The sequence below is a fragment of the Erinaceus europaeus genome, chromosome 13 (assembly GCF_950295315.1).
Source record: "Erinaceus europaeus chromosome 13, mEriEur2.1, whole genome shotgun sequence".
NCBI lineage: Eukaryota > Metazoa > Chordata > Mammalia > Eulipotyphla > Erinaceidae > Erinaceus > Erinaceus europaeus.
This window is the reverse complement of record NC_080174.1, coordinates 53,507,797-53,578,308: the sequence shown is the minus strand read 5'-3', so window position 1 is coordinate 53,578,308 and position 70,512 is coordinate 53,507,797. Positions and strand designations below refer to the sequence as shown.

The 70,512-nt window shown below is 47.9% G+C and overlaps 2 protein-coding genes across 7 annotated transcripts in view; both read left to right on the top strand.

Moving 5' to 3' along the window:
• LSM10 (LSM10, U7 small nuclear RNA associated) overlaps positions 1-2,905 on the top strand; it is a 5,093-nt gene extending 2,188 nt beyond the window's left edge. For all 3 annotated transcript variants that reach the window (XM_016185975.2, XM_060205893.1, XM_060205892.1), the window contains one exon: positions 881-2,905. In XM_016185975.2, the coding sequence (XP_016041461.1) occupies positions 904-1,275 (372 nt within the window). In that variant the 5' untranslated portion in view covers positions 881-903 and the 3' untranslated portion in view covers positions 1,276-2,905. The remainder of the gene's footprint in view (positions 1-880) is intronic.
• Positions 2,906-21,695: 18,790 nt separating this feature from the next.
• On the top strand, positions 21,696-70,261 carry STK40 (serine/threonine kinase 40). 4 transcript variants are annotated; one of them, XM_060205889.1, is made up of 12 exons: positions 21,696-21,890; positions 22,523-22,645; positions 48,318-48,439; positions 50,638-50,723; positions 51,137-51,280; positions 55,870-56,097; positions 57,097-57,149; positions 64,513-64,628; positions 65,352-65,496; positions 65,614-65,733; positions 66,168-66,252; positions 68,015-70,261. In XM_060205889.1, exons 3-12 carry the CDS (start codon positions 48,325-48,327, stop codon positions 68,231-68,233), a joined length of 1,311 nt encoding a protein of 436 aa, XP_060061872.1. In that variant the 5' UTR covers positions 21,696-21,890; positions 22,523-22,645; positions 48,318-48,324; the 3' UTR covers positions 68,234-70,261. The 4 variants fall into 4 exon arrangements, with proteins under 4 accessions (XP_060061872.1, XP_007538821.1, XP_060061873.1 ...); XM_007538759.3 differs by lacking the exon at positions 22,523-22,645; XM_060205890.1 differs by lacking the exons at positions 21,696-21,890; positions 22,523-22,645 and adding an exon at positions 36,666-36,684 and having other exon boundaries at positions 51,248-51,280.
• Positions 70,262-70,512: the final 251 nt, after the last annotated feature.

The following is a 70,512-nucleotide window of genomic DNA, read 5'->3' as shown; positions in this document are numbered from 1 at the left end:
TTTTCAAATTAGGATGCCTGAGCCCCACTCCTGACCAAATTAGTCAGAATTTCTGGGCGTGGCAGCCAAGTAAAAACTCAGAGGACCTGGGAGGTGATGCACCTGGCTGAGGATTTACATTTCTGTGTGCAAGGACTGGGGTTCAAGCCCCTGGTGCCCACCTGTAGGGTGGGGGGGGGGTAAACTTCATATTGAGGCAGTGCTGCAGATCTCTCTTCATCCAGTCTCCCCTTTCCCTCTAGATTTCTCTCTGTATCAAAAAAAAAACAAACAAAAAAAAAAAAACTATGATTCTGAAGTATAGTGAAGGTCTAGTGGTGTGGTGTTAGGCAGCATGTTACAAAGTGTAAGAACCCAGGTTCAGGTCCTTGGTTCCCACCTGCAGGGGTAGGAAGTGCTTCAGGAGCGGTGAAGCAGGGCTGCAGGTGTCACTCCCTCTCTACCTCCCCCTTCCGTCTCAATTTCTGTCTCTATCCAATACATATGTAAATATATATTAAAATTAGATAGGTAGATAAGGACATCTATGGCATGAGTACATAAGGCACCTGAAAGGTAATCCACAGATGCAAAAATTGGGAGGCAGGGGGCCAGGTGGTGGCACACCTGTTTGAGTGCACATGTTTCCATGTACAAGGACTGGGGTTCAAGTCCCGGGGCCCCACCTACAGGTGGGGAAACTTTATAAGCTATGAATCAGTGCTGCAAGTGTCTCTCTTTTTCCATATCTTCCCCTTCCCTCTCAATTTCTTTCTGTCCTATAAAAGAAAGAAGGAAAAAAAGGGGGGGAGGTGGTTGGGCTTGGGGAATTCTGTGCTGGGGTTCTGCGCTAGAACCTGGTGGGACTGAACTGGCAACTGTTCCCCCTGCCCTCCTACAGCTCCCGCTGGACTTTGTGGAAGCATGGCAGTGAGCCACTCAGTGAAAGAGCGGACCATCTCCGAGAACAGTCTGATCATCCTGCTGCAGGGCCTCCAGGGCCAGGTTACCACTGTGGATTTGCGGGATGAGAGCATGGCCCGCGGGCGCATAGACAATGTGGATGCCTTCATGAACATCCGCCTGGCCAGCGTCACCTACACAGACCGATGGGGACATCAGGTTGAGTTGGATGACCTTTTCGTGACAGGCCGCAATGTCCGCTATGTGCACATCCCTGACAATGTGAACATCACAGCCACCATCCAGCAGCAGCTACAGATCATCCATCGGGTGCGCAACTTCGGTGGCCAGGGCCAAGGGCGACGGGAGTTTCCCTCCAAAAAGTACAAGTGAGCCTGTCCCCTCAGTGGGCCCTTCCCCCATTCAGGTTCCTCCAGAACTTTACTGAGCCTGCTATGCCTCTCTGCCCAGAACCTGGAAAGTGGGCAGCATCACCCCACAACTGGTGTTTGACAAACACCACCTGTTCACAACTGCCTTTCACAGGATCTACCTCCCAGACTCACCCAGGAACTATTGATTGTATTCTGTTTCTATGTGACCTTAGCATAGGTGACAGTCTTCCCTTTGGATCGTCAAATCACTTCACACCTTCTCCTGATGAAGATAGTTAAATATGTTCATTCTGAGCCACGTTTTAATTATCTCTAGTTCTCTTGAAATTGTCTTCTTCATTTACTTACAGACTAAACTGAGATACACACAAATCCACACCTCATAGTTTCCTTGATAGATGCTGAGGTGCCTGTTGGTCTGTGTCATAGGGTACTGGGTCTCAAATTTTGTTTGCAAATTGGAATCATTTGTTCTACCCTCAGCTGTTATGATTCCATTGGTATTGAGTGTGGCCTGGGCACTTAGATTTGTTTCCTAGGTGAGACTAATTTGCAGCCAATCAGTAATGGAAGTAGGAGAATCTGGTTAGGTGCAAAGGGACTTTTCTGTGCAGGTTTCCTGTTGAATGGGTGGTAGTTTCATTGCTGTTTTCTAAGTTGGAGAGGTTGGAGTAATTCTGGACTCACCCCTTGAATATAGGACCTTGTTCAACAACAAGAAATCAGGCTCTGATTCTGAGAGTCACTGAGTCCTCAGGTAAGAAGAGTGTCTCGGGGTTAGAACTTGCTGCCCTACTAACCCTGTCATAGGCAAACAAGCATCTCATTAAAAGTTGCTCAGTTTGGGAGTTGGGCGGTGGCACAGCGGGTTAAGCGCACGTGCCGCAATGCGCAAGGACCGGCAGAAGGATCCTGGTTCGAGCCCCCGGCTCCCCACCTGCAGGGGAGTCACTTCACTGGTGGTGAAGCAGGTCTGCAGGTGTCTGTCTTTCTCTCCCCCTCTCTGTCTTCCCCTCCTCTCTCCATTTCTCTCTGTCCTAGCCAACAACAATGATGACATCAATAACCACAACAATGTTAAACAACAAGGGCAACAAAAGGGAAAATAAATTTTTTTAAAAATTTAATGAAAAAAAAATGGCTCAGTTCTTGGAACCAGACTTTGTCAAATAAATATTCACAGAGATCTGTCTTCCTGTGCTAGGCCTCAGCTGAGTGCAGAATAAGATTTGGTCTCTTGGGAGTAGAGTGGGAGTACAGTGGGTTAAGTGCACATGGCATGAAGCGCAAGGACCAGCGTAAAGATCAGTTCAAGCCCCCAGCTCCCTACCTGCAGAGGAGTCACTTCACAGGTGGTGAAGCAGGTCTGCAGGTGTCTGTTTTTTTCTCTCCCTCTCTGTCACCCCTTCTCTCTTGATTTCTCTCTGTTCTATCTGACAACAACAACAGCATTCACAACAATAATAGTGATGACAACAAGGGAAACAAAATGGGAAAAATGGCCTCCAGGAGCAGTGGATTTGTAGTGCAGGCACCAAGTCCCAGCAATAACCCTGGAGGCAAAAATAAAAGATTTGGTCTCTTTGGCAGAACATAGGTCATCAAAAAAAAAAAAAAAACAACACAAAGATGGAATTCAACCTGAAAGCTTCTGTGCCAGAGTTTTGAATAAGGCAGAGCCCTTGATGTTTAGGAACTTTGTTTCTTAGGGAGAGTTGAGAGAGGAGCGTGCGTGTAGGGACTAGCAGCTCAAGGCCATAGCATTCATATTCTAGCCTAGTCTTTGTCAAAATGTTGTCCTTAGGTCAACTTATCAGAATCAGTTGTGATATGACTAGAAAAGGTGCCTTCCTTCATGTAGCCTTGCTGGGAATATGAAAAAGAAGGAGAACTACTAGACTATTCAATCTTGGGAAGATCTGGATAATTCTGCACAAGCAGAAATGACTTGAAATCCATGTAAAGACACCTCTCTACCCAGCCATCTTGAGCTGACTGAATGTTGAATAGTATCCCTCCTTCTTCTTCTAGTGTTTGCCATTCTTCCGTAGCCAGTTAATGGCTTTGAAAGTGACTGGGATCCATGTGGATTCAGTCGGCTAGGAAGGATCGTCAGTTTCCCCAATGAATGGGTACTCACGGGATGCACCACGGGAAGGTCGATCCAATGCTATCCCTCCTCCAAAACAGGAGTAGAATGTTCTGGTTTCACCACAGATTTTCTCTTCATTTCATTTTGGGAATTGGCTTATAGATTCCAAGTCCTATTTGTATATAATCTTTATTCTTCTGTCTTTTTCTTTTCAAGTCACTGACTTTTTTTGTTTATTTCAATTAGAACTGAGCCCATACACACAGTCCTGTTTTACAGTCATCTCTTTAAGAACCACAAAATATCCCTTTTATTTGTTAAGAGTTCAGAAAGTGTGAAAGCCAGAAACAGCAGTCAGCCACTCACACATTTTTAGGTCACTGTTTTTTTTTTTTTTTTTTTTTTAATAAAAGCTGTTCTGATATCAAAGTCAAATGTCAGTGTCAATGGCAAGCAACACTCTTGTTGTTTGGTTTTAATTTAGGTTAGTTTCCCACTAATGTGATTCCTCTTCTTGAATTGTATGCAATGTCTAAAATTGAAGTTTATAGCTAATTTCAAGTTTTCAAATTCAACTCAATAATACTTATCGCATCTCTGGTTCACTCAGAATTATCTGCAGGGGATAAGCAGGTGTGGTAAGATGGTCTGTGCCTTCAAGGAGTTTGAAATTTAGTAGTGGGAATATTTCTTTAGAGTAATTTTGTTTCATATTTAAAGCCTTTATATTAGTCATTGATTTGTGTTCAGTATTATTTGGACCATTTTCCATTTCAGGAAGAGGAATACTTGTTTGTGTTTTAAATAAAACTAACATAGAAAAAAAAAATTGTGCCGTCCTTACGCCTATCCTGTCTAGAATCTGAACCCCCAGAAGGTTGTATCAGCAGTATTAACATCCACCCACCATGATTCTCCTGCCTGTTGCATTAATTTTATTGCATTTATTTAAGGTCTAGAAACCCCTGGGACTTTGTGTTTTATCTTCAGGAAAGGACAGGGAGTCCTAGGAGAAAGCCACTTTTCAGAGGTTCTAGTTAAGGGAACAGATAAGCACCAAGTGACTGTTGGTAAGAGAAAATCACTGGGAGGAACTGATAAAAGATCTCTCTCTCCAGGACCTTGCCCTCACTATAAAGTAGCGATGATAGGGACTGCCCCACTCTCCAAAGGGAGGCTAGGTCATCCTACTCTAACACTTGAAGACTGGTCCTGAAATGAGTGCAGCCTAGAATGTTCTCAGCTGTGACCATGGATTGTGAGCTTAGACTGACAGGGACTCAGAGGTTGTACAGACTCCTGTGCTAAACATGAATATACAAGGGCCCTGGGTCAGATTGATGTGGTAAACAATTCATTGTATTTATAGATTTTCAAGTTTGGGAGCTACTCTCTTCCCTAATCCAGCTTTTTGGTTCTATTCTCAACTCTGACTGCCTCTTTACACACAATATTTTTAGTCCACCTCCATGTTGATGACCAAGCTCAAGCAACAAATTACTAAAGTCATGGGCCCCTAGGAGCATACCCAAAATAATCTTCATAGCTTCTTCCCACCCTAAATCCCTATCCTCACCTGTTTTATTCCTATTTTCTGATTCCTGCTTATTTTACATTTTGCCCTGCTTGATATCTTTTTTTAAAGTCTTTATTTTTTTCATATTTATTTTCCCTTTTGTTGCCCTTGTTTTTTCATTGTTGTAATTATTGTTGTTATTGATGTCGTTGTTAGATAGGACAGAGAGAAATGGAGAGAGGAGGAGAAGACAGAGGGGAGAGAAGGACAGCTGCAGACCTGCTTCAGCATCTGTGAAGTGACTCCCCTGCAGGTGGGGAGCCAGGGGCTCGAATTGGATTCCTTACCCCAGTCCTTGCACTTTGCACCACGTGCGCTTAACCCGCTGTGCTACGCAACTCCCCCTGCTTGATATCTTAACTGCCTTTCAGATACCAAGTTACAGTCACTATGATTCCATCCTGAACTCACAGGGTGAAAGACCTCATCAATGTGTCTCACCTCAACATCACCTCTCCAATATTTTTTTTTCTTGTTGTTTTAACCATTTTATATAAGTTAACAGTTTTTTCAATCCCTGAATTGGAGTTCAGTGGTGTAAAAGCCTTTTTTTTTCCCCTGTAGGATATGGGAGCCTGAGGGCTTTTAAACTATCAATAGGCTTCTTAGCTTAATCACTGACTCCTGACCAAGAGATAAAGCAGGGTGTGGCAGAGATAATCCAGTGGTTATGCAAAGAGACTTTCTCAGCCCCTCAGCTTTGCCACCGAGGTATAGGTCTTCTCCTGAGTTTCCCGGTTAGATCTCTGTCCCCTTGTGTCCCTCCCTGCTGCTGCTCCAGATTCTGAGGGTAGTAGCAATGGAGACTCAGAGTTGCACTTGGTGAGTCTCTGGGGAGTCCTTTCCTCCCTTCAGCTGTCCCCTTGTTGGTGGAGCAGACTGGAGGTGGTGTCTCCACTGACAAACTGTTGAACTGTTAGCAGTCACTTAATCTCTCCTTAGGCCCCTCTCTCCTCTCTGTCACCAGCCACGCGTGTTTGTACTCACGGGTGATTTCCTGGGTTCCTGTGGTCATTCTAGTCCTGTCTTGTTTCGGTCCTGGTGGTCTCCTTTGGTATTCCTAGTTGATCCGGGAGAGGAGAACAACATCACCTCTCCAGATCTCTCCCCCACTAGGGAAAGATAGAAACAGGCTGGGGATATGGATTGACCTACCAATGTCTATGTCCAGTAGAGAAGCAATTGTAAAAGCCAGATCTCCCACCTGTACCCCATAAAGAATTTTGAGAGGGAAAGAAAGGAAGAAAGAAAAAGGGCAAGAGGAGATATCACAATAGCTATGCAAACAGACTTTCATGCCTAAGACTCCAAAGTCCCAGGTTCAGTCCCCCGCACCACCATAAGCCAGAGCTGAGCAGTGCTCTGGTATGAAAAAAACAAAAAAGAAAGAAAAGAATTTTGGTCCATATTTCCAGAGGAGAAGAAATGTTAGGGGAAAATGACTAAAGGGCTCTGAAACCCAATTCCACCAGGACCCAGAGAGAAGAGGAAAAAAAAGAAAAGACGTTCAGGGGAGTCGGGCTGTAGCGCAGCGGGTTAAGCGCAGGTGGCGCAAAGCACAAGGACCGGCATAAGGATCCCGGTTCCAACCCCGGCTCCCCACCTGCAGGGGAGTCGCTTCACAGGCGGTGAAGCAGGTCTGCAGGTGTCTATCTTTCTCTCCCCCTCTCTGTCTTCCCCTCCTCTCTCCATTTCTCTCTGTCCTATCCAACAATGACGACAACAACAATAATAACTACAACAATAAAACAACAAGGGCAACAAAAGGGAATAAATAAATAAAATATTTAAAAAAAATGTTCAGAAGTAGTAATAGGTATAGGAGTGACTTAGAAAGGAAGAAAAGGTAGGACCATAGAAAAAATGGACAGACCAGGGGGGCTTGAACTGGGGTCCTTAACACTGGTCCTTGCACTTTGCGCCATCTGTGCTTAACCTGCTGCGCTGCAGCACTGTTTTTTGCTTTTGAAACTTTCTCCCTATAGGAGGGATAGGGGCCTTGAACACTGGTCCTTGTACATGGTGTGGTCAGCCAGGTCAGCCATCACCTGGGCCCCTGAAATGGATTTTTTTTTTGCCTCCAGGGTTATTGCTGCGCTAGGTGCCTGCACCACGAATCCCCTGCTATTAAAAAAAAAAAAAAAAGAAAAAATGGACAGAAATATAGACAGTCCCCCTGTCCAACCACTCAAATTAACCTTTCCTTGCCTGATACTTGTTGGCAGCACTGAAGTGCAGAGAGGAGAGGGGAAGAGTCCAGTTGACTAGGCTGCCAAGTTTTAATCTCCTTTGCATTGATGGCCAGATGATCACCATGAATGGAGGGCCACAAGAGGCTAAGAACTCACTGCTCAAGAAGATGTAGACACTCCTGCCCTGCCATGTATAGATGGAAAATATTTATATATTTTTTTTTGGTTGTCAGTATTCCACATAGACACTAAGTTATAATTTATGTGGACAAACTTGTAAATATCCAGCCTTACTTTCTATGTAACTTTCTCAAACAGATATAAATGACTGGTTTTTAAAAAATAATAAATAGTTACAGAAATAACAGTCAACCCATGGCTGTGGCCTTGGGAGAACCACTGCAGTTTCCAATGGCAGAAATGGTGACACAGAACTCTAGTTGTGGGAATGGTGTGGAATTGTACCCGTTATCTTACAATTTTGTAAACTAATATTAAATCTTTAATAAATATATTCACCATGGAAATGTTCCTGTATAGTGAGTGGAAGAGACATGCCCTGTGGAATGATGGCAATGAATCCTGACAGCAGCCTCCCTTTGCAGACCTTTGCCACATGTTGGCAGATATTTCTGAACTTGAACAGAGTTTATGCTGGGTTTGGCCTGAGGATAGAGGAAAGGTCTAACTCTGAGATGTTTATTTTAAATATGTTATTTTATTTTAATGAGACAGAGAGAACAGAGCTCTGCTCAGTTCTGGCATGTGGTGGTGCTGAGGATTGAACCTGGGACCGCAGAGCCTCAGGCATGGGAATCTTTTATATAACCATTATGTTGAGTCCCCAGCCCCACTCTGAGAATTATATATATATATATATATATATATATATATATATATATATATATATATATAAATTTTATTTATTCCCTTTTGTTGCCCTTTGTTGTTAAAATTTTTCGGAGGCTCTGGCCGGCCGGTCTTGCTTCACGGCGGTGAACAGAGACGCGGAGACAACGGCTGGGCAGGGAAGCTGTATTTCTTTATTCAGGAACAACGATTCATAAACTAAGACAAACTAATCACCAAACAGAACTCTGCTGTCTCTTTGCGGCGGCACAAGCACTCTTTCTTTTACTCTGGAACTCAGGAACTCTGGCACTCTCGAACTCAGGAACTCAGGAACTCTCGAACTCTGGCACTCTCGAACTCAGGAACCCTCTCCCGGGGTTCCTTTGGGGTGGGGCCAAGCGGGCCCGCTAAATTAGCAGGCCTGATCCAATTCTCTTGGCCGGGGGGAGGGCTAGAACAAGCCAATGTAAAGCATACGACAATTCCCCCTTTTCTTTTTAACTAAATGACTATAGTATCAAGGGTGTGGGGTGAACAGAAACATATATAACAAAAACCAGCATGTTGCCAAGGGAAGGCCTGAGGGGGCCATATCTGAAAAAAAAACATTTCTTGCCTCTGGGGGGCTACTTGCCTCGATGGGCAATTGCATGGGGGCGGGGAACGGCCTAGAGTCCCACAGGCAGCTGGCTGCAACTTACTTACTATGAAACAGAACTTGTTATTAGCATATCTACTGCACGATCCAACGTTTCTAATAGAGAAGGAATTTGAGACTTTTACATATCAACAACGTCTTTTAACCTTTTGTTACACCCATTCAAGATGGAGACACACCCTAGGTGTGGGCCGGAGAGGAAACCTCAGGCATGAGAATAATTAGCATAGCCATTGTGCGATCTGCCATTTCTAATAGAGAAGGTAGTGTTTTACATATCAACAAGTCTATTTAACCTTTTGTTTAGACCAACTTAGTTAAAATATATTGATTGTTAACTAATTTTTACCTCAGACTTTAAATGTAAGTTAATTTTTATCTTTATGAGAATTACGTTGAAAACCTTTTTCATTTAACTTTGACTAGTAAGAATTTAGCCTTAAAGCTACTGTTTACCAAACTTTAAACATATACATAAACGTGGTCATTAATACACAAGGAGAGAAACCTTTGTTACGAAGACATGTTATTTTAAACACGAATTTAAGTCTGTACTGTCTTAGTTGTTGGGGGGGGGGGGGTCACCATCCGGAGGTGGCTTCCCGCGCAGCTTCACTTTTAGGAATTGCAGGTTGCGATCTCTGCACAAATCTCTGCGTACTCCAGCTTGTCTGCCTTCAGACCGGACTGGCGGCTGGAGATCTTGTGTGCCCAGTTTCGGCAGGGAGCCCAGGGGTCCGGGAGGCCCGGGATGGTTCCAGAATTCATAGAAAGAGGGCAGGCAGGCCATCTTTGTAGAAGGCGTGGGCCTAGGTGCCCAGGGGTGGCAGCCATGATGGGCCGCCGCGGCCCTGCCCCATGGCCCTGCCATGTCTGCTGCCCTGTTCGCAGTGGCCTAGCAGTGTGGAGGGATCACGCGTCCAGTGCCCTGCGCCACGCGGTGGAGAGCCGGCTCCTGTGGGCTGGCCTCGGGCTCCTGCGTGCTGGCCTCGGGCTCTAGCGTGGAGGCATCGGGCTCTTGCGTGTTGGCATAGGGCTCCAGCATGTTGGCATTGGGCTCCTGGGGCTTTTGTGTGCTGGCGTAGGCCTCTTGCGGGCTGCAGGGCTGTGGGGCTGCGGGCGCGGTGCACAGGGTTGTCTGGGCGCAGCCGGCTGGCTGGCTGTTTAACCAGGTGGAAACAGCAGCTCCGCACCTCGCCTCCCGCCCGCTGGCTCTTCCCGCTGGCTGTTCTGAGTTCGCCCGAGCGAGTGGAAACCACAGAGTGGTCCAGAGATAAATGTTCCAGAAACAGAAAAACAGTCTCGTGAAGAAAGAGCAGAGGCCTTTGGAGATCTCTTCACAAGCAGAAGAGAAGGCCATAGTGCATAGGTAGCCAAATTGTCTTTACTTATCTGAGAGATGCGCAGGTCAGGTCCACGTGGGCGCCATTTGTTGTTAAAATTTTTCGGAGTCTTTGTTAAAAGATAAGGTCTTTTTCCCCATGAATCACCCAGGACCTTCCAGATAAACGGCTGACTACCATGACAAATAATATAAAATATAATCATAAATGAATAGGAAAGATACATCCCCCAATACTCAGTTGGTCAAGGCACCAAACCTCTTCTTCTATAAAGCATTCAAATCAGATGCCCTGCTAACCACGAGAAGCAGATTGTTTGTGTTTCTTTCACAGGAATCCCGGAAAAACCATCTGAACCCCTGCACACCCTGACGTCACTCACTAGATGGCACGACTACCGTGGCACACCCCCCGAAACCCTAGATGTCACTCAACGCGATCTGAAGAATCTGATTCGCAGACTCCAAGGACAGAACCTTTTTACTGCCTGTCTGCCTTTCCTGCTTTTGCTTTGACCTGTCACGTTTTGGCGGTTCCAGCTCACAATCTACAGAAAAGCAGAATTCCAGAGGCTGACCTTCCTCATGCAGCATTTCATCCCCTGCCATTTCTCCCCCTACTCGCCTACTTTGGACTGAGACTTCTATCGGACTTGCTGGTATACCCTTTGGACACTTTAGACAATTTTACAGCAGCTTCCTTCCCTTCACATTGCTGGTTTTTCATAGACTGATCCTGAGTAATTCATAGACTTTACAGACTGTTGCCTTGAGGACTATACAATGCCAAATAGCCCCTCTGTTTGGTGGGTCATGCCTCCCACCTCCCCCTCATTATGTACCCTTGCCCCTTTCCCCACCCAAACAGGGAATGCTCCTTTACACACCAATCCTTCCCTTCACACCACACTGGCTTTTACTTCTCCCCTACTTATCTCTTCTTATTTTGTTATGTCATTTAGGCTTATGCCCAAAAGGTTACTGCCCCATGATAGTCTTTTATAGACTTTGTACATCTTATGCTATTACTAGGTAGAAAGATAGAAAAGATGTAGAGATATTGTGAAGAGATGGTTGAGCAGGCTGCGCTTAAACCTATGAGATGAGTCTCTCCAGGTAAGTCTCTCTCTCTAAAGAGGGGTTGAGCACAGGAGGACGCATAAATCTCACAAGGTTGGCAGCCATTTAAGCCTTCCCTCCTCCACAGAAAGTCCTACATCTTCCCACCCGAGCATGGCATTCCTCTAAAACATTTAAGCCTGCTCCATTTTTCTTTACTGTGTCCATTTAGATATAAAGGGATAGGAGGAGATGTTGCTGAGGACTTATTCTGATGCAGTCTCCGCCCCCAGGTTTTTCTATGCTCCGCTAAATCCTAGAGTGCCCCCTTTCAACCAATCCTGGCTCCGCCCCCAGGTTTTTCTATGCCCCGCTAAATCCTAGAGTGCCCCCTTTCAACCAATCCTGGCTCCGCCCCCAGGTTTTTCTATGCCCCACGTTGGGCGCCATTTGTTGTTAAAATTTTTCGGAGGCTCTGGCCGGCCGGTCTTGCTTCACGGCGGTGAACAGAGACGCGGAGACAACGGCTGGGCAGGGAAGCTGTATTTCTTTATTCAGGAACAACGATTCATAAACTAAGACAAACTAATCACCAAACAGAACTCTGCTGTCTCTTTGCGGCGGCACAAGCACTCTTTCTTTTACTCTGGAACTCAGGAACTCTGGCACTCTCGAACTCAGGAACTCAGGAACTCTCGAACTCTGGCACTCTCGAACTCAGGAACCCTCTCCCGGGGTTCCTTTGGGGCAGGGCCAAGCGGGCCCGCTAAATTAGCAGGCCTGATCCAATTCTCTTGGCGGGGGGAGGGCTAGAACAAGCCAATGTAAAGCATACGACAGCCCTTGTTGTTTTATTGTTGTAGTTATTATTGTTGTTGTTGTTGTTGGATAGGACAGAGAGAAATGGAGAGAGGGAGGGGAAGACAGGAGGAGAGAAAGATAGACACCTGCAGACCTGCTTCACCACCTGTGAAGCGAGTCCCCTGCAGGTGGGGAGCCAGGGTTCGAACCGAGATCCTTATGCCGGTCCTTGTACTTTGCGCCACCTGCGCTTAGCCCGCTGCACTACAGCCCGACTCCCCCACTCTGAGAATTTTAAATGATATGCTAGAGACCTCTACATCCTTAGAGAAGGATGAGAGAAGGGGAACAGAAGGGCTGGCATGTCTGTCTCTGTGTCTCTCTCTTGTTAAGGTTTTATTCAGACTGGGGAGATAGCTTAGTAGTTATGCAAAAGACTTTCATGCCTGAGGCTCCAAGGTCTCAGGTTCAACCCCCAGCACAACCATAAGCCAGAGCTGAGCAATGTTTTGCTCTTTCTGTATCTCTGCATTCATTGAATATCTTTATTCATTCATTGACAAGAGAAAGAACCAGAGCATCATTCTGGCACATGCAGTGTTCGGGATCCAACTTGGAGCCTCATGCTTCCAAGCTCAAGCCACTGTGTTACTCCCTACACCATATTTCTTTCTTTCTTTTTTTTTAAATGTTTACTTATTTTATTTATTCCCTTTTGTTGTTGTTGTAGTTATCATTGTTGTCGTTGTTGGATAGGACAGAGAAATGGAAAGAGGAAGGGAAGACAGAGGGGGAGAGAAAGATAGACACCTGCAGACCTGCTTTACCGCCTACCAAATGACTCCCCTGCAGGTGTGGAGCCAGGGGCTTGAACTGGGATCCTTATGCTTGTGCTTTGCTCCACGTGCACTTAACCCACTGCGCTACTGCCCGACTCCCCCATATTTCTTTTCTTTGTTTCTCTTCCTCTCTCTCTTTTTCTTTTTTCTCTCTTTTTTTTTTTTTCTGTCTCCAGGTTTATTGCTGGGGCTTGGTGCCTGCACTACAAATCCACTGCTCCTGGTGGCTATCTTTTTTCCACTGTTGGATAAGACAAAGAGAAATTGAGAGACAAGGGGAAGACAGAGAGAGGGAGAGAAAGATAGACACCTGCAGACCTGCTTCACTGCTTGTGAAGTGATCCCCCCTCCTCTGGTGGGGAGCCAAGGGCTCAAACTGGGATCCTTGCACTGGTCCTTGTACTTCGCACTATGTGCACTTAACCCGGTGTACTATTGCCAGGCCACAGTTATCATATATCTAAGACAGGTTCAGAATGTACACAATAAGCATCATGTACCAGACCCCAATAACCTCTCTGGCACTCCTAGAGAATGTTCTAGAGGGATGAAAATGTGGGATACCAGCTCTGCTAAATCTCTGAGGCAGAACACAGCCAAATCTTCAAGTCTCAAGGACATGAGTCTTTGGTATCTGGTTCTGGATTGCTGAGGAAAGCTGCCAGGCATCCAGGCAGGGTCTGAGGGAGCACACTGCTCATCAGCTAATGTCAAGTCAGGAGTTGCCTGACTGCTACTGATAGTCATTCTACAATGTTGCCACAATGCTAGTTTTGCAGGGAATATCATGATGGGCAAAGATTCCATTCTAGAGGGAGATTGACAATAAAAAATTAAAGAAATTTGGCCCAGAAAATCGTGCAGTGTACTCTGAAGCATGAGGTTCGAGTTTGATCTCCAGCATCGCATATGCCAAAGTGATGCTCTGGTTCTTTCTCTCATATTAATAAATATTTTTAAATGAATAAAGTAGACATATTTATCAATGTCATAATGGAAATAGGGCACTTTGAGAGAGAGGAAAGAGGTAGCTTGGCTTAATTATTTTTTATTTTATTTATTTTTTACCAAAGCACTACTCAGCTCTGGCTTATGGTGGTGCAGGGGACTGAACCTGGCTGGGACTTGGAAGACTCAGGTATCAGAGTCTCTTTACATTAACCATTATGCTATCTACCCTGTTTGAGAGTTAATTTTAGTTTGGAAAGTGTGGTCTGAGAAGAAACTTGCCATCTAAAGAGCTGGTAGGGAAGGGAGGGGTTGCATGGCATGCTCACTAAGCTCAAGAACCAGGGTTTGAGCCCCTAGTCCCCGCCAGCAGGAAGCAATGTTTATTATACCAGCACACCCAGCCAGCAAACTCAGCCAATGGTGCTTGCCCTTTTATACAGTTATCAACTTTCCCATAGTAATTCATAGCAACAAGCTTAACAGGTTATTTTTCTTTTCTTTTTTAATATTTTATTCATTTATTTGATAGAGACCAAGAGAAATTGAGAGGGGAGAGGAGAGGGAGAGAGAGAGACACCTGTAGCCTTGCTTCACCACTCACAAAGCTATAACCCTGCAGGGACTACGGGCTTGAACTCGGGTCCTTGCACACTGTAACATGAGCTCTTAACCAGGTGCGCCACCACCTGGCCCCCTTATTTTTCTTTTCTGTATAAAAAGAATACAACTTATTTGGGTTATCAGCAGACCCTTAGGCAGAAGTAGCAGATTCTAAAGCCTGCTGACTGAGCCCACTTTGATTACTGCAGTAGAAAGGTATGTTTATACTAAGAGGAAAGGGAAGATTGTCACCAATAGCATTTTTTTTCATTTAGAAAGTTAACCCTTGCAGGCAGGAGTAGATATCATAATAGTTATGCAAAGAGACTCTCATGCCTGAAACTCCAAAGTTTCATGTTTTATGTTCAGTCCTCTGCACCACCATAAATGAGAGCTAAGGAGTGCTCTGGTAATAATAATAATAATAATAATAATAATAATAATAATAAATTAAATTGAAAAGTTAACCTTTGCCTGATTACAAGTGGTGAAGCAGTGCTTCAGGTGTCTCTCTACCTTCCCTCTCAATTTCTTTCTGTACTATTAAATAATAAATAAATAAATTTTTTAAGCCAATGGGATCTGGGAGATAGCACAGCAGTTATGCAAAAGATTTTCATGCTGGAGGCTCTGAGGACTCAGGTTCAGTCTCTAGCACCACTGCAAGCAAGAGCAGAGCTAAGATGAAGGAAACTGTCAGTGTAAAGGTCTTAAGATGGGAAATGTTAGGTAGTTTTGACAGTAAGAGAGTATAGCAGCCTCTTGTATAATGTTTCCTCATAATGAAAAAGGAAAAATTCCAGCCAACTTGGACAAAAGGACACTATTCAAGGGCATCCTTTTATTAGACACCTGCTACACATTTCACTTAGGCTGGGTTTCCAAGAATCTACTACATTGAGGAATTTTATCATTATGATAAGATGATGGAGAGGATAGAGATAGGCTGAAGAAGAAGGAGGCCATGTGGGTAAGGGGTAGAGCTGGTTCCACTCTCAGTTGTGTATGGAAGGATAACTTGGATTTTCTCTAACTCAGCTGAATTCCCATCTCATCCCACTCAGCTAAAGTGACAGAAACTTCACTGCATTCAATTCAACGTTCTTCCTGCTTTGAATTTGGCTGAATTATAGGGCACTTCTGAAGGTGTCAAAGCCTGGGAAAGGTAACCTGGCCTGTGACCACCCAGTCACGTGAGCATCCACCTGAGGTTCTCTTTTGTTCTGGTCTTTTGTCATCAGCCCACTCAGGTGACTGCCAAGTTCTTCTTCCTGGGCCAAGGAACCCTTTGGGTGTAATTGGTATCCCTCTCAATGTTCAGTTTCAATCTCCCTTTCCCAAGCCATGTCCACCCCAGGACATTCATAGGGTCTTAAGTTAATTATGCAATAGTCTCTTTGGAGGACTTCCTTCCTGGTGCTCCACCAGGAAAAAGAGCATAGTTCCTCCTTGCTTCCTGAGACCAACTGAATCCCTTCAGCTCCAAGGCCGAGGAGAGAAGCTTTGCTCAGAGACCACCCTCCCAAGTCTCAGTGTCCCATAGCCCCTTCCTTATGCAGCTTTCTAAATTTGTATCTGCACAGAAATTCTTTCCATTCCTCCCGAAGGCTGAGCTTTTGGAATTCAGAAGCTAAAAATGAGTCTTGCATCCTGTTGGCTCATTTGTTTCTCCAAGTGACAAATACTATTACCTAACTCTGCATCCACATAAGGGAGGAGCCGGGGACACCAAGGAAAAGGTGAAAAACATTTTTTTTTAATTGCCATCAGGGTTATTATGGGGCTTGATGCCAGCAATGATGAATCAGTAACCCACCATTCCTGGTGGCCATTTTCTCCTGTTTGTTTGTTTGTTTGTTTGTTTTGTTTTGGATATGACAGAAAAATTAAGAGAGGTGGAAGAGATAGGGAGAAAGAAAGGCACCTGCCACACTGCTTTGTGAAGCTTCCTCCCTGAAGGTGGAGACCAGGGTCTTGAACCAAGGTCCTTGTGCATGGTAATGTGTGTGTTTAACTAATATGTCACCACCCAACCCCTAAAATACATTTTTTAAATATATATACTTTTTACTGTTTACCAGAGCACTGCTCAGTCTGGCTTATGGTGGTGCGGGGGTTGAATCAAGGACTATGGAGCCTCAGGCATGAGAGTCTCTTTGCATAACCATTATGCTATCTACCCGCGCTCAAAACATTTTTTTTTAATTTCTTTATTGGGGTATTAATGTTTTACAGTTGACAGTAAATACAGTAGTTTGTACATGCATAACATTTCTCAGTTTTCCACATACTAATACAACCCCCACTATGTCCTCTGTCATCCTTTTCCAGGACCTGTACTCTCAAAAAACATTTTTTTTATTGGATAGGACAGAGAGAAATTAAGGAGAGTGGGTTAGATAGCATAATGGCTACTCAAAGAGACCCTCATGCCTGAGGCTTCACAGTCCCAGGTTCAATTCCCCGAACCACCAGAAGCCAGAGTTGAGCAGTGCTCTGGTAAAAAAGAAAAAAAAAAAAGAAAAATGAGAGGGGAGGGGAAGATAGAGAGTGAGAAAGATTGACATCTGCAGACCTGCTTCACTGCTTGTGAATCAAACCCCCTGCAGGTGGGGAGCCAGGGGCTTGAACTAGATCCTTATGCAGGGTCCTTGAGCTTCATATTATCTGCGCTTAACTTGGTGCACCACCACCCAGCCCCTGAAAAACATATTTTGAAGTGCTGTTGCCCTTGGATTTTGGTTCTGTGCTACTAATTGCCGTGACTTTTATTCACTACTGCACGTAGGCCAATGTGGCTTTCCAGCTGATGACTGAACTCCAGGATTCTGAGAGTTCAGGTGGCATAGTTTGTTCCCTTCTGTTCCTGGAGAGAAGAGTATGGGGTCACTCTGTGGGGAAGGACACTACTAAGTTCAGAGGAGGCAGCTTGAAGTTCAGATCTCCCAAGCAGCCCCACAAGGACAGTAAGAACTCCAGCTCTTGACTGAGGACTTGAAGGAGGATAGTTCAGTGTGTTCCAGTTGGGTGTCCCTTGCCACCCCTAGCCAAAGAATGCCTGAGGGCAGTAAGAAATTCCTTGCGTTCCTATCATGGTTTCAGAAGGACCCAGAGAAGCAATACTTTCAAGGTATATGAGAGTAACCATGTGGGTTAATTTGTTTTTTTGCTGGAATTAGATCAAAAGTGTGTTAATCACATTGGCTTGCTCTAATCACCAATGTGGTTAATAAGAAGAAAGAAAAAATATCTGATGCAGGGACATTGCAGGGGGACAAATCTTGCTAAATACAAGGCTCATATGGAGGGGAAAAACTAAGAGGTTTGAGGGTGAGGTCAGGATCAATGCAATCCAACATCATCACTTTACAGCTCAGGCCTGGTTTCCTCAGGACAAAGGGGAAGGGCTTTGACAGACCTCAAGATTTAATGACAAATGGGTTAATGAGATAGCTGACCTAGGAAGAAGCCTGCTTTAGCATGTGTATGCCCCAGGTTTACTTCCCTCCCCACCCCCATATATCACAAGAGAGTGCTGGGGAGCATCTGTGCTGTGGTGGCTTTCTCCTCTCAGTGTCTCATTCGATCTGAAAAAGTCTGGCTGAGTGGTGAAGCCCCAGTCATGACAACAAAAAAAAGATTGAATGATAGCAGATAGCTGTGTTGGTCTTCATAAGTTGCTAGTTTAGTGTGGCCCAAGGGGTGACACTGTGCATAAAGCATTTAGCTCTCAAGTATGAGGTACTGAGTTTGAACACTGCACATGCCACAGTGATGCTCTAATTCGTTTTCTCCTCCTCCTCTCTCTCTCACACTCTTATTAATAAATAGATCTTTATTTTCTAAGTATTTTATTTATTTATTATTTTTTCTATATCCTTTTTTATTTTTTAATGTATATATTCCCTTTTGTTGCCCTTGTAGTTTTATTGTTGTAGTTATTGTTATTGATGTCGTTGTTGGATAGGACAGAGAGAAATGGAGAGAGGAGGGGAAGGCAGAGAGGGGGAGAGAAAGAGAGACACCTGCAGACCTGCTTCACCACCTGTGAAGTGACTCTTTTGCAGGTGGGGAGCCAGAGGCTCGAATCGGGATCTTTACACCGGTCCTTGCGCTTTACGCCACCTGCGCTTAACCGCTTAACCCACTGTGCTACCTCCTGATTCCCTATTTATTTATTTTTTTTGAGAGAGAGAGACTCAGAGAAAGACACAAAGACACTGCACAGCTCTGGCCTATGGGGGGGGGGGGGGTTAAATTTGGGACTTCAGCGTCTCAGTCATAAGAGTCTCTTTGTATAGCCATTATGCTATCCATCCCCACCCAATAAATAGATCTTTAAATAATAGCTACTACTTAGCAAATCTTGCTGCATGCCAGAACCTGTGTCATGGGCTCTGTGTGCCTCAGGAGGGCACAACTATTGTATATTTGGGTCCATCAGATCTCTAGCACCTAACCCAGTGCTCTGTACACAGCAAGAATTCCATGAATCTTTGTGAAATGAAGCAATCATTTTATGTCATCACAACAACCCCAAATGTGTATATTTACAGCCCCATTTTACAGATAGGTAAACAGGCCCAGAGAGGTTGAGTGATTTGCCCAAAGGGAAGTGAACTCAGAGTGGAGTTTATATGACCCAAATTCCTCATATCTTTTTAATTTAATTTTAATTTTTTGGGGGGGATAGAGACAAAAATTGAGAGGGTGAGGGAGAAAGAGAGACACCTGCAGCACCACTTCACCACTTGTGAAGCTTCCCTCCTGCAGGTAGGGACCAGGCAGTTGAAGTAGGGTCCTTGAGCATGGTGACATGTGCTCTCTACCAGGTGCATGACCACCTGGCTCCCTAAATTACATCATCTTAACTACTACATTGCATTATTTTGCTTCTCAGCACTCCTGCCATCATTGATGACAAAGATAAACAGCACCTTTGCTCATCTCAGTGGTGGTACCCAGCTACCTGATGTGGATCTGGCACTTAAAACTTGCCATAACCAAGCCTTGGGGCTTAACCACAAAGAGAAGTCAGAAGTCAGGCAATAAGTAGGGTTTGCTGGGTTTCAGAAGCGCAAGGGTGCTCCTCAGGGCTGAAGGTCCCCTCTGCTTCTGTGTTAGGCAGATCTAACTTTATCTTGTCAAGCAGCCATCACATATTGTTGTGACAGGCATTACTTCATTGTAGCAGTTTTGTCTGCCAGTATGTCCAGAGTTGGAAAGTCAGCAAACGTTTATCACTGTGTGTGACATGAAGCAGTGTCTTCATGTTGATTTTCTCTAACAGTTTTTCATTTCCTGTGGCTGGCACCTTTCATTTCTATCCATTATCTCTTATCTTCCTCCTCCCCCCTCTCCTTTGTTAAATATATATATTTTTAATCAGCTGAGTGTTTCCTGGAGGTGGGGATGGTAGTGTCAGCTCTAAATGATTCATCTAGTGGATAATTTAGAGCTCTAGAAAACTCAAAACTCATTCCTGTCAGAGTCAAAGCTTCCAGAATTCCTAGGCTCTTCCCTTTACCAGAGAGAAGAGCTAAAGGACTAGGACCTGAGTCCTCTATGCCTAACTTTTGATCATTCACTGAAGCTCTGTAACACATGAGGAGAATCAACCAGGTCATGTGAAGAACTATCTCCATATTCCCTAAATTCTCACAGTGATTCCAGGTGTTGACCCTATATTGACAAATGAGGATTGTTAATTTGCATACAGTCACTCAACTTGTTAAGGGACTCAGGACTCAAAAGATTTAACTATTATGTAAAAAGGAGACAAGGAGAGGGAGAAAGAGAGAGATATACATGAGTGGAGGGAAAGAAAGAGCAGAACACTGCTCACTTCTGGCATAAGGTAATGCAGAGGATTGAAACTGGCTTCTGGGACCTCAGGAGTACAAACTGATGCTATACCAGATTGAACTACTTTCTTGGCCCCTCATCAAGGACTGACATCCAGCCTTTTTTGAATCTGCCAGAATTGGTTCAGACAACATCCCTGTCATTGTTTCTTCATATTATCATTATATTTTTGTTTGATTTTTTTTTTGTTATTGTTTATTATTTTTTTAGTTAGAGGCAGAGAGAGAGCATGAAAGAGACCACAACAATGAAACTTCCTTCAGTGTGGTAGGAACTGGGTTCAAGCCTGGATAGTACACATGGCAAAACAGCATACTGTTCAAACGAATTATTTCATCAGCCCTCTTTCATTGTTACCTGTATGTCTTTAGACAAATTACTTGGAATTTGGGGGCTCTCACTTCATTTATAAACAGACTCCTAACATTGATGTCTTTAAAAGCTTAACACAGTGTGACACACAGGGGGAGCTATTTTAATTACTATTGTTATCCAGCCCTACAGCACAGTAGGCACAAGGGATCCAGAGAGACAAAGAGACACAGGCGGAGGCAGTCAGACTCACACCAACTCATATCCTGGCACTGCCTGTGTGGAGATGACAAGTGTGCACACACGTAAGTGCCTGGCCACACGCCCTAGGAAAACCCAGCAGTGCATACAGGCTTGTACACGTGTGCTCACACGTCGGCACAGAACTGTCCCAGGGAATAGCTGTAGAGACACTTGGGAGAGTCATATGCAGCACTCAGGCTCACACTTCTGAGACAAAGAAGTGGGGCAATGGTCGTTGGTGCTGCTGTCACCGAGCTCTTCTAGTTGTTTCTGCAAGCCAGAGGAGGGAAGCCAGGCTCTCAGAGGACCCCAGTGAGTCACCAGCCTGATGCAATCCCTTTAAAGGGCTCATCCGCTGCAAGAAGCTGATTCATGGAGGGCGTGGTTGCTGGAGGAGGAGGAGGGGGTGGGGGAGAAAGGCACTGAAACTGCAGTAGGAGACTCTGAGGTTAAAAGGTTGGAGTCGTTAATGAACTCTTCGCTGTAAATTTCCCTAGTCAAGGCTCCAGGGATCTTAAGGCTGAAGCGGGGTTTCTACAAAGATCTGGAGCCCAAAGAGAAATGCATTGTGAGGGCTGTGACCGGGATCTTTATCTTTGATTCTAACTCCGCACAGACTTTCAGAAATCGAGAAATGTGGGCCAAGCAAGATTCATTTTTTCTAATCATTACACTATAACTAGCGATCCTTCAATTGCTGGAGAGGTCTCCTCTCCAGCCCTGGCAAGGGTGAGTGTAGGGACCAGAGGGTCGGTAAAGTGGGAGCCGGGGCGGGATCTCCAACCCACTCTCATCAACTACACAGATAAGCGGTAAGTACCGCCCTTTCAGGTTTCAGTCTCCAATTGCGTTACAGATTTTCGCCCAAGCTCTAACCCAAACCAATCATCAATCGGATCCAGGCTTCTTATCCGAAGGCTTCCGCCCGACTCGAAGGCGGCTGGACTGGGGACAAGAGTGAGGGGGCGGGGCCCCGGCCCCGGGGGCGGGGCTGCGGCTTAGGGCGGAGAGGAGGGGGCGGTGCGTCATTTCCGTTGTCAGGTGGTTGCGCCGCAGCCATGGAGGGAGGCGGCGGCGGCGGCTGCGGCTCGGGCGGCTGCGCTGGGAGGCGGCGGTGAGCGACTCTCACGCCCCCGGCCCGGCCCCGGCCCCGGCCCCTGGGACGGAGCGCCGAGCAGCCCCGGCTCCGGGCTTCGGACTATGGGCGAGCAGCGCTGAGCACCGGGGGAAGGTGAGGGCGGGGGTCCGGAGCGGGGCGCCGGGCGGGAGGTGTGTGTTGGCGGGGCAGGCCTCTGTGGTCGGGGGACCGGAGTGACTGCCGAGGCCACCCAGACTGGAAGGGAAGGAGGCTAGTGAGTGAGTGCCGCCGCCGCCGCCGCCGCCGCCTCTGTTGGGGTCAGCTCGTCCTGGGCGGCGGGGGGCGGGGAGCCTCGGTCCCTCCGCACCCCGGGAGGTGGGCGCTGCCACCTTGCCCGCAGTCACTCAGCCAGGAGGCGTTTAAAGACACCGGCGTTTAAAGCCAGCCAGGGCTGCCCTGAGAGACACCCTCTGCTTCTCCACGCTTCCCTGCGAATCCCGAGAGTGACTTGAAAGTTAGAGCGAGTCCCGAGGGAGGGGCAGCCGGGCGCGGGCACGGCCGCTGCTGGGGAATTTATGCATCACGGCAGCGTTCACGGGTGCGGGCGATACCTGCCGGTCCTTGCCCCTCGGACCGGCCGTTCCCAGGGAGAAAGCCTGGCTCTGCGGCCAGTGTTTCACCTGTCGTGCCCGGTCAAGCCCGCCCATTCCCACGCCACTCGGCCCCACCTTCCTGCCTGTAGGTAGGGACCTGGGGATTCCCACCCACCAACCCCCACTCTCTAGGTTGGATGCCGGTCTGTTGGCGGCGGAAGGAAGAGATGACAGCCACCTTCAGTGGCCGGATAGACTTTGCTCTGTTCTAAGTCACAGGAGAAAACCGGTCGGCTTTGCTTGGTTTTGAGGACGGTGCGAAGAGGGTAGTCATTCTGGGCTGGGCGCATTTCCCTCTTGGCTTCGTTTTGCATGCGTTACGGAAGAGCAGATGTAATTATAAAGAAAGAAACATCCTTGTTTGTAAACTGTGTGAGCCGCTCCAGCGCTCCATAATATGGGCCAGTTTGTCATATATAGGTAGTCTGAAGGTAGCTCTCATTCATTCATTCATTCATTCTTCAGTCCCTACAGGACAACAACAGTCACCCAGAGAGGCAAATGACAGCCCAGTAGAGTAGTGGGCTTTGGAGTCAGATTTCCTGAGTTCAAATTCTGGCTCTGAAGCTTTCTAGCTGTGTGACCTTGGGCTCATTGTCATGATCTGTGAAACAGGGTGAGAGGCAAAAAATTAAAAGTTGACACGTGTAAAACACATGAACATGACAGCCACATAACAAGAGTTCGGTAAATTTTAACTGTTGTTCTCATTTCAAGAAGGTGATTGTAACTCTTTAATTGAAGGGCCAGGAGACAGCTCACTTGGTGGAGTGCACAAGCCACCGTGTGCAAGGACCTGGGTTCAAGCCCCTAGCATCATATGGGGGCACCACACAAAGGGAAAACATCACAAGTGATGAAATGGCGCTGAGCTATCTCTCTTCCCTATGACTTTCTCCCTCTCTTTCACCTTCTATATGAAAAAAGAGAGAGAAAGAGAGAAACATGTAGTTGAGAAATGCTCTAAAAAATGCTGATAGCTGCAGAATCAGAGGACTCTGGGAATTCAGTGGAGGCAGCTGCTACTCAGCCTGAGTTGGGGAAGGGTCCTGGGAAAGCTTGGCAGAAGCAGTTCTGAAGCTATGTCTAGAAGGATGGGAAGGCTTAACCAGCCGAGAGTGTTGGGGTCAAGGAGCTAAACTTGGGAGAGGCAGGTCAACTCATAGTCTATTCCAGAAACCTCAGATTGTTCATTGTGTTTGCATGAAAGCCAGCGTGGTGCCAGGTAAGGCAGCAGAGGTCGATAAGGAAATGCCACATTAACAATTTGGGGCATTAAGCCAAGCAAAGTGGGGAGCCAGTGAAAAGATTTGGAACACAAGAGTGATGTAATTGGACTTGTCTCAGTCTTATGTCCCTGGAATCCTGACTGAGGAGAGACTGAAAAGTTGGAGACCACTTCAGTGGCCACTACTGCAGAACCTAAGAGAAGACAGTTAGTGGTGTGTGGTGAGTCTGCTGAGAAGTCACTGTGAGCAGCCAGTGGCAGGGAGCGGTTCCCTGGATTGCCTTGGGCTTCTTTCTCTCTGTGTGGTTCACGTGCCCCTCTCTTTTTTGACCTTGTAGGCCTCGAGTAGCTATGGAGGCTAGACCGCCCTCTCAGACTATCATTTGAAGTGTGTACTACTTTTGCTCCCATGTGCTTTCAACTTAACCATTTGGGAAGGTAGCAGGTTGTACTTGACTTTGCAGTCACAAATCTGGATTCTACTCCCAGCCCTCCTAGTCACTGGAGTCTGCTTACTCTCTTTATGCCCAGCTTTCTCGTCTGTAAATGGGGACAGTAAGAGCTCCTTCCTAAGAGGGCAGCTGTGAGGATGAAATAAGATGTGCTAAACAAAAAGTAAGAGGTGCTTGGTGAGTGGTAGCTCTTACTACAGGCTTTAGGAAAAGTTTAAAATTAGTTGAAGCAGTTAGTGGCAATTAGAACTACATCCCGGTTGAGCTGGCAGAAGTGTCCTGAGGGATCGATGATAAGATAACAAAACTTTATTGTGATCTATCTGAAAGGAAAATCTCTGGGGAGTTTATGGGAGCCATGCAGATAATTCAGATAGGCTATATATATATATATATATATATATATATATATATATATATATATATATATATATATTCCCTTTTGTTGCCCTTGGTTTTTTTTTTTTGTTGTTGTTGTAATTAATGTCATCGTTGTCGGATAGGACAGAGAGAAATGGAGAGAGAAGGGGAAGGCAGAGAGGGGAAGAGAAAGACACCTGCAGACCTGCTTCACCACTTGTGAAGCGACTCCCCTGCAGGTGGGGAGCCACAGGCTTGAACCAGGGTCTGTGTGGTTTGCATCACATGCGCTGAACCCGCTGTGTTACCGCCCACCTCCTGAGCTAGGCTCTTTTAAAAGAGCAACTTTTAAAACTACGTATTGGGGGCCCAGCAGTAGTGCAGCGTGTTAAGCGCACATGGCATGAAGTGCAAGGACCGACTTTAAGGATCCTGGTTCGAGACCCTGGCCCCACCTGCAGGGAGTCACCTCACAGGTGGTGAAGTAGGTCTTCAGGTGTCAGTCTTTCCTCCTTTCTGTCTTCCCCTCCTCTTTCAGTTTCCCTCTGTCCTATCCAACAGCAATGGCAAAATAACAAGGGCAATAAAATGGGAAAAATAGCTTCCAGGAGCAGTGGATTCATGAGGCACTGAGCCCCAGCAATAACCCTGGAGGCAAAATACATACATATATATATATATATATATAGGCATCTCTATGGGCCTCTCTCACACAAACATACACGCCAGCCAAGTCTTATTATTTTTGTTTTTAAAAGGTTTATTTAGGAAGTCGGGCGGTAGGTAGCACAGCGGGTTAAGCGCATATGGCGCGAAGCTCAAAGACCAGCGTAAGGATCCCGGTTCAAGCCCCCCGCTACCCACCTGCAGAGAAGTCGCTTCACAAGTGGTGAAGCAGGTCTCCAGGTGTCTATTTTCCTCTCCCCCTCTCTGTCTTCACCTCCTCTCTCCATTTCTCTCTGTCCTATCTAACAACAATGACAATTATAAGAGGGCAACAAAAATGGAAAAAAATGGGAGTCGGGTGGTAGTGCAGCGGGTTAAGCGCAGGTGGTGCAAATAGCAAGGACTGGTGTAAGGATCCTGGTTCCAGCCCCCGGTTCAAGCCCCCGGCTCCCCACCTTCAGGGAAGTCGATTCATGAATGAAGCAGGTCTACAGGTGTCTTACCTTTCTCTCCCCCTCTCTGTCTTCCCCTTCTCTCTCCATTTCTCTCTGTCCTAACAATGATAACATCAATAACAATAACTACAACAACAATAAAAAAAACAAGGGCAACAAAAGGGAATAAATAAATAATATTTTTTAATGGGGAAAAATGGCCTCCAGAGCAGTGGATTCGAAGTGCTGGCACTGAGTCCCAGCAGTAATCCTGGAGGCAAAAAAATTTAAAAATAAGATAAAAAGAAAAAAGTTTATAGGGGGGAGTCGGGAGGTAGCGCAGTGGGTTAAGTGCATGTGGCGCAAAGCGCAAGGGACCGGCGTAAGGATCCGGGTTCGAGCCCCCGGCTCCCCACCTGCAGGGGAGTCTCTTCACAGGCGGTGAAGCAGGTCTGCAGGTGTCTGTCTTTCTCTCCCCCTCTCTGTCTTCCCCTCCTCTCTCCATTTCTCTCTGTCCTATCCAACAATGATGGCAACAATAATAACTACAACAATAGAAAAACAACAAGGGCAACAAAAAAAAGGGAAAATAAATATTAAAAAATAAAAAAAAATAAAAAAAAAAGTTTATAGGGGGCTGGGCAGGTAATGCACCAGGTTAAGCGCACATAGTACAAAGCACAAGGACCCGTGCAATGATCCGGTTCAATTCCTGGGCTCCCCCACCTGCAGGGGCTTAATCTCACAAGCAGTGAAGCAGGTCTGCAGGTGTCTCTCCTTTGCTCTCCCTATCTTTCCCTTCCCATCTCAATTTCTCTCTGTCCTATCCAATAAACTGAAAAGAATGGCCACCAGGAACAGTGGATTTGTAGTGCTGGTATTGAGCCCCAGCAATAACTCTGGAGGCAAAAAAAGGGGGGGTTATTTATATATTAATGAATCAGAGCATCAGTCTGGCATATATAGTGCTGGGGACTGAACTAGAACTTCATGAATGCAAGCCTTGCATTCTACCCACTGCACAACCTCCCCTGATGTTCTTTCTTTTTGTTTTAAAGATTTGTTTGTTAATGAGAGAGAAGAGGCAAGAGTGGCAGACAAAACCAAAGCATCATTCTGGCATATGCGGTGCTGGAGTTCAAATTTGTGACCTCATGCTCAAGAGTCTAACACGTCCACTGTATCACCTCTCAGGCTGCCACTGGTGGTGCCTTTTCATTTTTAATTTTTTGAAAGAGGAAAGGAGAGACACCTCAACACCAGAACTTCCCACAGTGAGACATGGCTCTCCTGTGTGGTGTTGGTGCTCAAACTTGTACTGACCCAAGAATGATTTTTTTATATTTCATTTATGGGTTTTTTTTTAACCAGAGCACTGATCAGCTGTGGCTAATGGTGCGGGGGGATTGAACATAGGACTTTGGAGCCTCAGGCATGAGAGCCTCTCTACATAACCATTATGCTATCTACCCCCACCCTTATTTATGTTTTTATTGAGAAATTAAGAAGGAAAGGGATATACAAAGGGAGAGAGAAAGAGAAACACCTTCAGTACTACTTAACTGCTCATGAAACTTCGTCAGGAGACTAGGGCCTTGAACCTGGGTCCTTATGCATGATAATATGTGAGTTCAACCAGATGCACTACCACCCAGTCCCTGAATGATTTTTCAATAGAAGTAGGATTTCATTGAGGGGCAGGGGATCTTACTTTTAACATATACACAGGAGAAAAATAGTTTCTTCCCTATGTGTTTCTCCTAGTGTCTGTGGTCTGGCATCTGAGTTAGTAGCCTCTGGAAGCATAACATCCATTAATATATGTGGTGGCTTCAAATCCGGAAGCCCAGTGCCATGCTCATGAGCTCCCATATACTTGAACTTCTTAATTTGTTGGTAATGGGATGCTTTGGAAATTGATTTGTTTGATGCAGGGGATTGAATCCAGGCCCCCAGATGTATGAAGCACATGCTACACTTCTGACCTATTATCTCCAGCCCAGAATGATTTGTTTAACATGAAGACATCAACAAACCTGCATCCTCCAAGAAGTCCTCTGGTTGCAGTGGAGAAGGATTGGGGAGCGAGGGAACCTGCATTTCCTGTTGGAAGCTGTGATGATAGTCAGAGCAAGGACTGGTGTGGTCCTGGATCAGGACGGGACAGCTTGGTGGGGAAATCAGTTACACTCTGGGAGTGTTTGGGAATGATGGCTGAGGAGGAGCAATGGTGGCAGGTGACCCTGAGGTTCCTAGTTTGGGTGACAGTAACAGGGTAGAGATAGGGTGACTTGGGAGAAGATAATGACCAGCGAAATCTACCAGCTCTTTGGTAAACCCTGGGCATGCCGTCACAGAAGAGGGTCAATTGCAGTCTTGTGTGATTATCCAGCTTTCGGCCACACTTGCCTTGAGTCAGCACCAAGAGAATAGCAGCTTCCTTCCCTTCACCTGTCCAGATTTGACTAGAGAGGTGAACTTCTCCAATTTTTCCAAAAGTCAAACAACTGTATCTATTAAAACTATGATTTCATCAACCATCAAAAGTTCCTAGCAAGCAGTCTTTCAGTCTGCTTGTCCACACTGATTCGGCAAAGGACAGCTGACTGATGGGGCCCAGAACAGCAGGGTAGCCTGAGGACAGGTTTGACTTTCTCTGTGCTCCCAGGAAGGTTAGGGAAAGACCTTGAGATTAGATTTAGCTCAGGCCTTCTCAGAAAGGAGAGGTGTCTGCCAGAGGCCACCTAGAATTTTCTCAGAACCATGAAATGACCAGGGAAATAGCTCACTTGGATTGTGTGCTGTTTTGCCATGTGCACTGCCCAGGTTCAAGTCTAGCCCCTACCACACTAAAGGAAGCTTTGGTACTGGTGGGCTCACTCTTTCTCTCAAAAAAAAAAAAAAAAAAAGGAAGGAAGTGAGAGATAACTAGCTGCCAGATCAGTGACTGCTTGCTGTGTGCCTCCCTCTCCCCCAGAACTGAGGAGCATAAGAAACCAGACACTGATCTGGCTGGACTGTGTATTCACTTGGGCCCATATATGCAGATCAAACAGTTTTTGTCTTTCTATTTGTGATATGCAGAAAGGGGGACAGGTGGTGATGCACCTGTTTGAGCACATGTTACAGTTCACAAGGACCCAGGTTCAAGCCCCTAGTCCCCACATGCAAGAGGAAAGCTTTGCCAGTGGTGAAGCAGTGCTGCAGGTGTCTCTCTTCTCCCTTTCTATCTCCCCCTCCCTCTTGATTCTGGCTGTCTCTATCCAATAAATAAAGATAATAAAAATTTAAAAAAAGAAAGTAGAGGTCAGGGGTAGATAGATAGTATAATGGTTATGCAAAGAGACTGTCATGCTTGAAGCTCCAAAGTCCTAGGTTCAATTCTCCATACCACTATAAGCTAGAGTTGAGTAGTGCTCTAAGAGAGAGAGAGAGAACAAACCTGAAATGAGCATTTCTTCCACCTGCTCAAGTGTGACTGCATCCTTAAAGATGGCCCTGAACCCATAGTGGTCTGCCTGTCTTCTTGTTTCTGTAATCAGTATTTGAGATGAGAAGGGTATTGTTGCTTGCTTTGACTTAACTTACTATCTGCAGTTAACATCTGGATTCTTTTTGACATTATGACCCATCCTGCATGTAATTTACCCTACAGCTCTCTGCTGATGAATTTGGTCAAGCCTCTGCCCTTTCCCTTCCAAGTAAGGCTGGAATAACTATAGAATTTTGCCCATCTTATGTATTTCTAGAAGAGAGGTTGGTTTCTAGACCTTCTTTAAAAGAGAAGGGAAACAGCGTAATGGCCTGAAGCTCTCTGTTCCCAGATTCAGTCCCTTGCTGAGCAATTCTCTGGTAAAAATAATAACAGTAATAGCAAATAAGGAAGTCTTTCTTTAAAAAAAAGTGGGGAAACAAAAGATAATAGGTAGTTTTACTCGTATGTGGACTGTTGATAACAAATTTAAAAAATTATGAAAGATAGAAAATGCACCAGAGCATCACTCTAGCACATGGAATGCCAGGGGTGGAATTCATGCTTGAGAGACCAGTGCTTTATTCACTATGCCACCTCCAAGACTGCTAGGTCTTCTATTAATAAACTAGAACAGGCATGGTACTACAGCCATACCAATAGCAAAGGTACATTTTGGTTTGAGGTTCCCTGTATTAAGGGGTCATTGTGAACTCCTCTCCCTGAAGGGGTTTCAGATCAGTGGTGGTCATCGTCTCCTGGTTCCTCAGAGCTTACATAGTACAGAAGTATACAGGCTCTAATTTAAAGAAACAAACTCTAGTTGTTGGAAAGCCAGAGAGTAACAGAGCTGAGAAGAGCTCTTGTCATTTAAACTGAAGCAATCCCCTCTGCATATGTTTCCAGACCATATGGTGAAAGAGAATTAAGATCTTTATTTTTTGAGGGTGTCTGTGAGCTAAGGGACTGAAAGAAGAGAAAGTGGCCTGGATACTTTCCTGAAGATTGGCGAGAGCAAGACTGGTGTGCCTGTCACATGTCTGTGGGCACAGCCGGTCTGAGGAAACAGCAGTTGCTTCTAGGAAGAGACTTGGTCCAGACCTTTGGGAGGCTATGTCATAACTCAAAAGTCTGTGGGCCTTTTGGAACTCTACTACTAGCCTCTGCCAGCTCTGAAGAGTAGGAGGTCTTCTGAAGCATATGTGGAACTCTTGCTGGTACCATCCATGTTTGAGTTGAGTTCCAGGTAGTACGTTTTCTTTGTTTTTGCTGTTTGTCCCTTTAATTTTTTTCATTCATTTATTAATTTATTTTTATAGAGACAGAGAAATTGAGAGGTAAGGGAGAGAGAGACTGACCAACCTGCAGCACTGTTTCGCCACTCGTGAAGCTTCTCCCCCTGCAGGTGGGGATCAGGGGCTTGAACCCAGTCCTTGAGCATGATAACAGGCTCCACTGGGAGTCCCCTGGTTCCAGCAGGAAGTTTCCTTCTGGCCTCTCTTCTAAGACGGTTCCTCTCAAAAAAGCAGCAAGGAAACCAGTCCCACCCCCACCCCCCAAAGAAGAATCCTCACCATCTTGCAGGTCCTTTTCTAAGTTTTCTGCAAAAAACAAAACAAAACAAAACAAAACCTTAACCCCTCACACTCTAAGAAAAGAGTACAGAGAACATGCATGATCAGAGGTGTTAAGTAATCTGTTCACTGCTAAACAGCCGGTAAGGGCAGAGCAGGATCTCAGCCCACACTGTGTGACTCTAACACTCTTGCCATCCCATTCCTCCTCCTTGCTGGCCAGGCTCTGGCCCCAGGGGGCCCAGCCCACATGGAATCTTGAACTCATGGAGTTGTAGAGCTGGAAAGGACAGTGACAAAGCTGAAGCAGTCCCTTCTTTGCCAAAAGAATGGAGACTGTTGCTGCCTGGACAAGTCCCTCCCTTTGTTGCCCTGTGGGTAGTGGGTAAAGAGGCTCAGCTGTGTCACTTGAGGGCCTAGGCTCACAGCAGACCTGGCTTCAGAAGGGGGGGCAGCACTGGAAATCTCCCTCCAGTGCAGCAGTGGGAGCAGAGCTCAAACCTGGGCCAGGTACACGGCAAAAGAGGACACTGTCCAAGCAAGCTATTTTGCCAGCCCAAGGTGGTGGTTTCTGTAGCAGGTTTAGCTCAGTGTCTGGCCTCTAATCAGGGACCTGCTCTGGTGAACCCCAGGTGAGTTCTCCTGGAAGGTTGGTGGGTGTCTTTAAAAGAGCCACCATGAGCCAGGTTCCAGGTCTCCAGTCTGAAGAGCTTGGTGCTATGTCTAGCCTTTATGGATGTCAGGTGGTGAGCAGGAAGCTCCTTATAGCACATTTCCAGGTTACCTGGGAGAGCTTACTTCCACCCTTCTGCCTCCCTCACCCCACTCTCCTGATGCAGTCTTACATCAGCACACAGGCACAGACATTCAGGGCACTTAGGTTTGCACACTTGTTTGTTGCAAACAAGTGTGTTTGCACAGCCTCCTAAGTGTGCTTCCTCCGAGGTTCGCCTCCATGATTCCATTACCACTCTTAACAACCATTATGGGTCAGAAACCTTTTAGATCTCTAAAAACTGGTGTTGTACCCTGGTAGGTTGTGCAGTGGGTAAAGTGTGGGGCCTGCAAACATGAGGTTCCAAATTCTATCCCCAGTCTTCACAAGTGCCAGAGTAATGCTCTGGTTCTTTTTCTCTCTTTCTTTAAGGAAAAAAAAATACATATATATATATATATATATATATATATATATATATATATATATATATATTTTAAAATTATATATATATTTTAAAAAATTATATATATTATTTATTTATTGTATAGAAACAGCCAGAAATTGCGAGGGGGGAGTTGGGCGGTAGCACAGCGGGTTAAGCGCACATGGCACAAAGCTCAAGGACTGGCATAAGAATCCCAGTTCAAGCCCCCCCCCCCACTCCCCACCTGCAGGGGAGTTACTTCACAGGCAGTGAAGCAGGTCTGCAGATGTCTTTCTCTCCCACTCTCTGTCTTCCCCTCCTATCCAACAATGACTACAACAATAAGACAAGGGCAACAAAAGGAAATAAATAAATAATATGAAAAAAAAATTGAGAGAGTCGGGCAGTAGCGCAGCAGGTTAAGTGCAGGTGGCGCAAAGTGCAAGGACGGGTGTAACAATCCCAGTTGAGTCCCTGTCTCCCCACCTGCAGGGGAGTCGCTTCACATGCAGTGAAGCAGGTCTACAGGTGTCTATCTTTCTCTCCCCCTCTCTGCCTTCCCCTCTTCTCTCCATTTCTCTCTGCCCTATTCAATAACGACTACAAAAAACAAAAAAAGAAGAAGAAGAAATTGAGAGGGAAGGGGAGATAGAGAGCAAGACAGAGAGAGAGAGAGACCTGCAGTCCTACTTCACCACTCATGTAGCTTCCCACCTACAAGTGGGGACCAGGGGCTTGAACTCAGGACCTTGTGCACTGTAATGTGTGCACTTAACCAGGTGTGCTACTGCCTGGCCCTTCTTATTCTTTTTCTCTATCATTAATAAAACATTTCTTTTAAAATTTGGTATTATAGTATTCTGTGGTAAACTAGTTAATCAGTATAGAAGAATATCAAAACTCCTCCCTCTCTTTGACATTCTAGTCCCACTGAGAGATTTATGGGTAGAATTCTACCTGGTATTCTTCTAGAAATGTCCTGTGCATATTCAAAGGTGAGTAAAAGCCTTTTTTTTTTTAATTCCCTTTTGTTGCCCTTGTTGTTTTATTGCTGTAGTTGTTATTGATGTTGTTGTTGTTAGATAGAATAGAGAGAAATGGAGAGAGGAGGGGAAGACAGAGATGGGTAGAGAAAGATAAGACACCTGCAGACCTGCTTCACCACCTCGAAGCGACTCCCCTGCAGGGGAGTCAAACCGGCATTAGCCAGGGGCTCGAACCAGCATCCTTACGCTGGTCCTTGCGCCTTGCACTGCCTGTGCTTAACCCACTGCACTACCACTCCCGTAAAAGCCTTTTGTTACTTAAATGGGGTCATATCACACAAGTAGTACTCCAGTTTGCCTTGTTTCTGTTTTGTTTCTTTGGTTGTTATTGGGGCTTAACCACTCCAGAGGCTGACTTTTTTCAGATAGATGGACAGCACAGGGGGCTATACTTGAACCTGGGTCATGCCCATAACAACGAAAGTTCACCATCCCTAACTAAGTGAGCTGTCTTGCCAGCCTTTTAAAAAAGTTCTGTTTATTGTAGTGAAATGTATGTATCTTTTACCTAGCAGTACATAGGGATTTATCTTAAAGACTATAGAGTCATCCATTGCCTGGTGGAACATGGCATGGTCAACCATCCTCTTTTGGTAAACATTCCTGTTGTTTCCTGGCTAGGGGGGGGTGTATGGGTGTAAGCTTCAATTTTTCTATGGTTTTTTGCTGCTACCCATGGCTCTCCAGGGACCCTCATTGAGCACATTTCTCTTTGTAAATTTGGGATGTGCCATTTAGTGATCATGCACCACTTAGTTGCAGGTCACATACACAACAACAGCCAATACCAGGTAGCCTCATTATGTTAAAGACTTATGCAGAGTGTTCTGACAAGGCCCCAGTTCCTGCCCCCAGGAACATGCTGTCTTGATAAATACACACAAAGCATGTTCTCTACTGAGTGGATACCCAGGACGTGGGGGCAGTGTCATCCCTCTCCTGTAGGTAAAGTACATGTTCAGGTCACATAGTGGGTACAGAGGTGACTCTTAAGTCAGCCAGCCATTCTAGGGTCTGTTGTTGGTAACTAGTGGCCCTCAAGATTGGGTCAGCAGTGACAACCCTCCTGTGGGGCTGCCTGTCTGAAGAGTTGGCTGAGGGGCACGCTGGTGCCTGCTGCACAAGCCATGCCCCACTGTGCATGCAGCCTTAGCCTCCAGCATTCAGTAAAACAGAAAGGGAACCGCCTTTGTTCATTGTCAGAGTTGTGAAATGTAATTGAATTGAGTCCTTGATAGAGGCAGTTAAGGAAAAGGCAGTTTGCTGGCCCTGGTCCAAATTGTCTTTCTCACAGGATGGCTGTAGTGATGTTTGCTGCTAAAAATAGTGTAAAGAAAGAGAACTGTGTGCACCTGGACCTGGCCTGGGCTTTCCCATCTGTCGCTCTAGAAATGAGCTGAAAGAAAGGAAACTTAGCATTTGTTGAGTTCTTTCCACACACCCACTCCCAGCAGTCCTCAGGGAACCCTGGGGGTGAGGACAGCACTGTGCCTCTCTAGGTGAAGCATGTGTCCAGGTCACACTGTGGGCACAGAGGTGACTCTCAAGTCAGCCGATCACTCTAGAGTTGCTTGCTGCTTTCTCCTTGCCTGAGTTGGGCCGTCGTGGGTGGCAAGAACCTGCCCCCCACAGGGGACCCTATGGCAACCCTGTTTCCAGGCTGAGTCACTGCACAAAGCAATAATTGATGGCTCGGCGGAGCTGAGGGGCCCCTTAGGATTCATGAGTCTGCTCGTGCTAGGTCCCTCCTACTTGAAATCCTCTTTCCTAACCCAAGTGATCAGGGCAGGCTGGCATGTTAGAGGAGGGCTATCAGTGACTCCATCTGTGCTCCCCCATGGAGACCCCCATAGAGCCAAGGGGCCACCAGGGATGTCTTCCCCTGGCTGCTCCTCTAGGTGGGAGATACTGGGACAGCACAGCCTGAGAGAACTATGAAATCTGTCCCTTCCTCCTCCAACACCCACACACAGTGATGGATTATTTATTGTCACATCAGCTGTTTCCGGGGGCCCCTGGGAGGGGTGAACTGGTGACAAGACTGGCTGTGCTGCCCTGATTCTGCTGTGGTGGCTCTGAGTGGCTGCTGGTGAGGCCCTTTGCCCCTTCTGCAGGGACTGGCTTCTTCCCTGTTTATCTTTCCCCAGAGAGGGCCCGGGCCCACTTCTCTGTGCTGAGCATTGTGACTACACTATAGGGCACAGCCTCCTGCCCAAGTGCTTTCAGCCTCTGTAATCTCTCCCCTTGCCCCCTCTAGACTTCATGGAGGCCACAGCGGATCCCAGTGGAATGAAGAGGGACATCACTGGTTATATAATCTCCTTATATGTGACTATAAGGAGGGGTGACTGGAGCTGGACCCCAGGGACAGACAATGGGCTTTCTGGAAGCAGCGGGTTCTTGGTGCCCCTGATCCCCCAGGACTGCTGCACTCAGCACACTGTAGTCCTGCTAAGGAAAGGCAACAAGGGGATGGCCTGGTGCAGATGTGTGAGGGGGAGCAGGCTGGGCACCCGGCCTTCTTTCTGACTGCCCCTCCTACTTCCCACAGGGCTGAGTCACTTCCTCTCTGGCTGCTGCAGGTACTCTTCCCACATGCAAGAGCAGAGCAGGCTCGGGGGTGGGGTTCACCCTGTGCAGCCCTAGAAGCAGCCGGCTCTCTCCTCACCCGCCCGGCAGTAAAGCACAGCATTTAGGGGATGATGTGATGTTATATATTCTTGACAAATTGGAGCTCCACACCCCCTGCATTTTAAAAATGGATCGAATCATCACTCTGTTTTGGTACAGTGAAGATGACAGCACATTCATGAATCTTTGTCATCAGGGAGTCCTGGCTGAAGCAGAGAAATTACTAATCTGTCTCCCTCCCCCCACAGCATCCATCCTGAACACAGAAACAAATGGCTTCCAGAGGGCTGGTGGGGAAGCTGCTTCTAGCCTCAGTCTCCAGGGGAGAGGGTTCATGCTCAATTCAGGGATGGCTGTCACTCAAACTCAAAGGCAAAACCCTCAGAAAGAACCCCTGCCAGTCAGCTAGCAGGAGTAGAGGAGAACCCGGCCATAGGGGACCTCCCACAGTCAGGCCTCAAGGCTTTGGCTTGTCAGCAGTGATGAATATATGGGGATGGCAGAGGGACATCTTTACCTCAAAGTTGAGGGAATCAAAGAAAACTTAGGAAATGCCAAGAATAGTTCATGGCCAGTAGGAGGTTCCCCCACCAAATGATAGTCTAAGATGTTGTGCCTGGAAAGACTTGCTAGGTCAGAGGGAGGTGACCTCAGCAGGGAACAGGGAATGCTCCTCTCTCCCAGTGAAGACCCTGTCACACAGCCAGCTGCATGGTCACGTCTGCACTCGCAGTCAGCTCTTTGACAGGTTAAACTGTGGGCCGGGCTAGGTAGGTGAGGCTCAGTGTGATTTAGGGTCACAAAGCAAACCAGGGCCAGTTGAAATTTGAACCCTGCTCTATATGACCCCCAAACCATCTGACTCTCCCAACTGCTCCACAGTTTGAGACACTTGGTTCTGTGGACTGTGAGTCCCTCCTGGTCCCCTGGGTTAATATGTGGATGGAGTGTCCTGTGGGGAAGATGGTGTTGCGGGTAGCACCGACATGGACATCCTAATTCTTTCGGTAGCCAACCAGATCACCTTCAGTAGCTCTTTCAGAAAAATCTGTTCTGGAGGTGGTGTTGGGATCAGTCAGTTAGTTTTGTATTTGTTTGCTCACTGGAGAGCTGAGAAATGAACTGGCACTATCCAGATGGCTTTCCCAGCCCAACTTTCCTATTCTATATATTTAGAAAGAGACCAAAACAGCGATGGAGTTCCCTTTTGTGCTGTCTGTGGTACTTGCATATGGTGCCTAAGGATTGAACCCAGGGCCTCATGCACAATGAGGCATGCACTTTACCAGGTGAGGTAACATTTCTCGGTCACATATGTGAAAGCACTTTTTTAAAAATATATATTGATTGATTCCCTTTTGTTGCCCTTGTTGTTTTATTGTTGTAGTTATGGTTGTCGTTGTTAGCTAGGACAGAGAGAAATGGAGAGAGGAGGGGAAGATAGACACCTGCAGACCTGCTTCACCGCTTGTGAGGCGACCCCCCCTGCAGGTAGGGAGCCAGGGGCTCAAACTGGGATCCTGTTTTTGTGCTTTGCACCACCTGCGCTTAATCTTCTTTTCTTTTCTTTTTTCTTTCCTTTCCTTTCCCCTTCCTTCTTTTCTTTCTTTCTTTCTTTCTTTCTTTCCCCACGACACCACTCATCTCTGGCTATTGATAGCCCTGGAGGTTGAACCTGAGAACTCTGGCCCACAAGCCAATCCCTGCACCTCTCTCTGACCCCTTAGTTGCATCTTATAACCAGATTTCATGCTGTGCACCTCAGTCTCATTTCATTCCAAGTGCCATGAACTAGTAATATATGCATGTGAGCTGGACCAGAAGGTATCTCCTGAGGGAAGTGAGATAACTTTGTCTAACTGACAGGAGAACCCCCACACTACAAGCCCAGAGTGGCCCAGAAGTCCTGTCACTAGTGTGAGGGGCAGGCCAGGCTGTCATACACCTGCTCCTGAATCTTGCTGCAGGGTAGCAGATGTCTTTGCTGGGGTTGGAAAAAGAGCGGCTGGTCTGACCCTTTGCCTGTTAGGGTTGGGGCACATGTGCAGGCAGAGGGGGGCTCAGCCCTCCTCACTGGGGGTTGCTCTCCAGCAGCAAACACTTCTAAGCACAAACCCTGGCAGTCTGCCAGCATGGAACCCCCCCTGCCCCAGGTGTGCATCTCTGACATGGGCCTTTCCCAGGCTCCCCATTCCCAGCACCATTGCTGCCCCATTACCCACCCCTGACATGCACTCGCACAGCCCCAGCCTCTGATCCTGGTCGTCCCTGGGTCCTCCTCCAGTGCTTCATACCTGCCCCAGTATGGGCTTTAGTACCCTCTGGGTGAACACTCCTGTGCTCTCCTCACTCAGCAGTTTGCCAGGCACCAGGTGGGACACAGGGAAGCAGAGGGGAGCCCACAGCCCACAGGGGTAGAGGAAGGTCAAGCATATAAACTGACATGTACAGCACAGTGAGGCAGGACAGAGGTTTGCCCAGATGCCCTGAGAGCTAAAGGAAAGGAGGCCTTGTGCAGAAGATGACACTTGAGTGAGCACTGAGGAAGAAAGACAAGCCGGTCAGGGAGAGGCCAGGGCAGGGTGTTCATTAACTCTCAAGGACTCAAGTCTTTGGTGGCATTAAATTGATTTAGGGGACATATAAGGACAGTGGGGCCAGAGAGGCAACCTGGGTCTGACCAGGCTCACTGAGATTCAGACTTACCCTCAAGATATTGGGGGGGAGGTGGGGCATTAAAGCACCTGCACTGTCTGAGATACAGAGGCCCAGGCATCTGAATAGGTGGACAGGCATAGCCTGCTGGAGTCTTTCTGTCCTGCTGCAATCACACTGGTATCTGATGTAGGGCATTCTGATAGAACCTCTCCTGCATCTTTCTGATCAGCCTCATGGACACCAGTGCCCACCATCTTGCGCCTATGCTGACAGAATCCCTTTAAAGACGTGCTACAGAAAGGAGCCACCAGGTGGCAGACCCAGAGATTAAACAAAGGCTTCTTCTCCCCCCACCCCTCCCCAATTCCTTTTAGCACAGTAATTGGGGGAGGGGTGGACATACAGCACTGAGCTGTTCATGTCAGACTGTTCTGCTACTGTGGGCTGTGTACCCACTAGCAAACCCCTTTGAACCTGAACAAGAACTTCTAGGGTCTTGTAGACACTGTAGCACCTGTCACCTAAAAGCAGATCATAGCTTGTATATAACTGCATTATGGTTTTCAAATTCTGGAAATTTAACATGAGTACAATTGTATTTCTGTTATGGAGACCATTTGTATAGCCTGCTGTCTATAAGCTAATAATAGTAGAATTTATCACATGCTTATATTACACCAGTAGGTACTCTGCTAACACTTTTGCCTGGATTACCAGCTTAATCCTTGCCCAGCCTTGTAAGGTAGATGCTGTACTCTCATGTTTTGTAGATATAGAGACAAGTAACTTGTCCAAGGTCTCCTCACTACCCTGATGGTACTGGGCTTTGAACCCAGGTTTGATTTCCTCCAGCACCTATCCTCTTACCCATGTCCCTAGCCACTGTCGGTCAGGAGCGTGACCCCTGCAGCCTCAGGATGACTGAGCCAGGCACAGGAAGCTGGACTGCCAGTCCAGTTTGCAACTAGGAGCGATGTGGATGATTCTGTTATAACAGGAAGACACAGCTCTCTAACCACCTTGTTTTGCCTCCAGTGTCCTGAGGACAGAAGCCCTACTCTACTTCCCTCCTGGGAGTCAGTGTGGGTCTCAGCACACAGACTCTTAAGCCCAGGTGGCAGACTGGACTGAGGCCAGGCATTGCTGGGAGCTCATACTCACTTCCAGGTGCCAGATGGGCTGGACAGAGGTGCAGGGTCCCTGCCTTCAGTAGATACTGCCAGAGGCTTTGCACAATTTAAGAGCTTTTTTGCCTGCTTTATTTTCAGAGTCAGGAAGCAGGAGGATGAGATACAAGCTGGTGGGGCTGGGCAGTGGCACACTTAGTTGAGCAAACATGTTACCATCTACAAGGACTTGGGTTTGAGCCCCTCACCTGTGTGTGTGGAGGGGTGGGGGAACTTCATGAGCAGTGAATCAGATCTGAAGGTCTCTATCTTTATCTTTCCCTCCCCTCTCAACTCTTTCTGTTCTGCCAAATAAAATAGAATGAAAAGAAGAGAGGGACACACTGAGAAAGAGAGAGAGAAAAAAATGACTGCCAAGAGTGGTGAGTCCCAGCAGTAACACTGGTGGGGAGAAGAGAGAGAGAGAGAGAGATACAGGCTGCTGACAGGGACACTTTGACTCTTGATGACCCTGCAGTGTAGACACAATCCTTTGGCCCCTAGTAGGAACTGGAAGCTGCCAACAAACACTGGCTATACCTGCTGCTGTTGCCACATACATGGGCACAAAAGTAAAGCAGTGGGTGGGTCCACAGGTTACTCATTGCAAGTGTTACCCCTGCACTGAGCCTTCACCAGTTGCTTCACAGGAACCCATTTTTCTAGGATCCCAGAGGTTGCAGCATAAAGCACAAGACAAGGTTGAGTGTGGGATTTTCAGCACACATGGGCAGGCCCTTCACTGCTGCTCATACTGTTAAGTTTTTTATTTGAATTTTTTTATTATCTATTTTCCCTTTTGTTGGCCTTTTTTTGTTGTTGTTGTTGTTGTAGTTATTATTGTTGTTGTTGTCATCATTGTTGGATAGGACAGAGAGAAATGGAGAGAGGAGGGGAAGACAGGGGGAGAGATAGAGAGACACCTGCAGGTGAGGAGCCAGAGGTTTGAACTGGGATCCTTAACGCCAGTCCTTGTGCTTCGCTCCATGTGCACTTAACCCGCTGCGCTACCGCCCAACCCCATTTTTGTTTTTTGGCCTCTAGGGTTATCGCTGGGGCTCAATGCCTGCACTACGAATCCGTTGCTCCTGGTGGCCATGTTTCCATTGTTGTTGTTATTGTTGTTGCTGGATAGAACAGAGAGGAATTGAGAGAGGAGGGGGAGACGGGAGAGAAAGATACCTGCAGACCTGCCTCACCACTTGTGAAGTAAGCCCCCTGAAGGTGGGGAGCCAGGGGCTCGAACTGGGATCCTTGCATCAGCCCTTGTGCTTTGCACTATGTGCACTTAATCCGGTGCACTACTACCTGGCCTTCTCTCCCCCACCCCCCCTTTTTTTTTGAGGGGACGCTTACTTGGGCTCAACTTGTATGTGTCCCCCGGATGGGGCTTTGTGTCTGGGCCACTCGGATGTGTGTGTCTTTGTGGTACTTCTGGGTATGAATGGGAGACCCTTCTTTGCCCTTGCCAGGCTTCAACTACTGTATAGTTGAATGGAACTGAAGAAGGACTGAGCTGAAGAGGTCCCGTCTGTATTTGCAGCACACTTCCTCTTGGAAGTTGGTGGTACATTTACCACATTGAACTGCCCCAGCCTTAGGTGCCACGCACCCCTGACTCTGCCCTACCTATTATGTTCCCTGCCGGTCTAGCCTTTGTCACACTCTAGGAGAGCTGGGCTCATATTCTCCAGCAGCTTTGGGGTGTATATGAACTTTAAAAAATATATTTTATTTATTTTATTTTTGAGAGAGATGCAGACACACGTACACACACACGCACACACACACACCAGAGCACTGCTCAGCTCTAGCTTATGGTGGTGTGGGGGATTGAACTTGGGACTTAGGAGCCTCAGGCATGAGAGTGTTTGCATAACCATTATGCTATCTCCCCTGCCCCTGGGTGTATATGATCTTAACCCCAAACTGACAGGGCAGGGCAGCCAGCCCCTTTCTCTGGATATGCCACAGTGGCTGTCGTGAACTGAGGCCCTCTTCAAGTTGTGGACTGCAGCTTGCTCCTCTGGGCCGAACAAGCAGAACCCCGTGCTTCCAAGTTAAGGAACAGGGCTGCTGCCTGCAGTGGGTGGGGGGCTCAGCAAGTTCTCTCCCAGCACCACCCTCCTAATCTTCACAGATCACCCCCATTGCTGCCTCACTGAGCCTCCTATTGAGTCTGGACTCTCTGGTCACTGGTACTGACTTTGGAGGATAGCATGAGGAAGAGTTGGCAGAGAGGATTCCCCCCCCCCCTTTTTTTCTTTGTTCTTTTTAACCAGAGTGCTGCTCAGCTCTGGCTCATGGTGGTGTGGGGATTTAACCTGGAACCTTGGAGTCTCAGGCATCAAAGTCTTTTTATTTTATTTTATTATCTTTATTTATTTATTGGACAGACAGACAGAAATTGAGATGGGAAGGGAGGGATAGAGAGGATAAGAGACAGAGAAACACCTGCAACACTGCTTCACCACTTTTGAACCTTTCCTCCAGCAGTTGAGGACTGGGGTCTCGAACCTGGGTCCTTGCACATTCTAACATGTGCACTCAACCAGGTGCACCACCACCCGGCCCCATGAAAGTCTTTTGTAGAATCATCATGCTGTCTCCCCAACCCTCCAGAGACCTCTTTTTTTTGTTTGTTTGTTTACAATTTTTAAAAATATTTATTTATTCCCTTTTGTTGCCCTTGTTTTATTGTTGTAGCTATTATGGTTGTTGTTATTGATGTCATCATTGTTAGATAGGACAGAGAGAGATGGAGAGAGGAGAGGAAGACAGAGGGGGAGAGAAAGACACCTGCAGACCTGCTTCACTGCCTGTGAAAGGACCCCCCTGCAGGTGGGGAGTCGGGGTTCGAACTGGAATCCTTACGCCGATCCTTGCGCTTTGCGCCACCTGCGCTTAACCCGCTGCGCTACTGCTTAACTCCCCCTCCAAAGACTTCTAAGTCGGTGATGCTGAGTTCCTATGGAGCTGAATGGTGAGCCAGGAAACTCCAGGCGAATAGTTATCTCTTTTCCCTCCCTCCCTCCCTCCCTCTCTCCCTTCCTTCCTTCTTTCCTTCCTCCCTCCCTCCCTCCCTTCCTTCCTTCCTTTCCTCCCTTTCCTCCTCCTCCTTCCCCCTCCTTTTGTTTTCTTTTTGTAATGAGAGAGAGAGACAGAGACAAGAGCACTTCTCAGCTCTGGCTTATAGTGGTGTAGAGACTGAAACTTGAGAACTAGAGGGAGGCACATCTGGTTGGGTGCATGTATTACAGAGTGCAAGGACCCAGGCTCAAGCCCCTGTTCCCCACCCACAGAAGGGAAGCTTCATGAGTGGTGAAGCAGTGCTGCAGGTATCTTTCCTTCTCCCTATCTCCTCCTTCCCTCTCATTTGCTTTCTGTATCTATTCAAAATAACTAGGTGAATAAATATATATTTAGGGGCCAGGTGGTGGCTTACCTTAAGGACTCAGGTTCAAGCCCCTAGTCCCCACCTGCAGGGGGAAGCTTCACGAGTGGTGAAGCAGGGCTGCAGTTGTCTGTCTCTTTCCCCCCTCTATCTCCCCCTCCCTTCTTAATTTTTCTATGTCTCTATCCAACAGAGAGAGAGATTGAAACTGGGACCTCAGAGACTCAGGCATGAAAGTTTTTTGCATAATCATTATACTGTCTCTCTGGCCCCATAAGGAGAGGGCTCAGCCAGGGCCCTATACCTCAGTTTAAGGACCAGTATCCCTGGAGGGGACAGGAATCCAAGTCCTGAGACCTGGGTAACCAGAGCTTCTACAACTCAGATCTCAAGTGTGAAGCCAGAATCCCTCAAAGTAGCCTCCCCCAGAGAGAATCTGTGGACCATTTGCAGATGTATCTCTGAGGTTTGGCAAGATGGTTTGAGGATGGGCTGCATCCTCCCTGTGCATCAGCAGAAGGTGGTTGATGGGGAAGGTCTGTCCCTGAGCTGTTTGTCTTTGCTCACCCCACTAGTGAGCCTGCAGTCCTTCCCATTTCTCAGGTTCCTCTTCACACTACCTCCTCTACTTCTTCCAGCTCTGGGTGGCATAAAGAGACACTGGGGGAGGGTGCAGCCTTGCCCTCACTTCCCCTCAAAGTCTCTTTTCTTCTCCTGTCCCACTACTTCAGCCTTTCTGCCTGCCTGCATTTTGGAGCAGTTCCCATGCCGCCTGCCTGAGCAGAATCCTGAGTGGAGTGGGTGGGGTCAGGCTGAGCCCACTCATTGTCTGTGCTGCAGCTGCTCCTGGCAAACTGTCGTCTAGACCGTGCCTGTGCGGAGGCGCCTCGGCAGCGTCTACACAGATGTGACGCCGCCTCCGTGGTGCTCTCCAGGGAACCCAGAGGAGAGGAGGCTTAGTGCTCCAAGGAAGGCAGACTTAGTGAACACCTTACTTGCAGGACGGGGGTAGCTCAGAAGCCCCTTCTCCAGATGAGGTGGGGGGCACCATCTAACCAGAGAGAATCTATCCCAGGCATTAGGGCAGAGAGAGAGAGTGTGGGGCAGTGTGTCTGTGTGCCTGTGCGTATGCGCTCATGGTTACAGTGATGTCTGAACCCACCACATCTGTAGGAGCTGGAGTGACCAGTGCTTCCAAATTCAAAGCTTTACCCACTAAACCACCTACCAGACTGATCTGTGACTAATTTGCTTTCAGCATGAGACTAATGGGCACAAATCAGGTCTGAGCCAACTGACTTCCGCTTCATCTTGGGGGCTTTCAGGACCTACTAAGTTCCATGGTCTTAGAGTTACTCTCAGAATGAAATCCTGGGTCTTGTCTTCAGTGACACTGTTCTAAAAACAAATTGGGGTGGGCTGACAAGATAGTTCACCTGGCTAATAATGTGCTTGCTTTGCCACACACATAGCCTGTTTTTTAGCACAGCCCCCACTGTACTAGAGAAAGCCTCAGTGCTGTTGTGTCTTGCCTTCTCTAACTGTTCCCCTGTCTCTAGCTGAAAAAGTTAGCCTTGTACAGTGAAGCGCCAGGGATGATAGAAAGAGATGAAAAGAAGGAAGGTAGGGAGGGAGGGAGGAAGGAAAGAAGTTAGGATTTCTGCATGGTAGATTGGACTAAAAACATTACTAGGCTACCCCCCTGTCCCCCAATTTCTACCAGCGGTTGACTGCATGGAGGCGGCCCCTAAGGTGTAGAGTCAGGGCCAGAACATACCGGTTCTGAAGTAGAGGCCTTCTTACAGGGATGACTGCACAAACAAAACCAGGTGAAAAAGAAAAAGCAGGTGAGGGGGTAGACAGCATAATGGTTATGCAAACAGACTCCCATGCCTGAGGCTCCAGAGTCCCAGGTTCAATCCCCTGCACCACCATAAGCCAGAGCTGAGTAGTGCTCTGGTTAAAAGAAAAGAAAAGAGAGAGAGACAGAGAGAGAGAGAGAGAAAGAAAGAAAGAAAGAAAGAAAGAAAGAAAGGAAAGCAGCTGAGGAAGTGAAGCAGTAGCATGGCATTGCAGTCTCACACGTGGTCCTGAGTTTGTTCCCTGGCATTATATGTTCCAGAGTATGTCTCTCCCCATACCCCAGTCATTAATAATTTTTTAAAAATTTTATTTATGTAGTCCGGGAGGTGGCACAGTGGTAAAGCTTTGGACTCTCAAGCATGAGGTCCTGAGTTTGATTCCTGGCAACACATGTGCCAGAGTGATGTCTGGTTCTTTCTCTCTCCTATCTTTCTCATAAATAAATAAAATCTTTTTTTAAAATTATTTATTTTTCCCTTTTGTTGCCCTTATTGTTTTTATTGTTGTTGTAGTTATTATTATTGTTGTTACTGATGTTGTCATTGTTAGATAGGACAGAGAGAAATGGAGAGAGGAGGGGAAGACAGAGGGGGAGAGAATAGATACCTGCAGACCTGCTTCACTGCTGTGAAGCGACTCACCTGTGAAGCGACAGGTGGGGAGCTGGGGGCTCGAACTGGGATCCTTATGTCAGTCCTTGTACTTTGCGCCACTTGCACTTAACCCACTATGCTACTGCCCAACTCCCCCCCCCCTTTTTTTTTTAAGAAGGAAGGGTCTAGGCGGTAGCACACCGGGTTAAAAGTACCTATCCAAATGCACATAAACACAAGGACCTAGGTTTGAGTCCCTGCTCCCCACCTATGGGGGGAGGGACGTTTCACAAGTGGTGAAGCGTGTCTGCAGGTGTCTGTCTTTATCTCTTCATTTCCCCTCCTCTCTCAATTTCTCTGTCTTGTCAAATAAAAAGGGGGAGGAGCTGCCGGGAGCAATGTATCAATAGTGCCAGCACCAAGCCCCTGGTGGCAATAAAACAAAGGAAGTCGGACGGTAGTGCAGCGGGTTAAGCGCACATGACACAAAGCGCAAGGATGGGCGTAAAGATCCCGGTTCGAGCCCCCAGCTCCCCACCTGCAGAAAAGTCACTTCACAGGTGGTGAAGCAGTTCTACAGGAGTCTACCTTTCTCTCCCCCTGTCTTCCCCATCTCTCTCCATTTCTTTCTGTCCTATCCAACAATAACAACTACAACAAGGGCAACAAAAAGGGAATAAATAAATAAATATTTTTAAAAACCAAATAAGAAAATAAATAGGACAAAATGACATCCTATCTCAGTTATGGCTTTAGTGCATAAAGAATTTCTAAAAAATCAACAAGATTAATATATACGTAGTAGTAAGAAATAGAAAAACAATGTGGTGGCCCAGGCAGTGACTCAGAGGTAGAGCTCTAGACTTGCAAGCCTGAGCTTCCGAGTTCTTTGCCTTGTACCACATATGCCAGGGTGCTACTTTGCCTTTTCTCTCTGTCCTTTTTACCTAGCTAGCTCTTATGAAGTAAATACAGTGAGTCTTTTAAAATAAAAAAATAATAAACCATGGTGCCAGCATGTGGATAATTCACCTGTTCTGTCATGTAGGTGACCCAGGTTGTGACAGGGTTCTAAGTCACTCTGTCTGAAAAAGTCAGCCCAGAGCAGTGAAGCTCCAGTGATAACAACAGAATAAAATATGTATAATAATATGTATAATCAGTATAGAATAAACTGTATAAAATATATAAAATAAACAGTATAAAATATATAAACAATAAAATATGTATAATATGTATAATCAGTAAACAGGTGAAACAAGTTTGCCCGTATGTATAATTGAAGCATTATGATTTAAACATTGAAGCATTTAAAAATTGAAGCATTATGATTAAAAAATTTAAAAATTGAAGCATTATGATTTAAAAACATTTAAAATTGAAGCATTATGATTTAATTAAGGGAGTAGCTCTCAGATTCACTTGCCCATGCTACAGATGTCAGACTGTGAGAAACTCCAGGGGCTCAGAAATATAAAGAATGTGCCTTTCCCCAAGGCTCCAGGTTCAAACCCTGGCATGACAGGGAAGTGCCATAGATGGTGGAATGGTGCCACTGTGCCTCCTCACCCCCACCTCCAGCTCTCTTGCCTCTCTCTGTATCTTTGAAATAAGAGGGGGTTTTGTTTGTTTGTTGTCTCCAGGGTTATTGCTGGGGCTCAGTACCAGCACTATGAATTTACAGCTCCTAGCGACCATTTTTTCCTTTTTCTTCCTTTCTTTCATTCTTTTTCCGTTTTACTGGACAGAACAGAGAGAAATTGAGAGGGGAGGGGATGATAGAGAGGGAGAGAGACAGACACCTGCAGACCTGCTTCGCTGTTTGTGAAGCATCCCCACTGCAGGTGGGGACCAAGGGCTCAAACCTGAGTCCTTGGGCATAGTGTTATGTGTGGCACCACCTAGCCTCCCAGGTGTCTCTCTGTTTCCCCCTTTCCTTTTGAGTTCTACCTCTATCCAATACATTATAAATAAATTACATAGATTTAAATATGAAAGACTACACTCCAAATGGGGTCCTCAGTTCCCCAGGCTATCTAGCCCTTACTCCTATGTCACTCTGGGCCTCGTGATGAACATTCCAGAAATACAAACTACTGGGGCTTGGTTAATTATATGCAAGTTCTTGCCAACATAAGTTGGCTCACCCAGGTCCCTTTGCCTGAAGTGGCCCAACCCCTTGCCCATCCCATTCCACTATCATTTCTCCAGAAGAGTTTCCTCTGAGCCACCTCACCATCCTATGGGAGAAACTGCTCAGGACTGGGCAGCCAGCCTTCCCATGGCACTTCTGTGACTCTCCCTCTGGTATCCCTCATCTGTGTATAACTGTTTCCTCATACCTCCTCCAGCCCCTGCCTTGCTTGGCGTTCACTATAGTGAACTAGAGGAACAATTTTTATTTTTTATTAATCTGTGTCTAAAGGTCAGTATCTTCTAGAATCTGATACTCTTACCCATCTGTCATTTTAATCCTGGAGTTGATAGGGCTTACCAGGCAAAGCAAAGTCCTCACTCACACCCAGCATGTTCTTTAACTGCCATAACTTGCAAATAGGTGGGTTTTTATTCCCTCTTGAAAATAATTTTAAGAAAACTTTGAAAGCAGGTAAGAGGGAAGAGAAAGCAAAGTCTTCATGGACAGCTTTGGGTGTTCTTCCAACTCCCTTTGGAGAGTTAGAGAAGCTCCTCAGGCCAGTTGTCCTCACATTCCTTGGCAGAAAGATTCCCCCACTCCTTCTGTTCATTCTGTCATTTCCTGGCCCCCTTCGCCAGCATTCCCCAGAGACCAGATCAGCAGGAGTGCAGTGGCACCACAGGCCATGTGGCCTAGATACCTCAGTGAAAGGCCTCACTTCAGGGGCAGCCCTTCTCTCGCCTCTGTGATTGCCTAGCAGCCACCCCTCCCCCCCTTTTTTGTCTTAGCATCTGCACAAAGCCCAGTAACCTCTTTGCTTTAGGCTGACCCCTCTGAATCCAGCTGACCACCCACCCCTGTAGCCAGAACGTGCAGTCTTGAAGTGCATCCACTAGTCTTAATTAATCCCAAGTAAAGGAGCCATGTGCTTCTTTGTCACTGGGAACCTTCAGTGCCCCTCCGGGGAGGGGGAGGAGGTGGCAGCAGCAGCGGCAGTGGGAACAGCAGTAGCAGCTGTGTGACGCATCCCCAAGACAGAGGCTTGCAGGCTGGGTTAGCATAAGGAAACTCACTTGCTCAGCCAGGGATTTTTTTTTTCTGTCTTGTCTAGAGCTGAGATGAAGCGGAGAGCATCAGACAGAGGAGTTGGGGAAACGTCGTCAGCAAGAGCGAAGGCTCTGGGAAGTGGAATTTCCGGGAATAATGCAAAGAGAGCCGGACCATTCATCCTTGGTAAGCAAACCTGTGACTAGTGGGGAGTTGGGAGTGGAGGGTGAGAAGAGTGGGTGTGCTGCGGACAGGGTCTGAGTCCTGGCTTACAGTCTGACCTGGGGACATACAGAAAGAAGTACCACACCCACGCCACCTTGGTCCTGAGTAGCCCTTGACCTGGCCTTCCTAGTATCGCTGCTTCTTATGCCACTGGAAGCTCCAAAGCCTTAGGTCACTTTATATCAAGAGTTGTCAGAGTTTGGAGCCTTACCAACCTGCAACCAGAAGAGCAAGAAAAAGAACCAAAAGCATCAGTCTGGCACATGTGATGCCAGAGATCGAACTTGGGACCTCATGCTTGAGAGTCCATCCCATGCCTATAGCCACTCTCTTGGGAATTAGGAGCTCAGTGGAGTATTTGAGGGCAAGAGGGCACAGTCAGGTTGTGAACAGGCACCAAATCTTATGCATGTCCCCAAGGTGTCACCCATAGCAAGCACACAGGTTACGTTAGAACCCAAGGTCTGTCATCACAGGCACCTCACTGACGTCATGGTTGGAGGGCATGCTTCATTTCACAGACTGCTCAGTATAGCCCCAAACTTCTTGTAAAGTTGGCACAGAATTCCTGGTTTTGGGTGTTGCTAGTGGCCCAAAGGAGGAACAGAACCTTTCTGTATGATGACAAAGGCCTGGCAGGACTAGGTGACTTGGGCTGAGGCTTGCAGATGGGTAAGTATCTCGACTCTCCTTTAGCAAGAGATGGGGTGTGAGCTTTGCCTTGGAAGGACTTACGGGCACAGGATTCTTCTAGCTCTGGTCATTCAGCAAATAGTTGATGTGTCAGGCCTGTGCTGTAGTCAGGGGGTGCAATAGTGGTTCAGCTAGAAATAGAACCTGCCATTCTAGTGGTCCCGGAGGTGGCACAGTGGATAAAACGTTGGACTCTCAAGCATGTGGTCCCAAGTTCAATTCCCAGCAGCACATGTACCAGAGTGATGTCTGGTTCTTTCTCTCTCTCCTATCTTTCTTGTGAATAAATAAATTCTTTAAAAAAAAAAAAAAAAAAAGAGCTTCCATACCAGTGGGAATAGAAGCAGAGAAAAACTGGAAATTAGCTCACCTGGTAGAGCATGCACCTTGCTGGTCAAATTCTGGGTTCAGTTCTCTTCACCACACAGGAGTACCATAAGTGACACTTAGTGAGCTCCGTGGATGAGGAAGTAGTGTTGTGAGGTGCTTTCTCTTTCTCTGTTCTCTTTCTTCCCCCTCCCCTTTTTTTCCCTATCTCTCTAAAATAAAGAATTTAAAAAAATGAAACAACACAAGAGTATCATGGAGGCAGGAAGTGCCTTGCAGCAAGTAAACAAGATGGTGTATAGGAACATAGGAAGGGTCTGGAGACAGTGTAGACCAGGAAGGTCTGCAGGCGGAAGTGGCAGCATAGCTGAGGATGAGAGGGAGCGAAGCATGTGAGAAGCAGTGGGAAAGGACTCCAGGAGGAGCAGCAGGAAGAAAGACTCAGAGGCAAGAAAGGACTTAGCAAACCTTGGCAATTAGGAGCTCAATGTAGCTGGAGTATTTGTGGGCAAGAGGGCACAGTCAGGTTGTGAACAGGAACCAAATCATGCAAGATCTTGGCAGCCCAAAATGGTGATTCACTTCTATATGAAGAGCAGGGCATGTATAAAATGCCTCTAAAGGTTTTTAGCAGTGCAACAGCACTGTCATTTTCTGATTTCTGCTCCAACAGCCCAGGCAGGGCAGGGCACTGTCACAGGTCAATGAGCAGGATCCATCTCCAGAAAAACAAAGTTCCCTAAAGCTGGTACTGAGACAGAAAGAGTCTAGGCAGCTGTGCCTGATAACAGACTCATCAGGGAAACCTGGTGTCCCAGATCCTTGCCCCAGCATTGCTGATTGATAAATATAGGGTATAGCAGCTGGAAACTTTTTTTTTTAACATGCACCTCAGAGGTTCCGGCTTGTACTCACTGTTGAAAGTCCCGCTTCTTGAGAAGTGTGACTGTGAAAACCAGGTATGCCTCAGGCAGATGCTCAACTACATTTCATGGACTGAAAATGGGAAGGGCTTTGGGGCAGGTGAGTTCTGTGGATATGAGCTGCAGGGCCCTCCTGAAGAGAAGATCTGTTCTAAAGACTGTGGTGCCACAAAATAGAGCTTCTGGAAGGTAAGCCTGTGCCTCTCTGTGCCCTAGGTCCCCGTCTGGGCAACTCACCAGTGCCAAGCATTGTGCAGTGTTTGGCAAGGAAAGATGGCACAGATGACTTCTATCAGCTGAAGGTGAGTAAGGCGGGGGTGGGGGTGGGGAGGCTCAGGACCAGAGGCTGTCCCGGCAGTCTGGCTCCTCCCTTTCTCTACCTTCGCACCTACGCCACTTGTGAACAAGAGTAACGCCATGTCTTCGCTGGAAGCAGTCAAGTTCACAGCTACACCCTGAACAACTCCTGATATCAAGAGTTTTATCTGTGCATAAAATTACACTGCTGCCACATTAAGAAAAACTGGCCCACTTTACATGTGCATGCGTGGGTATGTGTGCACGTGTTGTGTGGAGAGTGTGAGCCTCCCCCGCCCCCCAGCTTTTCCTCTTCTAGTCATTCACTTTGTAAAGTAAGTGTTGTTTTTTTTGTGTTTTTTTTTCTTTTGGTTTTTGGTTTTGTGTGTGTGTGTGTATACATGCATACCTTCCTAAGATCCTAACCCTTGAGGAGCGGGGGGACCAAGGAATAGAAAGCCAAGAGGAGAGGCAAGGCAAGATGCTGTTACACACCGAGTACTCTCTGCTTTCCCTCCTCCACACGCAGGATGGCGTGGTTCACCACCATGGGCTCTTCCAGGTGAGTGCCATATGGGGGCGGCCTCTCCCTCACCCTGGGGATTGACCCACTTCACCCATGGGCCCCTCCTTCCCTCGTGTCCCTGCATGCAGGGTGCATCAGAACTTCCTGGGTGGGATGAGATGGAGGTCAGACTGGGATCAGGCTCCTGCTGTCATGACCAGAGCCTCGTGGGAACAACCGCAGTTTATACTTTTCCAAGAAAAGAGGAAAGCAGGAAGTCATTTAAAGACACATGGGCTTTTTCTATTTGTCTTATCCTGCTGGGCTGGACAAGAGGACAAGAATGAAGAATGGATGCTTGAGGCCACCTACAGATCTCTGAGTTGGTTTTTCCTACCAACAGTCCTTTTGCCAGCCCAGTTGTTTCAGGTCATTCAGCAGTGTCCCTTGTCCCCTGAGCTTACTAAAGATGTTAATCAATAGCCTGTACCCTCTGGGCAGAGCTGAACTCTGCCCCTAAAAATGAAGAGCAGGTTCAGAGTGCTGGTGAAGCTTCCTACTCAGACCCCAACAGAGCCTCCACAGAGCCTTCAGCCACATGTTCTGGCCAGGTCTTTTGCTAGGATGGACATAGTGTTTAAAGAGGCATATATATATCAGGAAGGCCCCCAGGTTTTAGAGTTGACAGTCCTGTATTCAAATGGAGTGGCCCCCCCAGCCCTTACAATTTCCTAAACTTGGAGCTGGACAAGGGCGCCCTCAGTTGAGCATGCACATTACCAGGTGTGAGGGCCCCACTCCCCACCTGTAAATGAGAAGCTTCACAAGTGGTGAAGCAAGTCTACAGATCTTTCTCTCTCTCTCTCTCTCTCTCTCTTTGTCACTTCATTTGATAGGACAGAGAGAAATTTAGAAGGAAGAGGTGGAGAGAGACAGAAAATTACCTGCAACCCTGCTTTACCACTCATGAAGCTTTCCTCATGCAGGTGGGGATTAGGGACTTGTGCACTGTAATATATGTGTTTAACCAAGTGTGCCACCACCTGGCCCCTCTCTCTCCCTCTCTATCTCCCCCTCTCTCAATTTCTCTCTGTCCTATCAAATAAAAAATAGAAGGAAAAAAGAAAAAGAATAAAATGGCCATCAGGAGTGGTGGATGCATAGTGCTGGCACCAAGCCCCAGCAGTAACCCTTGTGGCAGTAAAAATAAATGATTTTCTAGACTTTATTTATTTTTTAATGTCTTTTTTATTATTATTACTGGGTAGAAACAAATTGAGAGGGGCAGGGGAGAGACAGAGAGACACCCATAGCACTGTTTCACCACTTGCAAAACTTTCTCCCTGCAGGTGGGGACTTCCTTTTTTTTTTTTTTTTTTTTTTTTGGGTGGTGGGGGGAGACAGGGAGGGTGAAGAGAAAGAACACATACCATCACTCTGACACATGCAATATCAGGGATAGAATTATAGAATTCAGCACCCCATGATTGAGAGTTCAATTCCTTGTCTACCTCACCACCTCCCAGGTTTCAAGCTTCAATTCATATATATTACAGAATTACATGTTGCCAGGGTTTTGAATCCACACCATTCCCACCACCAGAGTTCTGAATCTTCAGTCTCCCCACTGTAATCCACCACAGTTCCACTAAAGTTGTAGACATGGGCCAACCATCTTCTCTACAACTACCTGTCCACATTTATACATAGTTCAAGCTTCAATTCCTTATCTGTCCAATGGCAATAGTGAAAATGACTCCCAGCCTATGAGACAGTGGGGAAGAGGAGTGAGAATCTATACAGCACAAACCTGCCCCAGTTCTCACCATCATTGCTGTTTCACACAGTAAAAACTCCCTGTCAGCCCAATTCCCTGAAATACAATAAATGGAAAATGCCTCCACTCCCACAGACAGACCCCACACCAAGTTCTTTGTTCTTAAATTTGCAATTAGAGGCAGCTTAGAGTATCATTAGGCAACTCTGAGAATTAGAGTTTTCTTTAAACATAAGATCAAATTGAGAGTAAGTGTGATTCCTCAGCATTTTATCTCTAGTAGTAGGTTCCCAAGCTTGGCTTTGGCTTATGTCAATTTGGAAAAAAAGAACCCGAATGATTATCAGTATTTCCAGAGTCACCTGTGTTTCAAGACACTGTGCTAGTCCTCTGCAAAGAAAAATGAGACTAGGGTGTGATCTTGTTCTAAAGGAACTAGTATGTGAATATTCAGTCCCTGAGAGTTCCTCAAAAGTTGCTCAGATGATAAAAACCCGGGGGCTGGGTGGTAGCGCAGCGGGTTAAGCACACAGGGCAAAGTACATGGACTGGCGTGAGGATCCCGATACAAGCCCCCGGCTCCCCACCTGCAGGGGGGGTCACTTCACAAGCACAAGCGGTGAAGCAAGTCTGCAGGTGTCTATCTTTCTCCCTCTCTGTCTTCCCCTCCTCTCTCCATTTCTCTCTGTCTTATCCAACAACAACGGCAACAGTAACACAATAACAAAGATAAACAACAAGGGCAACAAAAGGGGAAAAATGGTCTCCAGGAGCAGTGGATTTGTTGTGCAGGCATCAAGCCACCAATAACCCTGGAGGCAAGATAATAATAATAATAATCCCATATTGTTCCTGGTTTTTGCCTTACTTAAAATACTTTTTTTAAAGAATTTATTTATTCATGAGTAAGATAGGAGAGAAAGAACCAGACATCAGTCTGGTACATGTGCTGCCAGGGATTGAACTCAGGACCTCATGGTTGACAATCCAATGCTTTATCCATTGTTCCACATCCTGGACCACTACTTAAAATACTTTTAAGAAAGAAAAATGAGAGGCCGAGTGATGGCGCATCTAGTTGAGTGCACACGTTACAATGCGTAAGGATTGAGTCCCCACCCCACCCCCCTGCAGGGGGAAAGCTTTGCAAGTGGTGAAGCAGGGCTGCAGGTGTCTCTCTGTTTCTCTGCCTCTATACCACTCCCATCCCTCTCAATTTTAGCTGTCTCTATCCAACAAATAAAAATTTTTAAAAAATTAAAATAAAAAAAAAGAAAAATGAGACTAGAACTTACCGCCTCAGTGTTGGATCATCACCTCCTTACAGTACTTAGTAAGCATCTGGCTAGCTTACTTCTCTCAACAGCCTGTGTGGTAGGAATCACTAGCTTCCTTTTACAGAAGAGGAGCTAGACTTGGGAAGGTGAGATAAATAGCTCCAGGTCCTTTGACTAGGACATGGCCATGCTGGGACCTGAACCCCATTTTGGAGAACAAAGCCATAGTCTTTTTTGTTTTTTTAACTTTTAATATCATAGAGACAGAAATAGGGCAAAGGAGAGAGAGAGAGAGAGAGAGACCTTCAGCTTACACCACCTACCATGTGTGACGTTTCCTCCTCTGGATGGGGACCTGGGACTCAAACCCAGATCTTTGCACATAGAAACTTGTGTGCTGGGAGTCGGGCGGTAATGCAGGTTAAGCGCATGTGGCACAAAGCGCAGGGACTGGCATAAGGATCCTGGTTCGAGCCCCTGGCTCCCCACCTGCAGGGGAGTCGCTTCACAGGCAGTGAAGCAGGTCTCCAGGTGTCTGTTCTTCCTCTCTCCCTCTGTCTTCCCCTCCTTTCTCGATTTCTCTCTGTCCTATCCAACAAGGAACGACATCAACAAAGACAATAATAACCACAATAAGACTACAACAGCAAGGGTAACAAAAGGGGGGGAAATGGCTTCCAGGAGCAGTGGATTCATGGTGTAGGCACTGAGCCCCAGCAATGACCCTGGAGGCAAAAAAAAAAAAAAGAAACTTGTGTGCTTTACTGGTTGCACACCCTCCCCCTCAACCACCATTACTTGGCTGCTGAGGATCCTGTTTCCAGGTGAAAGTAGGTATCTCAACACAAAGAGCACTTAGCGTCCATCATCTTGGACATCAGAGAGTTTACTTTGGTCATTATTGGACTCCCGGGGGGGGGGTGTCATGGAGGGGGATAGGGAACAAGTCCCTTTCCATTTAAATTTGCAGAGTTGTGGTATGGGAGGTGGCACAGTGTATAAAGCACTGGACTCAAACATGGGGTGCCAAGTTTGATTACTACAGTGCATATACCATAGTGATGCTCTGGTTCTCTACAGCTCAATAATAAGTAAATGTGCAGTGTTGATCAGAATCCACTACATTCAGATCAAAGCGTAAAGCCTGAACCTGACCTGCAACCCCTGGCTGGGCCTACCACTTGGTGCATAAGAAGCCAGGCAGTGCCTTCTGGCCCAGAGAAGAATTCTTTTTCTTTTTTTTTAATTTTTTTAAAATTTATTTATTTTCCCTTTTGTTGCCCTTGTTTTTCATTGTTATTGTAGTTATTGTTGTTGTTATTGATGTCATCGTTGTTGGATAGGACAGAGAGAAATGGAGAGAGGAGGGGAAGACAGAGAGGGCGAGAGAAAGATAGACACCTGCAGACCTGCTTCACCCACTGCCTGTGAAGTGACTCCCCTGCAGGTGGGGAGCCGGGGGCTCGAACCAGGATTCTTCACCAGTCCTTGCACTTTGCACCACATGCGCTTAACTCGCTGCGCTACCACCCGACTCCCCTCAGAGAAGAATTCTAACCCCTCTGGCCCTGCTCTGACCTTTTGCCTCCTAGGACCGCACCTGTGAAATTGTTGAGGATACAGAATCCAGCCGAATGGTTAAGAAGATGAAGAAGCGAATCTGTCTCGTCCTTGACTGCCTATGTGCACATGACTTCAGTGACAAGACTGCCGACCTCATCAACCTGCAGCACTATGTCATCAAGGAGAAGAGGCTCAGCGAGCGGGAGACTGTGGTCATCTTCTACGACGTGGTGCGGGTAGTAGAAGCCCTACACCAGGTGAGCCCTGCTCCTCTGTAGAGGCCTCCTGGTGCCATGGAAAGCCACTCTTTTTGCTGCTGCTCAGTGGGAGCAGCCCTGACCTCCCCTCACCCAGGGGTACTTTGCAGTTGGAAGCATCCTAGACATTTGTACCAACTGTGGCACAGTGCTGTGAGCTTCTGTGGCTGTGCCAATTGCACTGGGTCACTAGAAGCATGAAAATTCACCACTGACCCCAGACCCCAGCAGGTACTTACTGATCTTTGATGAGTGGAGGAGAGTGTGATTCTTCCCATCAGATGCTGCCTGCAGGAGAGAAAGAGCTAGGACCTAGCTCTTTCTCCCTAGGTGGATCAGAGATTTCATGGACTCTTGCATTATCCCCATGTATCATTCCTTTAATCAGGTCTTATAAAGGCCCTGGTCTGTCTGTGGCTCACAAATCAAAGCAGTAGACTTAAGAAATATACCACAGAGGGTAGAGCACTGGACTCTCAAGCATGAGGTACCAAGTTCACTCCCCAGTAAATAGTACATGTACCAGAGGGATGTCTGGTTTCCCTCTTCCTCTCCCTACTATTTGTCTCATTAATAAATAAAATCTTGGGAGTCGGGTGGTAGTGCAGCGGGTTAGGCGCAGGTGGTACAAAGTACAAGGACCAGTATAAGAATTCCGGTTTGAGTCCCTGGCTCCCCACGTGCAGGGGAGTCACTTCACAAGCGGTGAAGCAGGTCTGCAGGTGTCTTTCTCTCCCCCTCTCTGTCTTCCCCTCCCCTCTCCATTTCTCTCCTATCCAACAACGATGATATCAATAATTACTACAACAACTAAACAACAAGGGCAACAAAAGGGAATAAAATATTTAAAAATAAAAGTTGGGCAGTGCTATGGAGGCAGGGAGGAAGTAAAAAAAACATACCACAACACTTCCTTCCCAAGCTCCTGGTGTGCCCATAGGCTAGTCCCACCCCAGCTCTTACTTTCAAGATAGAAACCACATGACTGTTGTTTTCCAGAAAAACATCGTGCACAGAGACCTGAAACTTGGGAACATGGTGCTCAACAAGAGGTAAGGTTCTCTTTTCTCCTTTTGTGATATCCTCATGGAGATTCCATGGTTAGACAGTAGTGCAGCGGGTTAAGTGCAGGTGGCACGGAGCACAAGGACCGGCGTAAGGATCCAGGTTTGAGCCCCTGGCTCCCCACCTGTGGGGGAGGGGCTCACTTCACAAGTGGTGAAGCAGGTCTGCAGGTGTCTGTCTTTCTCTCACCCTCTCTGACTTCCCCTCCTCTCTCGATTTTCTCTGTCCTATCCAACAACGACAGCAATAACAACAATAATAATAACCACACCAATGATAAAACAACAAGGACAACAAAAGGGGAAAAATAGCCTCCAGGAGCAATGGATTCATAGTAAAGGCACCAAGCCACAGCAATAACCCTGGAGGCAAAAAAAAAAAAAAAAAAAGGCTACTTCTCCCAGGAACCCTTGTGCCTAGGGTGGGATGCCAGCCTCCATCTTTGGCCTTGTGGGAATATGGTGAGTGCTAATAATGGCAGGAAACTGGAAAGAATTTCAGAGAGCTTCTCTAATCCACTCATTCATTATACCTAGTGGACAGTCAGTCCAAAAGTGAGCAAATTGGTGTGGTGGGGGCAGTGAGGGGTGGCTGGTTGGCTGACTCACCCAACAGAGCACACCCTTTGCTATGCCCAATGGCTTGAATTCAAGCCTTCAGCTACCACATTGGAGTACCATGCAAAGGGGAAGCTTCACTAGTGGTAGAGCCATGGTGTGGTGTCTCTCCTGTTGTCTGTCTGTCTTTAGAAAAGGAAGGGGTGAGAGCGCAGAGGGTTAAGTGCTCATGGCGCAAAGTGCAAGGACCGGCATAGGATCCCGGTTCAAGCCCCCAGCTCCCCACCTGCAGGGGAGTCGCTTCACAGGCAGTGAAGTAGGTCTGCAGGTGTCTATCTTTCTCTCCCCCTCTCTGCTTTCCCCCCCTCTCTCCATTTCTCTCTGTCCTATCTAACAATAGCGACATTAATAACAACAACAATAAAAAACAACAAGGGCAACAAAAGGGAAAATAAATATTTAAAAATTTTTTTTTAAAAAGGAAGGATCAATAATGGTGGAGTTGTGCAAGTATAAAGTCTCAGCAAATAAGTAAACCCTGGCAAGGAAGGAAGGGGGGAGAGAGAGAGAGGGAAATGGACCAATGGGTGAGAGAATGTCAAATGAGCAAAATGAAGCCTTGTTACAGGCCAAGTGCCAAGGAAGCAGACTGATATGAGCTTGAAAGAGGTTACGGGGTTACTCCTGGGCAGACAGGAGGGACTGGGCTGAGGGAGAAGCTGAACTGTGGCACAGACATAACTGGAGAGCTGGGTGGAGTTCGTGGCCCTGTGCCCCCACTGTGACCAGCCACTGAACATGGGCTAAGCCCAAAGGGACATATTATGCAGACAGCTTCCCAGAAAAGGACACAGGTGGAGTGGTCAGATCCAACACTCCCAGGTTTGGGGAAGGTGCGATCTTACAATCTTAGAGGCAGTCTGAGCAGCTCAATTCTGACCTGCGTCCTCACTGAGCCAGTAACAAGAGGAGGCCGTATAAAGCTCCTATTTCATTCTGTTGCCAGTCAGGTAGGGCCTGAGTCCCTTCTTAGTAACCTGGGGTTACTGTAACCCCAGCCATACAGCGGCCCATGATCAACTGGCTGAGGCCACTGTGATCCTCAAAATGCAAGGCCAGGAAGTAGGCACCTCCTCACCCACTATCTCTTCCTCTCACCTCTACCCCTTTCATCTACAAGTGTGGGCATGCTTGCAGATAAATGCAGGCAGCACCGATCTCACAGAAGAAATTATGTGTTGGGGGGGTTGGCTGATTTCATGATGTGGCTGCCCACATGGCCAGGAGGGACCATGATCCCACTGTCCCTGTGAAGTGCCCAGCACTGCCTCAGTTCATCCCTGGGTCTATACATCCATTCATTCCTGAATTGAGAAGCTTCTGGGTGACACCAAGCAAGTCTCTGAGCTCCTGTTTCTTCTTCTATGAAAGTGGAAGTGGCTCTCCCTGTCTGTAGGGGTTGATTTGAGGCATGAAACCACATGGCTGGCTGACCCATCCCACACTAGACCTGCCAGGAACTGGAGGACCCCACTGTGTGCCAAGTGGCCTAGGGCCAGCTTCAGCCCTGAATTGTGCAGGGAGGGCAGGTGTTAGGGAGTATCTCTTAAGAGTCAGAGGACTTGGACCCAGGCCGGCTGAGCTGTGGGGCCAGCCCCTGTCCTACTCAGCCCTGCAGCCTCACTGTTCATAGAGCACATAGGGTCACGTGGCTGCAGAGCCCAGTCCACTCTTTGCCATTCATCAGCTCTGAATGAGCACCCTCAAGGTTGTTATGGAAACAAGAGGAGAGGCTCTGGTACTGCCACCACACTAGCACTCCTAGCTCCTTTGTCTCACTGGAGGGTTTGCTTCCGGTTACAACTTTTCCAGACCTCTTAGGTTCTGGAAATATAATTAAAAGCTTGCACCAAGATCTCTTGAGTAAGATCAGCATCACTGCACAGCTCCTCCATGCATGTATGTGTTGAAAACAGGCTTGCTGTGATCCGGGAGGTGGCTCAATGGATAAAGCACTGAACTCTCAAGCATGAGGTCACGAGTTCAACCCCCGGCAGCACATGTACCAATGTGATGTCTGACTTTTTCCCACCTCCTATCATTCTCATTAATAAATAAAATATTTTTTTAAAAAAGAAGAAAACGGGCTTGTATGAAATTCGCACATGTGTCTTGACATGTCTCTGTGTTGTACACCTGAGTGCTAGTCTCTCTGTGGACATGGACATGTTTGTAGATTTGCCATGTGTGTGCATCTGTGTACGTGGGTGCTCATCTATGTGCACGGTGGTTATGTATCTGTGCCTCTGTGCTTGTGTTTTCTGCACAATGCAGAGTACTGGTACCTCATTCAGACCCATGTCTTGGTTGCACTTCCTTTAATCTGGTAATCCCCATTTGTGTCGTGGGGCAGTGGTCTGTCTATCCATTATTTGGGTACTGAGGGGGCTCCCTTGGAGGCAGAGTGTTGTGGCACAAGGATCACACTGGTGGCCCAGAGCCTGCTCTACACCCCACCTCTCCAGACCTCACTTTCCTCTTTGCTGGAGAGGCAGCAGACCCTCTGGAGGCTTGGTCTCCCTCCCTGCAGCAGAAAGGGGTGGGGTCAGAGGGTGGAGAAGTGTGAGGCAGCTATAAGGACAAGTTCACCCTGCTTTGGATAAAAGGCAAGCATTGAAATCTGAAATCCCCTGTGGGGTTATGTGAGGCTTGCTGTGGATTCTTTGTCCTTCCTCCTTTCTTTTTGGGTAGCAAGTTGCAGACCAAGTTCCTAGAAAAGGAGAAAAACACTGCAGCAACTCAGCCATAGCTAAAGAGTGACTCACTCAGAGCTGTGCCTGCTGACGCACAACTCTCCCTCCCTCCAGGCTTTACTGCCCTCACCCGCTCCTGCCAGGGCGAGCTTTGGCATATAGGATTCACAGGGATCTGGCTGCCAACTTGGGTGGCAGGGCCGGGTACTGGTCAAACATCAAGTCTCAGGACTTGGCCATGTGGTTTTCTATGGGAAAGACTCCAGCATCCTTAGCAGTAGGGAAGTACAGTCCCTCTCAGCCCTACTGCAGTCTCCTCTGCCTCTGCTAGAGCCCCCACCTGCCTTCCAGCATGGTCCTGCCAGCACCTCCCTTGTGGGGAGGGACTTGAACTAGAGCTGAACGCATTGCAAGTGTGCGCCCTATCTGGTGGGGTATCTCTGCAGTCCTCCCCCCCCTTTTTATTTTAATTATATACCCACAGGAGAAAGAGAGAAGTATGGGAGACATCAAAACACTGCTTCTCAACCCATGGAGTCGTCCCCTCACCCCGCACTGTGCTGTCCCTGGTGCTCCTGTGTAGTAACAGGAACTGAACCCAAAGCCACACTCAAGGCAGCGTGTACAGGAGCTCTGAGCTGTTTTCTGTCCCCTCCTTGGATTATCTTATCTTAAATCCTAACACAGTCCTGAGAGTTAGGTGCTAATATCTTCCCTTCAGTCCAGATGAGGATATTGAGGCTTAGCAAGAGATAAAGTAACATATCCAAGTCCACATAGGCAGGGAGTGGCTGGTCAGAACCAGACCCCAGGACCCTCACCCCCTAGGGACCCTTACCCCACCAGAGCCTGACAGCCCTTCCTCCTGTCATGCCTCCTTCAATAACCCAGCAAGATGCCTTCTAGCTGCAGTGGCCATCTCTGACCAGACGAGAAAGGGCCAAACAGTCATGAGAGGCTCTAAGTGGAAATAGATCATTTCTTCACATACAAGTGATTCTTGGCCCAGACCCTTGGGTTTAGCCACCCTGGGGGGCCACCAGATTTCTTTTATTATTATTTTTTAAAATATTTATTTATTTTCCCTTTTGTTGCCCTTGTTGTAGTTATTGTTGTTATTGATGTTGTCGTCGTTAGATAGGACAGAGAGAAATTGAGAGCGAAGGGGGAGAGAGATGGAGAGAAAGACACCTGCTGACCTGCTTCACCGCCTATAAAGCGATTGCCCTGCAGGTGGGGAGCTGGGGGCTCAAACCGGGATCCTTATGCCGGTCCCTGCACTTTGCACCACCTGCGCTTAACCCGCCGCGCTACCGCCCGACTCCTGCCACCAGATTTCTGTGGCATCCAATAGGGTGGGCCTGTGGGGAGCTAAAGTCAAAGTTTCTGTTTGGAATGCAGAGGACAAGCTGGCCTTTGTTTTGCACCAAGAAATCTGCCAGCAGAATTTCCTCAGCTGGCTAAAGGGCTCTCTGCAGAGCCTCTTAGATGCTGCTCCTGGGGAATTCCACCCTCAGTTTACATATGCGGGCCTCTGAGTCTACTACCCTCCTTTCTTTCTTTTTTAAGATTTAATTAATTAAGTAATTATTTATAAGAAAGATAGGAGGAAACAGCAAGAGAACCAGATGTCACCCTGGTACATGTGCTGCTGGGAATCGATCTCAGGACTTCATGCTTGAGAGCCCAGTGCTTTATCCAATGCACCACTTCCCAGACCACCCCTTCTTTCTTTGTTTAAAGGCTTATTTTATACTTTTGTCACCAAGGTTATCCTGGGGCTCAGTGCTGACACAACAAATCCATCACTTCTGGAGGCCATTTTTCTTTCTTCTCTCCTTTTTTATAGAGACAGAGAAATGTGGGGGTGAGGTGGGGCAGCCAGAGATAGACATGTGCAGCACCACTCCACCACTTGTGAAGCCTCTCCCCTGACACAGGTGGCTTGATCCTGGATCCTTGCTCATGGTAACATGTCACTGTACCAGATACATCACTGCCTGACCCTTAGTGATTTCTTTCATTTATTATATGTGACAGAGAACCCTACAAGAGATAGATATAGGGAGTCGGGCTGTAGCGCAGCGGGTTAAGCACAGGTGGCGCAAAGCACAAGGACCGGCATAAGGATCCCGGTTCGAACCCCGGCTCCCCACCTGCAGGGGAGTCGCTTCACAGGCGGTGAAGCAGGTCTGCAGGTGTCTATCTTTCTCTCCTCCTCTCTGTCTTCCCCTCCTCTCTCCATTTCTCTCTGTCCTACCCAACAACGACAACAACAATAATAACTGCAACAATAAAAAAACAACAAGGGCAACAAAAGGGAATAAATAAATTTTTTTAAAAAATTTTTAAAAAAGAGATAGATATAAAGAGATAAGCCAGAATATACCACCCAGGTACATATGACTAGGAACCTCAGACAAGAAAGTCCAGTGCTGAGGGACCAGGTGGTGGTGCACCTGGTTAAGTACACACATTGCAGTGCACAAGGACCCGGGTTCAAGCCCCTGGTCCCTGTTTGCAGGGGGAAAGCCTCACGAGTGGTGAAGCAGGGCTGCAGGTGTGTGTGTCTCTCCCTGTCTGTCTTCCCTTCCCTTCTCAATTTCTCTGTCTCTAATAAATAAAATAAAATTTAAAAAGTCCAGTGCTTTACCAGTGAAGCTATTTCCCAGCTACCACCCTCCTTTCCACCTTGGGGCTCTATTAAGAAGCAAGCTGGGGTCCCTAGCATGGGAGGGGGGTCTTTTTGCCATTCCCCTAACTTCTCTGCCCAGGTGGCCCCTGCTTGCCTATAGGTGGTAGGTGCAGAAGTTTACCGGCCCTCTTGAACAGAGGCTGCCCCTCATTCCTGGGTGTGGTGCAGGTGTTCTGGGCCACTTCCTTTGTCCCCTTTATGGGCTTCCTAGAAAGGCTAAGAGCAGGGGGTTGGACTGGGCGTGATGGCGGGGGAGGGGAGGCAGCAGTGGCCTGGGTTGAGCACACACATTACCATGTGCAAGGACCTTGGTTCAAGGTCCCTACTCCCCACCTGTAAGGGGGAACTTCACAAATGGTGAAGCAGAGCTGCAGGTGTCTCTTTTTATCTCTACTCCCCCTCCCCTTTCCGTTTCTTTCTGTCCTGTCAAATAGAAAGAAAGAGAGGAAGGAAGGAAGGGAGGGATAAGAGCCCAAAGCTGCTCTTACCATGACTCTCAAATGGAACCTCTGGTTTTGAGGTCCAGGCAGAGTCTGAAGTTCAAAATAAGGAGTGAGGCAGCTCTCTCTGGTGGAGTGAAAGGGAAAGTCAAGGGTTGAGCACTGTCCAGGGCCACTGTAGGTCCCCCAGCAGGTATTAGTCTGGAGTGCAGGCTCTAGGGAAGCAGCCCTGTGTTTCGGTCCTCTCTACCACGTACTAGCTGTGTCACCCTGGGCATGTCCCTTCACACCTCTGTGCCTGTGATACGTCAGCTGTGAACGGGCTGGTAACAAAGTCTTGACTGCCATGAGGGTGAATGAAAATAGTCACATGGGATAATGGGCGGGTCAGTACCTGTGTGCTCAGTGAACATTAGCATCTAGGTCACTCGGTGATACTGATAGGTGATGATAAGGGTGATGACCAAAGACATCATTGAAGAGGACAGAGTGTCATGCCAAAGGTGGAGCTAGAGCTCTGCTGGCTGGTCATTCTTACAATCATGCATAAAGGAGAGAAATGAACTAAACCTCAGGCCACTCCCATTCTAGAGGGTATGTGTCTGGGGAAGTCTCTGCCACTTGCTTCAAACCCTACATTGTATCCCTAAGGTTCACGCAGTGTGGCCAGTTCAGGGGGCCACCCCTGAGACACTGTTGACCAGTGGCTCAGATCCCAGAAGGGGGCACGCAGAGTGGCTGACTAACCAGTAAAGGTGTACCCTGTGGCACACCTCATAGAGCCAGGGACACAGAAGGGACTGTGGGTGTAACTCCTGTGCTCCCTAGGTGAGGTGTGGGGGCAGTGGAGGTGCCCAGGAGTCCAGGACCCAAAGCTTTATTCACTCTTGGCCTCCCACCCCCAGGACGCATCGGATAACCATCACCAACTTCTGCCTCGGGAAGCATCTTGTGAGTGAGGGGGACCTGTTGAAGGACCAGAGGGGGAGCCCCGCTTACATCAGTCCAGATGTGCTCAGCGGTATGTGCCTGCCATCCCCACTCTACAGGTGAAGTAACAGGCCCATGGAGGTGCCTTCTGAAGGCTCAGGTTGGGGTCTGTGATGACACTTCCCTGCACTCGTGCTCCTCCACCCGGCTTCGCCTTCAGCAGGCCTGGTGAAACCCTTCAGAACAAGTGTCCCCCACCCAAAGGCCCTCAAGAGGCTTTGGAGCTGGGAGGAGGGACTGTAGTTATCTGAGTGCTGTCTCAGGGAGACAGAGATGAGACAGAGGTTCCTGGCCATGTCTCTTGCACATACATGAGGAGCTGGTTGCCACAGAACCACTGGCACGGCAGGCAGGGCGCCACCACGGGGAACAGGGAGGCTTTTCTCACATTTGACATCTAAGGGGAATCAGTCAGGTGATGACTGACTATGGAAAGAGCTCTGCCAACAGTAGATGGGTGACAGCACTGTCACAAAGAAGCATGAGGCACCACAGGGGTGGACTGCAAGGCTGAGTCCATCCCTCGTCTGGGCCATAGCCTGGTAGAGCATCTCAGAAGCATGAACGGGAGTCAGCCTGCACTGCTGGGCAGGGATGAGTGTGGCGCAGAGGGATTAGGTGTGTGACTCACGCTGAGGGAGCTTGAATGGTCACGTGGGTGACCGTGCCTAGGGTTTCTCCCACACAACGGATAAGCTGGCCCCTCCTGTTCCTGCCATGGGACTGAGGGGGCGTGTCTCCATGTGCCCCGCAGGTCGGCCATACCGAGGCAAGCCGAGCGACATGTGGGCCCTGGGCGTGGTGCTCTTCACCATGCTCTATGGCCAGTTCCCCTTCTATGACAGCATCCCACAGGAGCTCTTCCGTAAGATCAAGGCCGCCGAGTACACTATCCCTGAGTGAGTTGTGTCTCCCTGTGGGTAGAAGGCAGAAACCACACAGTGGGGCTTAAGAGTCCTAAGTCTGCAACCAGCCCACCCCCCTGAGCACCTTCCTCTCCCTCTCTCGGTGCCCAGGGATGGACGGGTTTCAGAGAACACTGTGTGTCTCATCCGGAAACTGCTAGTCCTCGACCCCCAGCAGCGCCTGGCCGCATCTGATGTCCTGGAGGCCCTCAGCGCCATCATTGCTTCGTGGTGAGCATACAGGTGCTGGGCTGGGCGTAAGGCCAAGTTATGGCTGTCCCACCCAGAAAAGCAACCTGAGACTGGAACGGTTTCTCCATCAGGCAGTCAGATTCCAAATTGTTCTGGCCACTGGCAAGGTTGGGAGGGTGTTGGCAAAGTGTAGGTGTTAAGCATGTGGGGTTGGTTCTGCAGACCAACAGGACATTTATCTATCCTGTTGGATTACAACAGCCTGTGAGGTAGATGTATCCTCCTTCATTGGGTAAGAGAATAGAAGCTCAGAGAAGACGGTCCAGAAGGGGCTGAGCTGGGACCCTATCCAGCTCTGTTGATTTCCAGCTAAGTCTTGGAGCTGTGGGCCCCTGGCCTTTCTGGACTCCTGCCAGCCTTGCCCGGGCAGCAGGGGTCCTGGAGCCAGGCTGACTCGTCTGCCTCCCCTGCAGGCAGTCCCTGTCATCTATGAGCGGACCTTTGCAAGTGGTTCCTGATATTGATGACCAAATGAGCAGTTCAGACAGCTCCCAGGAGGTAAGTATGAGACAGACACGCTGTTGCCCAAGTCCTGGAGACCAGCCTTACAGGGACGGTTGGTTGGCAGGGCAGGAACAGAGGGTACAGTTCTCAGCAAGCTGCAGGACCTTGGATTGCTCCCCAGCCCTTGTGTGGGGAAGAAAGACTTTGTCCTCAGCCTAGGGCCAGCTTTGTGTGGGACAACTGAGGTGGAGGCCTCTCTTCTCGCCTTCCTCTTTCTGTCAGGCCCTGCTTCTTCTGCACGTGCTGTCCCTTTAAACAGTCACATTTCTCTGCCTCTCTGATGCACAGGCTTCTCTCTCTCTCTCTCTCTCTCTCTCTCTCTCTCTCACCCTTCCTGCTTTTTGTTGGTGGCTTTTTTTTTTCCATAGATGACTCATTTTCTCCCAGTTTTCTCTCCCCTCCTTCCTCTCCACTCCCTGGCACTGGAGAAAGTGATGGGCCCAGGGAGAAGGCAGAGACCAGGGTGTCAGGCAGCAGCTGGCAGGTGATCTTAGGGTGCCCCCTGGAGGGCAGGGCTTGACCCAGCCCAAGAAGAATGGTGTAAGGGCCTTCTCTCTCTCTCTCTCTCTCTCTCCTCCTCCCCCTACCCTTAACCAGAGCACTGATCAGCTCTGGCTTATGGTGCGAGGGACTGAACCTAGGACTTTGGAGCCTGAGGCATGACAGTCTGTTTGTATAACATAATGCTATCTACCCCCACCCAAGGGGCTTCTCTCTAACTTTCCCTGGAGCTCCACAGCAAGCTTCAGGCAGCTAGAGCCCAGTAGAGGCCAGCTTGGTTCCACAGCAAAGCACCCTAGTACTTGAGAGAGTTCCAGGCCTTACCTCCCAGCTTCTGCTACCTCCCAGGGATGTTTAGCAGCTAAAAATAACCAGCCTTAGCATGCCATGAGCTCCCACCACAGTATACCTCACTCGGTCCTCTGTCCTGGCCTGCATAACCAGGGTTCAGATCCTTGTTTTATAAAAGGGGAAACTGAGATTCAGAGAGATAAAACAGTTTCTCCAAAGTTACACAGCTCAGGAGTCACAGAACTGAGCCTTGACATTAAGTCTGATTTTAGAGTCCAGCAGCCCCACCCACCCCGTGATTAGTGCTGGGATCTGACACTTCAGTTTCTGTCTGTCTGTCTGTCTGTCTGTGCCACTCAGTGTGGGCTGAGATAAAGAAACAGGTGGCCCAGGCAAACAGTAACAAATTGATCAGATCCCTGCATCTTTTTTTTTAATTGCAGAGTAGTATTCCACTGAATATATGTCCCATAGCTTCTTTATCCAGTCATCTGTTAATGGGCATTTAGGCTTCTTTCACTCCTTGGCTATAGCGAATAATGCAGCTATGAACACAGGGGTGCATATGTCCTCTCGAATTAGTGTTTGCATGTTCTTTGTGTATACGCCTAGGAGTGGTATTGCTGCATCTAAGGTATTTCCATTCTTGAGAAGATCTATAGGGAGCTTCATAGGCTGTGAACTAAGGTTCCCTCCCCGCTTAAGTGAGTTATCCTAACGTCAGTAGTTAGGAAGTTGGTCATCCAGCTCAGATCACAGGTCTGCACTTCAGCTAGAGCCTGGCACAAAACCCAGTTGCCAGCATAGTGGGCTCCAGGTTAGCTGGAGGTCTTCAGGAACACAAGGGGGTAGTCCCTGGAGGGATGGGGGGGGTCCTGAGGAGCCAGACTGTCACACTCACACTCTGCTCTTCTTTCTCATCCCCACTTCTGTCTCTGACTCTCACTTCCCTCTTGGCCCCCAGGCAAAAGTTACAGAGGAGTGCTCCCAGTACGAGTTTGAGAACTACATGCGCCAGCAGCTGCTACTGGCTGAGGAGAAGAGCTCCATCCACGAGGCCCGCAGCTGGGTGCCCAAGCGGCAGTTTGGCAGTGTGCCACCGGTGCGACGGCTGGGCCATGACGCACAGCCCATGAACCCCTTGGATGCAGCCATCCTGGCACAACGCTACCTGCGGAAATAGCAGGCTCAGGCGGGGCCACCAGCACCACCGCCAGCTCTCCTGGCCCCCAGCCAACAGCCGGGCTGGTGGGTCTGGACCCTGTAGTGCCGAACTCTCTCCCAGGTGGCCGCAGGGACGAGGCAGGGACAGCACAGGTCACACATGGGGTCAGCAGAGGTACCACGATGCTACCTTTTGGAATGATTGCTTGATTGTTTGGTTTTTTTAATCTGAGAAGCCTAGATAACTAATCTGCTTTTAATCATGACGTTTTAATCTACCTCTGTCTCTTTAACCATGCTGTCTCCGGACTGAGTGAGAGGGAGGAGGAGGGAGCCCACCCACCTGCCCAGGGGTCTGGCCCAGCCACCCCACCCACCCAGCCCGGGGCAGCTGCTCCCCACAGTCCAAATAAGCTGAAAGTGCAGCTCGCTGCTGGCTCCCAAAATGAACATCCATTCCCACTACCCTCCCACCATCCCTTTGCGTCCCCAGGCCCCTCAGTCTAAGCTTTGAAAAGCCTTCACCTCATCTTAACCGGAATTCAAATATATTTATTTTTGTATTGAAACCAGCTTCTTTCCCATCTCTAGGAGGTTCATCCCATGGCTACTCCCTGCCCCCAGCCTGACTGGAACTGGGGAGTCCTCAGCCCTCAGATGGCCCCTCCATGGACCCCAGACTTAAGAGAAGCCCCTCCTGGCCCCTCCTCTCCACCTCCAGCCACCAGTCCCTCTTTGTTTCTGGGAGGCCTTTCTACACTTGGCTCTGTTTCTCCATCTCAGTAGCTTCTCTGAGGTGCTGTACACTTGCATTAACCCTGGTCTCCTTCCTCACCCCTTACTGTGGTACTGAACTAATGCTGACAGAGACCCGCGGGTCCCCACACCCCACAGTGTTCAGAGAACTGGTGGCACTCCTCTGCTGCCCCTGCCTCAGAAGAGATGTAGCATCTCTCCCACTGGACCCCAGCCAGGGTCCTGCATGGGGCTAGGGGCTCATATGGAGAATAGGGAGTGGAGAGCTCTGCCTGGTTGGAGAACAGCTCTGCTGCCGTTTTTGAGCCGAGATTTTTGAAGTGGATGCCTGTCTTGCCAGAAACGCTGTTCTCACCAGAATGCCCTTCCCTCCCCTCTTCCTCACTGGACTTGGCCCTGCCCCAGGCCTACTTCCTGCCCCCAACCATGGAGAGGCCTAGCGGTCCCCTCCAGGCAGCTTTGGGCCCTCAGGCCCTCCCTGCCTGTCCTTGCTCCCCAGTGAGGAGGTGACCAAGGCCTCCATGACCTTGTTTCCCAGAGTGTGAGCTGCCCCCTCCCCAAAAGCTGACTCACTGTGAGTGACTTGGGCAAGGTCCCAAACCTCCTTGTGCCTCAGTTTCCCCATCTGGAAAAAATGGGGCCACCTCTTGCCAGCAGTAGCAGGGCCGCCCATGCCCCTTCCTCCCCATGTCCCACCCCAGCACTCGGGCATCTTGTGCCTCTGCCTCAGCGGGTCTGTGGGACCCTTCCTGAGTCCAGCACTTATCCCGTGAGCATCAAACTCTGCCTCTGACAGCTTCCCAGAGCTGAGAGCCAGAGCCTCGAGCTGCAGGGGCCAGGGACACCCTCTTTTCTATATTTATTTCAGAAATAAGTCTCCTCCTAAGGGAGTCAAAGTGCAGTCCGCCTAGGGCTCCCAGCCCCTGTGACTGTCCTCTGAGGGTCCTGGCTGAGCCCCTTGTGCCAGCAGCCTGCCCAGGCCCCCTGGGCCTGCTTGCCACCTGTGGTCTTTTTTCCTCCTTTTCAAAGCAATATCCTCCAGGTCTACAAAGTCCTGTCAGACAGACTGGCCCCTGCCAAGGTCATCCCATGTGTCTGATTACATTTTTGGCAAAGCAAATGAGAGGAGGTTGGGTCGGCCCTCACTGAGTGTCACACGCTGAGAGAAGTCCTATTGTAAAGATAACAAAATGGAAAAAAGTCACAAAAAAGTTTGTATAAAGACATATTTTTGTACTACATGGGGACTCTTCCTGCATGTCAGCAATAAAACTTCCTGATCTGGAACCACTGTGGCCTATATACTCTGCCGTTCTTGCCCCTCTGCCTTCATCCCCACTCCTTGCCTCCCTTCCACCCAGCTCAGCAGTGCAGACTCCTAGCCCAAGTCCCTCCGCGCTTAGCCCGTATCCACCCAGCACCCACAGACCACTCCATCTTATCTTGACCAAGCAACCTCCCAGACCCATTGGTCCAGCTTCCTAAGTGCCCAGTGGGGAACTCCTTGCTTGGCTTAGATCAGCTCCAGACTCGTGCAGGCAC

Bases quoted from the DNA above. Each gene is read 5' to 3' on its own strand.
- STK40 (XM_007538759.3), top strand. From the start codon at position 48,325: ATGAAGCGGAGAGCATCAGACAGAGGAGTTGGGGAAACGTCGTCAGCA. The intron at 57,150-64,512 runs GTAAGGTTCTCT...TCCCACCCCCAG, and splicing joins AACATGGTGCTCAACAAGAG to GACGCATCGGATAACCATCA. The intron at 65,734-66,167 runs GTGAGCATACAG...CCTCCCCTGCAG, and splicing joins AGCGCCATCATTGCTTCGTG to GCAGTCCCTGTCATCTATGA.